At 38.9% G+C, this 72,089-nt stretch overlaps 2 protein-coding genes across 2 annotated transcripts in view; one reads left to right on the top strand and one right to left on the bottom strand.

Moving 5' to 3' along the window:
• Dynlt3 (dynein light chain Tctex-type 3) overlaps window positions 1–5,230 on the top strand; it is a 7,845-nt gene extending 2,615 nt beyond the window's left edge. Inside the window, exons 3-5 of the mRNA XM_057759747.1 lie at window positions 2,393–2,516; window positions 3,099–3,176; window positions 3,484–5,230. Coding sequence (XP_057615730.1) covers window positions 2,393–2,516; window positions 3,099–3,176; window positions 3,484–3,560 — 279 coding nt within the window. The 3' untranslated portion in view covers window positions 3,561–5,230. The remainder of the gene's footprint in view (window positions 1–2,392; window positions 2,517–3,098; window positions 3,177–3,483) is intronic.
• A 22,476-nt stretch (window positions 5,231–27,706) lies between these two features.
• LOC130868159 (cytochrome b-245 heavy chain) lies at window positions 27,707–63,679 on the bottom strand. The gene is made up of 13 exons (XM_057760412.1): window positions 63,555–63,679; window positions 61,561–61,656; window positions 59,908–60,018; window positions 50,735–50,819; window positions 49,092–49,237; window positions 45,404–45,594; window positions 43,557–43,686; window positions 41,103–41,195; window positions 37,329–37,582; window positions 35,723–35,885; window positions 34,217–34,363; window positions 31,385–31,509; window positions 27,707–30,250 (listed from the first exon to the last, which is right to left on the bottom strand). The coding sequence occupies exons 1-13, from the start codon at window positions 63,597–63,599 to the stop codon at window positions 30,124–30,126; spliced, it is 1,713 nt and encodes a 570-aa protein (XP_057616395.1). The 5' UTR covers window positions 63,600–63,679; the 3' UTR covers window positions 27,707–30,123.
• Between the last annotated feature and the right edge of the window lie 8,410 nt (window positions 63,680–72,089).

Here is a 72,089-nt window from a genome sequence, read left to right as displayed (position 1 = left end):
GAGGCCCAGACTGTAATAAGCAAGGTTTAATCAGCATAATACAAACATGTTTGGAACTCATCTCCATCCCCGTTACAGCGAGGTAGAGAGAGGAGTTGTATCTCCTTTGTGGGGGTAAGCTTTTAAAGACATAACTACAAAGAAAATCTTTGAAGCTGCTTTGGCACAGGTACTTTTGCTCCCTCCCATTCTGTTAAGTCAGCTTTCTCCTTGTTCTTAGAGCAAGGCCACTGTTGTTGAGACAGGCCATCTTTATCAGCCTGTACCAGGTGGCTGGCTGGGCTGAGCTAAGAGACCTTGTGCTCGGAATCTCCCTGGTGGGAGAGGGGAAGGCCACTATCTTCCTGGGAAAACATTCTGCTAGGAAATTTCTTCTCGACCCTTTGAGAATAAGGGGTGAGGGTTCCACAAAGCTTGTGTGGATAGAAATATTTTAAATCCAGTTTTTGATTTTTCAAGCCAAAGCTAGAAATGTTAATGCTGAAACAGCAAGATTTGAAATAAGTGTTCGCTCTCTTCAGGGGCGCACATATGTGCAGTCTCTTGTGTTCAATGAGGCCTGTTTGGACTTCTAATGAAAGACACACTGAAACACTGCAAGTCTACAAAAAGTAAAGAAGCTCTTTTTCAGAATCAGTTTTAGCTGGGGATTTCTACTGATTTGAGTGTTATTTAGACTACTGTGAGGCGGGTGAGGCTATCAGCGTAGACTACCCTGGTGGCGAGGTACTTTAAGAGCACTTTAACAGTCCAGAGTCATCGTTAATTCTGCCAAATGCTAGGTAAAAACCCTGAGTTGGCCCACAAGGCTTGCTTCAATTGTGGGTGTGACTCGTGGGGCCTATGACCTAGCAAGCCCTGACGGAGTTCTGTCTGGGCTGAATCACCTCCACCTGGGCATTGTGTGTGTGTGTGCACCACCAGCTCCCCTGGAGGCAGTTCTTGACTTGCCTGCGTGCTCTAAGGGTATCATCTTCTCCAGCACTCAGCTGCTCTAACTCTGGATAAGTAGGATCATCTCAGTGTCTCATAGGGCTAGGCAGTACCAAAAACATCGCTGTATTTTAATAGTTGAAGAATTGTGTATTAGAATATTTGATTATTTAAAATATTCAGACTATGTTTTATATATATATGACTATTTCATTAAAATGCTTTCAATACTCTCACAATGTCAGAGCACAAGGAAGAGCAATTGGAAGGCAGAGGTAGCAATAATCTTATTTTTCGAAGTAAAATGTCAAGAGAGACTCTTTTTGGCTAGTAGACATGAAATAAAAGATGCTGAGTCTTTGGAAGAGCCACTTTAATATATTTTCCTTACCCAAGTTTTGAACCATATGGAAAGACAAAAATGTTCACTTGAAAGAATAAAACCCCACCTTTGCTGTAGATAAAACTAGGTTGATGACTGGATCATGTTTTACTAGCCCCAGCGCTTCTGAACTTGCAATACCGGCTTTGCGAGCACACAAGGGAAAGTTTGAGTCGGCAGGGAGAAATACAGAATAATGTGTCTCTCTGGTCTGGGTGGAGATGGAAGGAGAAATGAAAACCCAAGTCTGAGATGCTTAAATGTGGTATGTCATTTGATAAAGGTTCAGAGCAGACAGATATGGGTCTGGCCTTCCAGCCCTAGACTGCGGTACTAAAGCCATTGCTGTTTTCTGGGTTTTGTTGTTTGTTTGTTTTTGGTGTTTGGGTTTTTTTTTTTTTTTTTTTTTTTTTTTTTTTTTTTTGAGACAGGGTTTGTCTGTGTAACAGCCCTGCCTGTCCTGGAACTCACTCTGTAGACCAGGCTGGTCTTGATCTCACCGTTGCTCTTAATCAGGTGTCAAAAGTGGATGCAAGTAAGCACTGTACGATATTATTTGACTTTCTTTTCCTAGAGTATCTTTATTTACTTTCACTGGCAGGTGTTTTGGTTGTTTTGTAGCTAAGCAATTACATAGCACAAATGAGATTATAATTAATATCCATAGAACTATGTTTTAAATTAGTCCTATCCTTGGTTTTCAGCACATGAACACTAGTTTTAATCCTATGTTTCAAAGCCATGTTTAAACAGTTACTACTATGTTTTCTTAATCCTGAAGTCGTTTTTATCACTTGTTGTTTATGCTCTGTGTTTCCTGTGTTATAAATATTAGAGGGTTTTTTTTATTAGTGTTTCTGCTACCACGGAGGCATTGGCAAATTTATCTTTATATGACCTTTAATACTTCATAGAATGAGATAAGGCCCATGGGAGTGCTTTGAAAACTCTTAACAGCTTGAGGCAGTGCACACCGAACATTTAGTGGATGCATGTTTTCTGCTGTGCCTTGACTTTCTCTTGCAGGATATGTAAATTTGAGTTCATTTGGTTTAATGGAGCTGTCCTCTCTCCTAGTGTATTGATGCAGTCTTGGGAGGCGAGGATTACAATCAGAACAACATCAACCAATGGACTGCAAGCATAGTGGAGCAATCCCTAGCACATTTGGTTAAAATGGGCAAAGCTTATAAGTACATTGGTAAGTGTTGATGTGGGGTCCTTCCTCCCCAGTTGCCATGCCTTTATCCTTCTGGTTTTCTCTGAAGTCGGATCATGGATCCTAACAACAGGCACTGTAGTTGAACACTAGTGTAGGAAGCACTTCTGACTTGTCCCTTTGAATGTAATACATGATGCAGCGTGAAACTGGAGGACTTGCAGTCTAAACCAGTTTAAACTGCCTTCCCTTGGTAGCAGCAGTTCTCTTTGTCCACTGAGACCCTTCAGGGCTGTCGTCCTCTCAGCCTTCCATGCCTCTGTAGAGGCCTGTGAAAATCCACACACCAAGTACAAAGTGAAATTGTCCCCGAATTTCTCTCTGAAATCTGGTAGTGGCGCAGAGTGCAGTTGGATCCAGAAGTTGTCTGCAGTACAGTTGTTGGCAGTTATAGTAATGGTTCAGGAAATGGCCGAGCCTCCTGAAAATAAGTTCATCATGGTTAATTTCAAGAGACTATGTTAACCTACTAGCTGAATTATTTTGTTACTTATTTTTCAGCTTTTAGAGTTCTGATACAAATATTTCCACCTTGATTCTTTCCCCCTTTCACTGTCACTGCAGTGACCTGTGCTGTGGCCCAGAGGAGTGCCTATGGATTTCATACAGCCAGCTCATGCTTTTGGGATACCACATCTGATGGTAAGAGACCATAAATTAATTTGCCCAGAATGAAAGTTCCAGAAAAGTCAGTCTGGACTTATTATGTAGCTCTACTTGAAGTCTGAAAAACACTGTATCAATAGAATTGCTTCGAGTGCGCTCACAAGTAGGGTTTCAAGTCAGTATGAAATGTGAAGATAGAACATATTAGAGGAAATATTACTAAAAGCTATGTGTGGGTGTGTGTTCGTCTGCTGTCTATAAATGTGTGTGTATTAATTACTTAGTGCCTGGTAGTTTTGATGTTTTACTGATGTGTAAATGTCCTCTTCTTCTATGTTTTCAGGAACCTGTACTGTAAGATGGGAGAACCGTACCATGAACTGTATTGTTAATATCTTTGCAATTGCAATTGTCCTGTAACCCAGTAAATATCATGGGTTCAAGCCATTACCTTAAGTTCGTGAGTGTATCCTTTCTAAAAAGAGTAATAATTACCTATTAATGTGCTAGATGACAAGTGTGCAGTATGCTTCAAAGCTATCAACAAAAACCTGAATATTATAAGGAAAAGTCTAATAAGATCTTGGCAGATTATCTCATATTCTATACAGTTTCATTTAAAGACACAAATGTTAGCCAAAAATTAATGCAGAAATATTGACTAACATAAGATTAGGATGTTCTATTTATACAAGCCTTTCACTAGCATCCCGCACTCGCAGAGATGGGATAATCTACTTAGATGCTGACAATATCTTTATACTAGAAAACTTAACAGGGATAAATATGTGAACAAAAATGCTGCAATGCTCAGTGCAGAGAAAATTACATGAATTGGCTAATACCTTTCTTATTTATTTTAATTTCTTCCCTTCATTGGATTATATATAATACTTCATGGAAAGTAATTGTGACACCCCACCACCACCTGTATCTAATGTTATAGTAGCAGCTATGACTAACCTGTTTCATTTTCCTGAGAACCTGGCAAAGCCATCTTTCTAATATCAATTTCTTGCATTTGCATTTGAGGTGGAATTAAATAATCACCAGGTTTCCTGCTTAAGCAAAATTAGTTAAGTATATGATCAACAGTATCTGACTCAGACACCTGCCTTACAATCCACTCATTCCATGAGAAACATTATCTACCGAATGCCTGTTGTGCGTGTTTCTCTGCCAGGCATGGCAACTCTCAACATGGTATTCAAGTGTTAAGTTTCTATTGGTTTCAGTTGGAAAACTGGTATCTCTGAAGAAGGGTTGAAAAAGAAAGGAAAAGTCTCTGGACCTCAATGGAGAACTAGCCAAAAGGAAAGCACTAATTGGTGGCAGAATTATACATAAAATTTTCAAGGGTTGCTTCTGATAAAATAAACACATAAAATATGCAACTCTTACTTAAAAGCCTTATTAGTAGTCTTAGTTATACAAGTCATAAATTTTATCGTTGCATTAGTTATAGCTATGTGTGCATAATTTAAAATACTTATGTGGAGTTAGGATTGAGTGGAGTAGAATATACATTAAAAGTGAACAATCATTAGTAGTGGGTTATCTAATTTCTCAGGGCTTATGAAATATAGATAAATTTATTAAGAAAATCAATGCTAAAACCTAGGGTACACAACTGGCCACCAAATGTCTGCCATTTAATCTTGAAAATGAAATCAATTTTACATGTCACCACTGGCACCCAATCCATGTAAGGATTGGAATCAAGAGTCATTGAATTTTTAGGGTAAAGAAAAGCTTAGTATTAATGGCAACAATATTAAAACAGGATTCTTAGATGAGTACTACACACATGGTTGGCATTTTGCCAAGTAACTGTAATGACAAGAATGCAAAGATAGGGTTTCAAGCAGTGACCTGTGACTTTGGCACCTCAGAAATTCTTTGTCATTGCCTGTATGTTACTTTATGTGCTGGCTCTTGTACCTCTGGAGATTATACTAGTGACCAAACTATCTGTGCAGTTAAGACTGATTTTTGACTATTGTTGTTGAAGCCTCATTTTAAAATAAATCATACCTCGTGAGCTTGCTCTCTGCTGTTTCTAGTTAAAATATAATAAAGACTATCTTACTGTGCTGAACATTTGGCTCTGCTTCATAACTCATTGCCTTTACTTTAATAACTTCCAAGCAGGATAAATGGAGGAGGGAAACAAATGTGGGGTCATAGAAATACATTGCAAAAAGTAAATATATTAATATACACACGGGTCTGAGCAGGAGGATCAACACTATGAGACCAGACTTGGCTACCTAGCAAAACTGCATCTCAAAAATATTGCCACGCAAATCGAGTCTTTACCATTACAATACAACCGTAGCTTCTAGTTCATGCTTTTTATAATTATACATTTTAAAAATTATTTGTAATTTTTAACACAAAGTTTCTCTTTAAAGTTAGTGTAAAACATAGTATAACCATTTTTAATGATTATTCTTAGAAAATAATTTTGTCTTCTTTGTCAAAATGAAAATAAGCTGTTGTGTCTTTAAAAAAGTTAGGGACTTTAAGTAAAATTACGGTATTTGCATGTAATACTCTAGTACCCATGTAATTCAGTTAGTGTAAGCACCAACTGCAATGTTCTGTAAAGCTGTAATTTTGTGTTTGCGAAGTCTTAATTGACTGCCTAAATAATGGCAACATCTCATTAAGGAGCACTTTTCTGTCCTTCTTCTCAAGCTGGGTGTTAATGATGAGTCATTGGGTGGGTTTCTCCGCCTGCATTCATCATTCATTTTATAGTGATCTTAGGGTTGCCCTGTAAAAGTGCTGCTATTATATTCTTGGTTACAGTTATTAAGAAAGGATCAGGAAATATATGACTATTTCGGGAGAAGTGATTAAGTCTCTTTTATAGCACATATCAAAGCAAAGTTTAAGATGAACTGAAATTACTTTCCTCATGTGCTGGAACCTGTCCAAGGTGAAATTGTTTTATGATTCAAAAGGTGGAACTGTGTTTATGGCTAAAAATCCTATGTCCATTGTTAAATTGTTCTGTTAACTTTCTACCTTATATGGTGAATGTTTTAGTTTAGCATAAGAAGTACTGTATTTCATCATGGCATTTTCATAATGGGTGCCACACCTGGTTCTTTTTGGTCTGATACTCCCATTGCCATCCCCCTTTCCCTGTTCCCTTGCTGGTTCCCTTCCTCTTCTGATAGGCCTTCCTCCTTCTTTCATGTTCCATGTATTCTATGCAATACTTTTGAACATTCATCCAATATAAGATGTATTAGCCAGGTGGTGGTGGCACATACCTTTAATCCCAGCACTTGGGAGGCGGAGGCAGGTGGTTCTTTATGAGTGTGAGGTCAGCCTGGTTTACAGAGTAAATTCCAGAGCTACAGCCAAGGTTACACTGAGAAACCCTGTCTCGAAAAACACAAACAAACAAAAAGATGTATTTATTCTTATGAGGCTTTGTGCTCATTTTGGAGTGCATTCTACCGCTGTTCTTGGCCTGCTTTCACGTTTTTAAAAAGGGGGTTACTTATTGATTTATGTACATGGTTGTTTTGTCTACAGACATGTCTGTGCACTTCTTGCATGGTTGGTGGTGCCTGTGGAGGCCCAAAGAGGGGGCCGGATCTCTTGAAACTGGAGTTAGAGACAGTTGAGAGCTACCGCAGATGTGCATGATATCAAACCTTGATCCTCTACAAGAGCAACCAGTGCTCTTAGAGGCGGAGCCGTCTCTCCAGTCCCTGTTCTCACGTTTTCTTTTGAGACAGGCTCTCCTTTTGTAAGCTCTAGTCATCTTTCTTGTTTCTGGGGGCTAATTGCACTTTGTGATGGATTCCAGCGTCCATCTTCAAAGCCAGTAGAGGAGCATCAGATCTCATTTCTGACCTCTGAGGTTTAGGGTTTTTTTTTTCCTTTCTGCCTGATCTTGTCCTACTAAAAATCCTGTGAATCCGTCAGCTACACTCAATAATTTATTCCAACTACAAGATATTTAACCACACCTGCATAGTTCCTTTTACCATAAACAGACCCACAGGGTTTAAATGAAGGATATGAGCATCTTCCAGAAAGTGTTCTCCATTAACACTCTTCTCAGCGCATGATTCCTAGTGCCAGTGGACTCTCAACGTGAGCACCAGGAAATTCCAGACTAGGTAGAACAATGATAACTGGCCTGAACATGCTCTAGTTCATAGGAAGTTGCGCTTCAGCTCCATCATCTGGTACTGTTAAGGCATGAAGGCTCAGGTGTGCGTACTCTCTCAGCCTTAAAAAAAAAAACCACGTAATGATTATGATATGAAAAAAATCTCACTAAATTGTGAATTTAAAAACATTTAAACATTGACTTTTGGCTTAAGCAAGCCAAATAAATAGTGTTCTTCTTACTCCCTATAGTTTCCACTCTCCATCTTCTTCTATTCCTTTTCTCCCCTCTTTTCTTTTCTTTCTGAGACAGGCTCTTGTTATGTGGTCCAGGCCATCCAACCATCCTGCCTCTGACTGTCAAGTGTTGGCATTTCAGGTGTGCTTAATCATGTCCAGACCCCTCCATTAATTGCAAATCACTTAGGAGATGAGAATGATAGATTAATAGAAAATATCATATTTCAGTTCTATTCTAGGACTTTCCGGGGCCAATTGGTCTTTCTCGTGTTAAATTCCAGTATGAAAATCCTCACTCAGATGAAGGTAGGAACATGATGTTTCTGGGAAACCACCTACAAAAAGAAGTTGAGACAAAGCCCCTCCACTCCCAAAGAAGGCAGGCATGAAGGAGTAGAGAAATTCAAGAATGCTACAGAAATTCTGTGCATAGAAAACTACAAGGAAAAAGCACCATAAGTGGGGATTAAGCTGATCCCTTAACACTTGACTGGATTGGCTCAATTTCACAGTTTCTAGTAGCTCTAGGCTTCTACTACCCTCTCCAGCACCATCCTGGGACCTCCAATATTTGTATAATCTGTTCACACATTCTGCCTCTTCTACCAATAGTCAATGAGCAAAGAGCAGGGAGTGAAATTAGCTACAGTGTGGGCTCAGTAACAAGTCAACAGTGGATGCATCTGTCAGAGTTGTCACCATGCTAATAGGGACCAGATATCTAACAGAACTAGTGGCCTATAAATCATTAGTAGGGTTTTTTTCATTAGTAGGTTTTTTTTTCTAGAGGCAGTTTCGTGACATCTGTCATATTTTTGTGCTTCTATCATATGAATAGTTCTTTAGCTCAGCACCACAGAACTAATAGCATGGCTCAGAAAAGGAAAGGGCAAATAAGGTTCTTCTCTTTGATATTATTCCTACAACGAGTTAAAAATAAAAATAAGGCCAGGATTGGTGTTCCACAGAGGACGTTGAAGCGGTAGGACAGCAAGTTTGAGAACTTCCTAGCTACACGATGTGTTGTAAGTCAGTCTGAGCTATATAACAAAGCTTTCCAAAGCAGACAGAAAAAGAAAACCAGAGTGTTCACCAAGAGGAAAAAGGATAAGTTATGGAGAACAAATGGGAAATTCATACTTTTTGCATAAAGCAAATTACCCAAGTTCAAGTAGTTAAACAACTATTAACTTTTAAATGAATTTAAATAGAATTCATGATTATATTTTTATGTAAAACAGTATACTTTAGTGCCATAATAGTCTAACAAATTATGTGACTTCCATCTTGCCTCCTCTTTGTCTTCCACATCTGAATCTACTCCCAGAGAGTAAAAAACTGGTATTTTGCTGTACATGATTCAGGCTACTGGTTTGCATTGATATGAGTAGATGAATATATTATTTTTACAGCTATATGAGATATATAACTGCACATTGCTCTTTTTAAAGTTTGTTAAATGTAAGTCTAAAGAGATGGCTCAGTGATTAAGAGCACTAGCTGCTCTTCCAGAGGACTCTGTTTCAACTCCCAGAACCCACCTGGCAGGCAGCTCACAACTGTATGTAACTCCAGTTCCAGATATCCAGCACCCCCTTCTGGCTTGGATGAATACCAGCACATGCACATTGCACATACACACATGTAGACAAAACACCCACATATATAAAATAAAAACAAGTAAATCTTAAAATAGAATAAGATAAGAAATTTGAAATGTTACATTGGGCAGGGTGGGGGCTCGTTTGGAGGGAGGCCTGAGGACAACTTGTGAAAGTTGGTTATTTTCTTCCACCATGTGGGGTTCCTGAGATCAAACTCGGGTCATTAGGCTTGGCAGCAAGGGTATTTACCTGCTGAGCCATCCCCCCTACCCAAGATTTCCTTTTTATGTCATACTTTACTTATGAATTTTTCCCTGTCAGTGTGTATAGTCTCCTTGTTGATCTTAGCTTATAGTTTATTCACGTTGAACACTTAGGTGGTATCCTATGTTCCACTCTTACAAAATATCTGCCTGCAAAAAACTTGGCCAAACCCCCTGGTTTTCATGTAAAGAGTCTTCTCTAAAAGAAAGATTATTGGATGGTCATAAAGGTGTCTTTTTTACATCGGAACTGTTTTATTTTGTAATTTTAAAACAATAACTTGTTTTGATATTTGAGAAAAAATTTAAGACATAAAAGTAACAAGTTGCCCTTGTGATTTTTTTAAAGATTTCTTTTGATTATTGCTTTAAATTATGTATGTGGATGACCCTGGAACTGGAATTATAGGCAGTTGTGAGCTGCCCAGTGCTGGGAACTTGTGTCCTCTGCAAGAGCAGTACATGCTGTTAACTGCTGAGCCTCTCTTCTGCCCCATTTGATGGTTAAGGGTGTTCTCTGTCACTGCTCTCAGGCCACCATGATGTCAATGAACTACTCTGCTCTGCCACACCCTTTTCACAGTGATGGGCTGAAACTTCGAGAACGATCAACCGAAACCAAACCTCTTCTTATAGTTCTTCACATCAGGTCATTTATCACAATAATAGGAAAAGTAATACAACTTCAACTACATAGCACATATGTGTGCCAGCTCTGGAAGTTATCAATCTCAAATGAAATTCTTTGCAGTTCAAACTAACTCTCCAAAAAGTACAAAAGTCACAAAACTGGGCCTGATTTTGAGTGGAGCATTCTTGGGATATCATATCTGTCCTTCTCTTAATTATATGGTGTGTGTGTGTGTGTGTGTGTGTGTGTGTGTGATCGTGCTTGTCCCAAACCTTGCAACAGCATCACTAAGGAGGCCATAGAATTTCTTTCCTCATTTGTTCATTTGAATAAAGTTTTATGAAACACTTATAAACATGGTGAGCACTGTTTACTGGGATCTGCTTCATGTATGTCCTTACTGTCGCTTCTCTGGTGCCAGTGGTACCTCTTGATGGACATAAGAAGGCCCACATTGCAGCTGTGATTCTACCTGCAATTGCTTGTGTGATGGGGAAATAAGCATTTCACCTTTCTAAGCTGCACTTAATTCACTTCGAAAATGAAGGGGGCAGGTTAGGTCTTTTAAAACTTTAATGTTAAAAACCAAAGAAAAAAATCCAAATACTTAATTCTTCATCTTGGAGGGTTCAGGGAAGAGCCAGAAGTGAGACTTCAGAATTTTCTTCTGTTAAGGCTACTACTTTGGCTGGTGGTTCCTAAATGTATAAGCCACTTATTTAAAAAAAAATAATATTATTCATATTATTTAAAAAATACCCAAGAGAAAGATTGGAGAAGGAAAGGTTTATTTTAGCTGATTGTTTCACTATTTTAGTGCATGGTCCTATGCTCTGTTGATGGGCCTCAGGCAAGACTAGAACATCCTGAGAGCCCAAGTTCAGCAGAGCATTCAATCTCATAGCACTGTGGACAGGAAGCAGAGTACAGGAGAGGGACCAGATGGACTATTCCAAAGAGTGACCACTGTGAACTGATTCCTTCTAAATTTTTCACAGCCTCCACAAACAGTCCCACCAGTAGGGTATACAGTATTCACCACATGAGGGGTTGTGGAGGGCATGCCATAGCCAAACCATAGCACTGGTAGTTTGCAGATCAACTTAAGGGGGGCAACTAATGTGAAAATACCCAGACTCCGTATTGATGTGCTTAAACAGAACTGGACTTTGATCTGACTACTAGCCCTCATCTGACCTACTTCCAGGGAACTGCAACAGAGGCTGCATTCTGATTGCTTCTGTCTGTTACACCTTTGTTTCTTTCCCTTTCCAATATTCTTTCACTTACTTCATAGAGTTGTAAAGGTTCTCTTCTGCTTCTCTCTTGGGAACAGAATCTACTCTTTTGTGTTCTGAGTTTCTCCTTTGCCAGGTTGTCCAGATGTAGACATCTTCCTTGGGAATCCTGAAAATGGTTCATTATATGTGGTAGGTCCTATGCTCTGCCAGTACTCCAGTCACAGCAGAAATTTCTTCCACAAACACTTAGCAGAAGGCTAGGAGAGAAGATTACCCAGACTAAAAGCTGAATTATTATACTCAAGCATACCCTCCATTTAACTGACTCCTTTGATGTTGAGCTTGGACAAGTAAGGAAAAATGGCTAGGGTTCCTTTGGAGATTTTTTATCTCAAGAGTCCCAGGAAGACACACACACACACACACACACACACACACACACACACACACCGCACATGTATGGGTGAAACTTGCTTTGAAATAAAGATTTGCTTACATACACATCGTTTATCTCCTCATGTAGTTTCATACTGCTACCACCAGGGGACAGAAGAGTGCCACTGATTGTGCACTGAAGCATAAACTTGAAATTTAGTCTATGAGATTTAAAATGATGGCTTTCTCTTCTCTGCCCACTTTCCTACAATGGATGTTCATAGATCCTCAGTTTTTCCTATAAAATAGCACTCTGTTGAAGTAGTTAGACTATGTCAAACTCTAAACTCTTGCTGGAGCCCCTTTTCACAGGCCTCAATACATATAGTAAAAGTAACAGCCTGCTTTGGTTTGTCACAGTTCTCTCAGAGAAACAACCAGAATCCTGATGCTTTCCTTAGAAGTCTCTCAGCTGTAATCTTGTTTCAGAGGCCTTTTCCAACACCCTTTCCACAGACCTTCCCTGGTCTCTTTCTACAAGCAACACTTGAATAGGTATTATTGTTCACTGTGTACTAGATACTGTAGCACAAATAATAAAAACCCAGAGACAGATATTGGGGTTCAAGCTGAAGATCAGAAAAGCAAAGCAGTCAGTCTTTAGGGATAATTCAATTACAAACTGACCACAAGTTTAACATTTGCTTTCCAAACGGTGAATGCCTGTCATATGTGACTATTGTTTTCTTGAATCTCTTTACATCTAACATTGACACAGGAGTCCAGTTAGCTGTAACAGAGCCTCTGCCATTTGGCAATTCTTGTAAGGTTGCTGGATATATTAAGGTCGGTTATCTGAAAAGCTTAGGCTCTTCCTCTCTGTTCTTATATGCAATGCTGAAATTGGCTGTTCATTAAATTCCTCTGTCTGGATTGGAATATCTCTGTGATCTGTTTTACTAGGATTTTCTAAGACCTGTATCTTAACACTCAGATTAGCCAACTTTTTTGGTGATAAAACAAAAATAATAATGCTGATAATGTTTACAATTAACGTGACATAAAAACTGTCTAAATTAGTTATCCTCTCATTTAATTGTGCCATTTTCAAACTGTCCAGTATATTATCATACAGAGGTTCAAATCCTGATCTAGGTTATGTTGTGATGATAAACAGCCTTCAGTTATCAGGGGTTCAAAAATAAAAAGCTTTTTTTTTCCTTTTCTTTGTAAGTTGTAAGGGGTCTGTTCTTTCATGGACGTGACTTGCAGGAGGCTCATCTCTACCCAGCTTCTGCACAGCTGGAGTGCTTCCTATTTCCTCCCCAACCAGGATCCACAGTGGCCCTTGACCTGGAAGCAATACACACTGCGCTGTATTTAAAGATAATGCTTTAAGGATTTTGTCAAATTGATTTACTAAATTAGAGGTGTGTTTTCTCATTTAGTTTTCAATCTATTTAACATCGTGACCTAATTTTGCTTTTATATGCCATTACTAAGTAAAATTATAGCTTTAAATTAACAGTATTTCCTAAGGTCAGTTTTGGAGATCAACTCCTAGCCACCTTTCCCCACAAATGCCAGCCTTTCAATTCATTTACATTTAACCTTCATCAGTTTTCTGTGATGCTATAAGGTAAGTTTGTGGGAAAACACACATAATCTTAATATGATCTATGTGTGTGAGAGCAGAAAAGGTGCTTCATATTTCAGTGCTGCAACATCCTGGCCTGGAAAGTAGAGATAACAGCTGCTCTGAAAAATCAATTAGATGAAATATATAAAGTTCTTAGATAATAGTAGTAGCTGGAAAATGGGACTCTAGGTCCATAAGGGCTTCAACAAGTCCCTTATACCCAGGCAATATGCAATGGTCATGAAATATGGCCATAAAATAACTTCGGTTGCTTCAAGTCATTGAGACTTAAAAAATATCCTTATTCTTTGAGAATTTCATATAATGTATTTTGATCATATCCATTCCTCTTCCCCTATACCTCCTATACCTACCCCACTTCCCTATCTACCCAACTTTATCCTTTTTTTTAATCCATCAAGTTTTATTTTTCCTGCCCATAAACACTTCAATACAGGGCCCTCTGCCAGAATGTGGTTAGTTAACTTCCTGTGGCACAAGTAGATCTTAACTACAATAGAAACTGATATCTAGATAGATAGATAGATAGATAGATAGATAGATAGATAGATAGATAGATATTCCATTTTTAAGGGTTAGGACAGGATTCAGAAACTAGGAAAGAGGGCTGAGTCATATATTAGGGTTAAACGGGGTCAGAGAGAACCCTTTACTGACTTCTTATAAAGATTAACTAAGGCTGTACAATTAGGAGTGACAGACCCTGAAGTTAGATGTATACTAATTGAAGCCTTGACTTTTGAAAATGCCAACTTAGAATGTACGACGATCCTTGGGTCTCTAAAGGTTAAATCAGCACCCATAGATGAATGAATCTTGCATATAATGAATGTTGAAACATTTGACTATAGTACTGAAGCTTGGTTAGGGGAAGTGATTTCCAATGGTATGAGGAGACACCAAAATGCCAAATGTTTTAATTGTGGAAGAATAGGACATCTAAGAAAGGACTGTAGACAAGGAATTCCTAGGAATAATGTCTCCTCTAGGAATAGCAAGAATAGGAAGACTCATGCTTCTGATATATGTAAGAGGTGTAGCAAAAGTTGACATTGAACTAATGAATGTAGGTCAATAAAAGACAGACAAGGCAACCCGATACCACCCAGAAACTCCTTGGGGGACCTCTCACAGACCCCAATGTCAAACAAGGCCCAGTCATTTCCAGTTGTTGTGGAGAACATGCCTCACCAGGAAAATTAAACAATCCAGTGCCTACTGTAAAAAACCATACTGTTCTGGATGATGGAATAGACCTGGAGGATGAGTCAAAAACTCCAGGAGGAAATAGGAAACATATATTTTGGCAGACTTCTACAAATGTTCAAAGACCAAAGCTAAGAGTGCATATAAATGACATTGTAATTGAGGGACTACTAGACTCATGTATGGATGTGACTGTCATTACTCCAGAATCTTGGCATCCAGATTGGCCTCTTCAAGAGGCATATATTCAATTCCTAAGAATTGGAACCCTATCTCAAATAAAACAAAGTATGAGGTGGGTTGAATGCACAGAGCCAGAAGGACAGAAAGGAAGTCTAAGACCAAATTTAGCTAATACTGCAGGCAATTTATGGGGCTGTGACCTACTGCAGCAATTGAATATTCAGGTTAACATTCCTGCAGTTCCCAAAACTCATGTTTCTGGGAAGGATATTATAAAATATTATAAACAAAGGTCACCAGCAATTCATAATGTTCAAGAACACAAAGCAACTAGCTTTGTTAGAGGTACTAACAGCCTTTCCTTTAAAATGGTTAACTAAGAAACCCATATGGGTTAAACAATGGCCTTTAATGGAAGACAAACTGTGGGCTTTAGAACAGCTGATACAGGAGCAATTGGATGCTCACCATATTGAAGAATGAACCAGCCCTTAGAATTCTCTTGTATTTGTTGTTAAGAAGAAATCTGGAAAATGGAGAATGGTGACAAATCTAAAGAGCTGTCAAAAAGGTTATCCAAACTATGGGTCCTCTACAGTCTGGAATTCCTCTGTCTTCTCTCTTACCAAAAGGATGGTCTCTTAGTAGTTATTGATTTAAAGGATTGTTTCTTGACTATACCTTTACAAGAAAAGGATCGAGAAAAATTTGCTTTCACAGTGACTACTTATAATAATTCTAAGCCTACTAGGAGATACCAGTGGACCATCCTTCCACAGGAAATGCTCAACAGTCTCACCCTGTGCCAATATTTTGTAAATCAGCCATTGGAAATAACATGCAATCAATTTCCAAAGTCTATAATTTACCATTGCATGGACAACATTTTGTTATCTGACTCAAATGCAGATACTTTCAAAAGAATGTTTGAGGAAGTAAAAAAAGTTTTGCCTAAATGGGGATTATAAATTGCTCCTGAAAAAAATACAAAGAGGAGATTCTGTCAGTTACCTAGGTTACAAAATACGTTTACAGAAAATGAGAACACAAAAGACACAAATTAGGAGAGACCGATTGTGGACTCTTAATGACTTTTAAAGATTGGTAGGAGATATTTCCAGTCTGTGACTGGCTGTTGGGATAACACCTGACCTAATAGGTTATTTAAACAAAACCTTTTTTAAATGGTGACAAAGACTTAAATAGTCCCAGGGAATAACAGCTGAAGCAGAAAAAGAATTGATGGTTCTTAAAGAGAAGTTACAGGAGGCACATGTAGATAGAGTGAATCCAAATCTTAATTGTATTCTAGTCATATGGCCTTCCAGAATTTCCTCTACAGGTATTTTAATGCAGAGATAAGATATTATCTTAGAGTGGATCTTTTTACCACATAAACCAAGTTTAAAAAAAAAGTAGGTTTACGAACTACCCAACCTGCACGGAGATCTGATCTCGGCACCAGGAGAGACAGCAGGGCGGTGAGTTTGTGACCAGTGGCGGCGGAAGCAGCCCTGGACAGGGAACTCTGAAGTTCCTCATCCCCTCCCTATACTCCCCGGGCTCCCTGCAGGGGCTCTACCCCCCCATACTGCCTCTCTCTTCTTGTCCCACCCAGCTTGCATCCAGAACCCTTCTTCCTTCTGTCCCCTTTCCTCTTTGGGCACATAACACCATCCAGCTCAGTCTGTCTGGCGCTGGGGGCAAACCCTCAGGGCAAGTAGGCAGGCGAGACCTCCTTTGTCTCACTGGCCCGCCTGCACCAACCAAGGTAGGCGCTTTGTTTACGAACTACCCAACCTGCACGGAGATCTGATCTCGGCACCAGGAGAGACAGCAGGGCGGTGAGTTTGTGACCAGTGGCGGCGGAAACAGCCCTGGACAGGGAACTCTGAAGTTCCTCATCCCCCTCCCTATACTCCCCGGGCTCCCTGCAGAGGCTCTACCCCCCCATACTGCCTCTCTCTTCTTGTCCCACCCAGCTTGCATCCAGAACCCTTCTTCCTTCTGTCCCCTTTCCTCTTTGGGCACATAACACCATCCAGCTCAGTCTGTCTGGCGCTGGGGGCAAATCCTCAGGGCAAGTAGGCAGGCGAGACCTCCTTTGTCTCACTGGCCCGCCTGCACCAACCAAGGTAGGCGCTTTGTTTACGAACTACCCAACCTGCACGGAGATCTGACCTCGGCACCAGGAGAGACAGCAGGGCGGTGAGTTTGTGACCAGTGGCGGCAGAAGCAGCCCTGGACAGGGAACTCTGAAGTCCCTCATCCCCCTCCCTTTACTCCCCGGGCTCCCTGCAGGGGCTCTACCCCCCCATACTGCCTCTCTCTTCTTGTCCCACCCAGCTTGCATCCAGAACCCTTCTTCCTTCTGTCCCCTTTCCTCTTTGGGCACATAACACCATCCAGCTCAGTCTGTCTGGCGCTGGGGGCAAATCCTCAGGGCAAGTAGGCAGGCGAGACCTCCTTTGTCTCACTGGCCTGCCTGCAACAAGCAAGGAGAGACATCACTATAACACCAGGAGACTAGCACTGCAGAGAGCCATCACTGGGAAGGTACATCAGTAGGCAAGGAGACCTGATCCGGTAAAAGAAGATCCAGAGGGGAGCATTCGGAGAAAGAGATGGGCAGGAGCCAATGCAAGAATTCACCTAACAATCTGAAAAACTATATGAAACCACCAGAACCCAGCGACCTCCCAACAGGTGGACATGAACACCTTAATCATGAAGAAGTAGATAAAATTGACTTTATGAAAGTGATTGACGCCCTTAAACAACATGTAAAAAATGCCCTTATAGAAATGGATGAGAAGTATAACAGAAAGTTTGAAGAATTGAGTAAATCAGTGAATGATACCCTAGGAAACCAAGGAAAAACAATCAAACAGATAATGGAAACAGTGCAAGACTTAAAAACTGAAATGGAGGCAAAGAAGAAAACACAAACAGAAGGTCAGCTGGACAGGGAAAATCTAGGTAAACGAATAGAGACTACAGAAGCAAGCATAACCAACAGAATACAAGAGATAGAAGAAAGAATCTCAGATTCTGAAGATACCATAGAGAAAATAAACACGCTGATCCAAGAAAACAGCAAGGCCAACAAATTCTCATCACAAAACATTCAGGAAATATGGGACACAATAAAAAGACCAAACCTAAGAATAATAGGAATAGAAGAAGGAGAAGAAGCGCAGCTCAACGGTCCAGAAAATATATTTAATAAAATTATAGAAGAAAACTTTCCCAACCTAAAGAAAGATATACCTATGAAGATTCAAGAAGCATACAGAACACCGAATAGGCTGGATCAAAAAAAAACATCCTCTCGCCATATAATAATCAAAACACAAAGCATACAGAATAAAGAAAGAATACTAAGAGCAGCAAAGGAAAAAGGCCAAGTTACTTATAAAGGTAAACCTATCAGACTTACACCTGACTTCTCTATGGAAACCATGAAAGCCAGAAGGTCCTGGATAGATGTACTGCAGAAACTAAGAGACCATGGATGCAAGCCCAGACTACTATACCCAGCCAAGCTTTCGTTCACTATAAATGGAGAAAACAAAATTTTCCAGGATAAAAACAAATTTAAACAATACGTAGCCACAAATCCAGCCTTACAGAAAGTAATAGAAGGAAAATCACTAACCAAGGAGTCCAACAATGACCACAATATCTCAGACAACTAGAGACCCTTCACCAGCGCAACACAAAGAAGGGGAACACACAAAATTTCCAACTTAAAAAATGACCGGAGTTAACAACCACTGGTCATTAATATCACTTAATGTCAATGGACTCAACTCTCCTATAAAAAGGCACAGACTAAGAGATTGGATACGAAAACAGGATCCAACATTCTGCTGTTTACAAGAAACACACCTCAACCACAAAGACAGGCACCTACTCAGAATAAAGGGTTGGGATAAGGCTTATCAAGTAAATGGACCTAAGAAACAAGCAGGGGTGGCCATACTAATTTCTAACAAAGTTGACTTCAAACTTAAATCAATCAGGAGAGATGGAGAGGGACATTTTCTACTCATAACAGGAACAATTCATCAGGATGAAGTCTCAATCCTGAATATCTATGCCCCTAATATAAAAGCACCCACGTACGTAAAAGAAACATTGTTAAAACTCAAGGCAGCCATCAAACCGCACACATTAATAGTAGGAGACTTTAATACTCCTCTCTCACCAATGGACAGGTCAAGTAGACAGAAACCTAACAGAGAAATAAGAGAATTAATGGAGGTAATGAATCAAATGGACTTAACAGACATCTATAGAATATTCCACCCAAATAGGAAAGAATATACCTTCTTCTCTGCAGCTCATGGAACCTTCTCAAAAATCGACCACATACTCGGTAACAAAGCAAACATCCACAGTTACAAAAAAATATTAATAACCACCTGTATCTTATCAGATCACCATGGATTAAAGCTAGAATTCTGCAACAATGCTACCCCCAGAAAGCCTACAAACTCATGGAAACTGAATAGTCAACTACTGAACCATTCCTGGATTAAGGAAGAAATAAAGAAAGAAATTAAACTCTTCCTTGAAGACAATGAAAATAAAGAAACAACATACTCAAACCTATGGGACACTATGAAAGCAGTTCTGAGAGGAAAGTTCATAGCACTAACTGCCCACTTAAAGAAAACAGAGAAAGCACACATTGGAGACTTAACAGCCCACCTGAAAGCTCTAGAAAAAAAAGAAGCAGACTCACCTAGAAGGGGTAGAAGACTGGAAATAATCAAACTGAGGGCTGAAATCAACAAAATAGAGACACAGAAAACAATTGAAAGAATCAATGAATCAAAAAGCTGGTTCCTGGAGAAAATCAACAAGATTGATAAACCCCTATCCAAACTAATCAAACGGCAGAGAGAGAATTTGCAAATTAATAAGATCAGAAATGAAAAGGGAGACATAACCACAGACACAGAGGAAATTCAGAGAATCATTAGATCTTACTACAAAGGCCTGTATGCCACAAAACTGGAAAATGTAAAAGAAATGGACGCTTTTTTAGATAAATACCATTTACCAAAGTTAAACCAGGACCAGGTGAACAACCTAAATAGACCGGTTAGTCGTGAAGAATTAGAAGCTGTTATCAAAAACCTCCCTTCCAAAAAAAGTCCAGGACCAGATGGTTTCAATGCAGAATTCTACCAGAACTTCCAAGAAGACCTAATACCTATTCTCCTTAATGTATTTCACAATATAGAAACAGAAGAGTCATTGCCAAATTCCTTTTATGAAGCTACAGTAACTCTGATACCAAAAAAGTATGTGGAAAAGTCTCTGAATTAATTATACAATGAAAATTAAGACTTCGTCAACTAGTAGATGTAGAACCAGCAGAGATTATAGTTCTTTTTACTACTGATGAGATAAAAAAAAAATACGGAAAACAATGAACCATGGCAAAGAACTTGTGCTAAATTTTTAAGAGAAATTAATAGCAATTATCCCAAAAGTGATGAATTAACCTTATATAGAGAACTACTTGGATTCTTCCCAAAATTGTACATGATGCACCAATAACTGAAGCCTGTACATTTTATACAGATGCATATAAATCAGGAAAGGCAGGTTACAAATCAGAAGAATTAAGTAAGGTGGAACAAAGCCCTTATAATTGTGTCCAAAAGGCAGAATTATATGTGATTCTCATGGTACTAAGGGATTTTAAAAAAAAACTTCTCAATATAGTTACTGATTCACAATATGTAGAAAGAGTTGTCTTGCATATTGAAACTAATAAATTTATACAATATGATACAGAATTGACTTCATTATTCATACAGGTTCAAGATATAATGAGGAATAGGCTTGGACCCATATACATAACACATATCCAATCCGATATGGGTCTGCGAGGTCCTCTAGCACAAGGTAATACAGAAATTGATTGATTATTGATTGGAAGTGTGCTGAAGGCCTCAGAATTTCATATGAAACATCACGTCAATAGCAAAAGTTTAAAGAAAGAGTTTTCTATTACATGGCAACAAGCTATGGAGATTATAAAGAGATGTCCTACTTTCTCTCTTTATAACCAAACACCATTACCAGCAGGGAGTAACCCAAAGGATACTCAGAGGAATGAGATCCAGCAGATGGATGTGTTCCACTTTGCAGAATATGGAAAATTAAAATATGTATACTACACCATTAGCACTTATTCAGGTTTTCATTGGGCAACTGCCTTGAGCTTAGAAAACGCTGATTCAGTAATCATGCATTTATTAGAAGTTATGGCCATCATGGGTATACCTGCACAAATAAAGATAGACAATGGTCCAGAACATGTGTCTAAGAAAATGAAACAGATTTTGCTTATTATAATATAAAGCATATTATAGGTATACCAAACATTCCTACTGGTCAGGTAGTTACAGAAAGATCAAATTGAACTATAAAGGACATGCTAAACAAACAGAAAGGGATAGAAAATACACCCCAGAAATAGATTGCATAATGCTTTATTAACCTTGAATTTTTTAACACTAATGAGAAAGGAACAATGGCAGTGGAGAGACATTGGATAATAGAGAAAACTTCTAAATTAAATCAGCCAGTATAATCTACATGGGAAGTAGGAAAAGACAAGATATCCTGAGTAAATTGGGAGCATGGGGACCTTGGAAAAGGGTTGAAGTGGAGGGGAGAGGCAGGGAAGGGAGCAGAGAAAAATGTAGAACTCAATAAAAATAAATAAATAAATCAGCTGGTATATTTCAAGGATGTGTTGACCTCACAATGCAAACCAGGAGATGTGTTACATTGGGTAAGAGGTTTTGCTCTTGTTTCTACAGGAGAAGAAAAACTATGGATACCATCATAATTAATAAAGATTTGGTTTGAAAAAGAGAAACCTTTTCAGAAAAAAATGATAGCTCATCCAAAGAGGTGACATGATGTGGGAGTCCCCTCTGTGTGTTGCTTGTATTGGTTAATGAATAAAGAACCTGCCTTGACCTGATAGGGCAGAAATTAGGTAGGCGGAGAAGACAACTGAATTTTGGGAGAAAGATAGCAGAGTCAGAGGAATGCATGGAGCTGTCATAGACAGACATGCCAAATCTTTCTCAGTAAGCCACTGCCACGTGGTGATATACAGATTAATAAAAATGGGTTAAATCAAGATGTGAGAGTTAGCCAATAAGAGGCTAGAGATAATGGGCCAAGCAGTGATTTAATTAATACAGTTTCTGTGTGGTTATTTCTGGGCTAAGCTAGCTGGTCAGCCGGGAAGAGCAAGTAGGCTCTATCCCTACAACAATTGGTGCTCCAACATGGTCAACTAACTCCACATAAAATTTGAAAGGGCTTTAAAAGAAATTACAAACAAAAAAATTTATATGGAGAGTTTAACAGATTTTTGCTGTTTGCTGGAGGCATGTCACAGCTCCTTTAGGAGAGATTTTCCTGACTCAGCAGCTGCAACATAAAGTGTCATTTTTAAAATGCCAGTTTTCTGGGCTATGCTGCTAGTGCAACCTCTGTCTGTTACTGGAGAGAGAACATTTGGATGGGGTTTGTGAGTAAAGTGCTACTACAGCTTGCTTGATGGAAACATGGATTCGCTGTGTGCCCAGAAGTGGGGCAATGTATGTGTCTCAGAGGCACAAGCAGCTTACAGGCACAAGCGACTCAGAGGCAAAAGCGGCTCTGCCATGCTGAACTGTGTAGAGCGCCAAGCAGGCCTACCATATTTATCATAGTAAGAGCACAGCTTAAGATTTAGACTGGGCAGGCAAACAGGTGGTACCATATTACCCCTACTAATGGCACAACTTAAGTTTTTAAGAAGTGCTTAACATTTTAAGAAGTGCTCCTCGATAGTAAAAAAATTACAAATTCACAAGAGGACAGATTCAGACATAAAAGAACTCTAAATGGGTCACAGTGTTGGATAAATGTACATAGACTTGGGAGAGAGAAGAAAAAGAGTATAGAAAGTCATAAAATAAAGTTAATGCTTTAAAAAAGGTAGTCTTTAGCCGGGCGGTGGTGGCACACGCCTTTAATCCCAGCAATCGGGAGGCAGAGGCAGGCGGATCTCTGTGAGTTCGAGACCAGCCTGGTCTACAAGAGCTAGTTCCAGGACAGGCTCCAAAGCCACAGAGAAACCCTGTCTCGAAAAACCAAAAAAAAAAAAAAGGTAGTCTTTAAAGAGACAGAGTACAGATAGTCAGAGATTAAAAAGAGTAAAGAAAAATAAACCATGGTAAAGATGGAAAATTCACAGAGAGTCTGGATTATGTATATTATTGTGTTTCTTTAAATTTTTGACTGTAAAGGAGCTAAGTGCAGAGAGATATTTCACTGTATGGGCTGCTAAGCTAAACCAGAATGTATATTATAAAGGTATCTTGATTTCAAAATTTGAGTCTAAGGATGTGATGCTTTGGAAAAGAGGTTCTTCTTTTGTTTCCACAAAAGATGAGAACCAATGGAATACTTCCAGACTAATATGGTATGATAGACCATGCCCCCTGAAAGGTCACCATGAACACCCTCAAAAAAGTGCTTTACCCAACTGATCACTGAGATGAACCTAGCACACAGGATATACCATGAAAGATGTGATTAACAATGCCCCCAAACAGCAGGAAGCAATATGGATAAAACTACTCCCATATTCCCAAATATTATTTATAATTATTTGTTTACATTTAAAGGGGAATATGCTGTAAAGATTTGCATTTGTATGGATCTTGTTTTATTGATACAAATTTAAGGTCAATTTTGTTATATGTATATTTCTGCTCTTGATTAAAATATTGTGATTGTGTAGTTCATTTAAAAATGTATAATTAAGAAATATAGGTTAATAGATAATCATCTGTAGTAGTCAAGATTGTAGTCATGTTAGGTTTTCTAGATGTATAGAAATATATTTCAGTTAGTTAGCTATTCTTCAAATCTTTCAGAGACCTTCAAAATATGGCATTTAAATATTTTAAAAATTTAGGACTTTTCATGACAATGAGACACATCTGCTTCTGGCAGCACCAATTACTTTGAGAGGAAGATGGGCATTGAAGAGACTCCTTAGCCATTTGGGCAAGAAACTGCTCTTACCTGAATTGCTAAACTGGACATGCAGTACCTGCAAAAAAAAATGACTACTAAACTTGACTAAAGGTGAGATGATCCTTCAGGGTTCCTGCTTCATAAAAGACTCTGCAAGACATTCTGCAGGATACAGAAGAAAGTGACTGAACTTTGAAATCTTCTGCTTCATGAAAAATTCTGCTGTATACTATGGGCCTGAAGGCCAAAGATGGATGCCCCAATGTACAAAAAAACTTTGGGTGACTGTCCAGGCAGCAAGATGTCTCTGTCAATTCTAGAGTTTGGGAGTTGCTTACAATGTACTTCCTGTTTACTTAGGTAATATTATATCCTTCTGGAGGCTTTGATGGAGTTAAAGAATAGATAGATAGCTATAGTTATAGTTTTCCTTAGTTATGATAAAAGTAAATAAAAATATTGTAACTGTCATTCTTGCTTGATACCTGTTCTATGTAATTTTACTATGTTAAAGTTAAAACCTTCCTTTTATTTAAACAGAAAGGGGGAAGTGATGTGGGAGTCCCCTCTGTGTGTTGCTTGTATTGGTTAATGAATAAAGAAACTGCCTTGGCCTGATAGGGGTAGAATTTAGGTAGGCAGAGAAGACAAAACTGAATTCTGGGAGGAAGAAAGCAGAGTCAGAGAGATACCATGGAGCTGCCAGAGACAGACATGCTGAATCCTTCCCAGTAAGCAACTACCACGTGAGGATATACAGATTAATAAAAATGGGTTAAATCAAGATGTGAGAGTTAGGCAATAAGAGGCTAGATATAATGGTCCAATCAGTAATTTAGTTAATACAGTTTCTGTGTCGTTATTTTGGGGCTAATCTAGCTGGGTGGCCGGAAAGAACAAGTGAGACCTCTTCCTACAACAGTGACAACCATACAGGTGGTAAGAAAACCTCATAAGGGATATATACATACATACATACATACATATATATATATCACTTTTATTTTATGTGTATGTTTGTTTTGCCTACATGGGTGTCTATGTACCACATGCATGTCTGGTGCCTTCAAAGGCTAGAGGAAGGCGATATCCCAGAACTAAAGTTACAGACAGTTGTGAGCTACCATGTGGGTGCTGGGAATCAAACCCAGGTTCTATGTAACAGCAGTCAGTTCTCTTAACCACTGAGCCATTTTTTCAGCCCCCCACATGTATCACTTTAAAATATATTTTACAATTTATGTGTATGCATGTGCCTACATGAAGTTATGTGCACCACTGACTTCCCAACTTTTCAGAGGTCAGAGGGCATCGGACTGTGAGCTATCTTATATTGTGCTGAGAACTGAAGCCATGTCCTCTGATAGAGCAATAAGCATCTTATAACTGAACTATCTCTTCAGCCCCTGTGTGTACCATTTTTCTCCCTTAACTTTTGCCAATACCCCACCTCCTCTATTATGCTTTCAGTTATATAGTGTCACCATTAATAACTTTGTATTTCATTTTATTTATGGTTAGGTCTTCTGTGATTTGCCTACTAATTGTAAATTTAGAAAATCAACATTTACATTCTTATGACTTTTCTCACTTTGAGCTGAGTTGTATGTTTTAGTCATTATAGATCTAAAGATCCAATGTACTAAATGCACTACTTTAAGGAATACTTCTTCTATTGATGGAAAGGTATAGATCTACAGAGCCAATGTATTCAATATACTATTTAAAGGGAATATTTCTATTACAAAGTTACATTGCAGACAGATGATGTGAATATAGAGAGAAATGTATATGTGGGGATAAATTGTAATTAATCTAAGCATTATTCACCTCTTTAAGAGCCAGTAAAGCGATCTATTTATATTCCACTTTTCTCTCTAATTAATGATGATACCATCTGTTTCACTTTTCTTTTTACCCCCATCTCCTAGCCTTTGATATATCATAGCCTTAAGTAGAAAGTGGAGGTATTTTTAATGCATCTCATATGTTCCAAATAGTAAAGTTTGTTGATTATTTTTATAAAGAGAAAACATACTTAATTTCTAAAAGGCTTTAAAGCTGACTTCCTTTGTAATTTGCTTATGGTCAAGCTTGCTGTTGCCTTTGATCTCAGAAAATTCCCAGATGCTCAGCAGAATGGAGCACCTAGTAATGAATATGTCAGGTAGTTGACAACACAGATGTCTGAGTGTGATGTTTTGGCCATAACTGATGCCGATCTTGCCACTGAAACACAGGAGGATCAGCTAGCTCTGCTGACCTTTACACACCAGGTATGGATTAATTTCTATGTCAATAGAGTACCATGGTGGTTTTCAACCAATAGATACACAATTCACAGTGAAAGATGTTCAGATAATATTTTTCCTTATAAATCTACACAAGCACACGCTAAAATTTGGTCTACAGTCTTTAGAAAATATGGATGATTTATTCTTGTATCTTGGCTTGTACGCATCTGACTCTGAGGAGTAATGTTTAGATGTTTTTTTGCTAGCAATTATATTGTTACTCAAGTGGGAATTGTGTAACTGAAAGGGGGAAGTGATGCTTAGCAATCAAGTGATCTAACAGAATGGAAAAAGCCTGTAGATTATTAAATCTAATGTGATTGTAGGATTTGTGAAGATGTTTTGAACTTGATTTTTTCATATAAATAAGGTTTGTGCAATCTTCTCTGAAGGACAAAGTTTCAGAATATAATGTTTGGGGCATTTCCCCAAAATTAGACAAGCACAGCTATTAGTTCTCAGGGTAAAATCCCCAAAATTAGCTCCCAGTGGTTTCTTCTCATACATTGCTATTCCTAATACTTCCCTTTAGCCACAAAACAGTTACTTTGGGGTTGAGTTCTTTGTTGTACAATTTAAAATATTATGTTTTCTTAGTTATTAATCTATTTTCAATATTCTAAGATGGACTATTGGTTGATCATTTTTCCACATTTTAGAAATTACCAGTGGTCAGATTGCCCAGTTACTGCCAGAAATTTTTTTTGTTCTGCAGAACAGCACTTAAAGTTGAGAAATCACGTCATTTTTTTAATTTCACTTCTCCCTCATGAAAACTTATTACATGTGCATGCATGTGCACAAGCACACACACACACCCTTTAAACAATGAATGGCTATTTTATGAAAGACATAAAAATATATAAAAAGTAAATTTAAATTGAGTCACTAAAGCTTTCTTTTTTCTTTGTAAAGTTAAAACAGGGTCTGGATATACAGGCCAAACTGGCTTTGAATTTCTAATTCTGACTCAGCCTCCTGAGTGCTCGAATTACATGTGTGCATCAGAACACCTGGATCTTCACTTCTTTTTTAAAATATATTTTTACATATTTTAAATAAAATTACATCACCTATATGCCCCCTTTCTTCCCTCCAGCATCCTATTTTATTTTAATTTAAAAGTGAAAATCAACATGGATCCAATTTTTTTCATTGACATACCAAGATACTGGTCTTTACTGCCGCCATGATCCAGCCATTCTCAGTGCATATTTTGGTTCCACGAACCTTGTTTAATATGCTAGTGGACATATACTCTATTGCTAGAAAATGTGAATTTATCACTGATATACATATCCATTAATTGTAGGACCCTTGTTTATCAATTATCTTTCCTGGATAGTTTTCTTATCAACAAGATTAAGATTAACGTCTACATTGTGACGTTGCTGAGGGAGTACCTGAGGTATGCAAAAAATGTTTGGTATAGTAGTAGCTCAATAAATGCTTGCTATTTCTATTATTACCATTTGCCTTGGGTGGTTTTTTTTTATCCATGATAACATCAGAAAACATGCATTCACAGCTCCATGCATTACCTAGACAGTGATAGCTGTAACTGATGAACTCCTTAGAATAACTCTCTTGCAAAAAGACAGGATGTCTGCTAGCCAGATTCACCCTTGAGTTCAATAACACAGACACAAGGAAAGCATACTGATTTCAACATCTAAGCAAGCTTTAATAGCTGTTTCTAAAAGTTATTCCCAGATCATCTTCTCCCCCAAACTATTCATATACAATGGCTGCAAGTATTCAAATTTCATAAACACAATATTGCAAAAGCAAGAAAAACTAAGAAAAGCATATATAGCCTTATTTTCTCATTTGATACTTGTTACTAAATACAAATCTCAATATCTGTTACTAAATTCCAAGAAATAAATGCTGAAAGAGCTATGCTGGTAGCTGGGAGCTGGGGGCTTGGGAGGAAAAAAGAAGGAAGTTCTCAAACAAGAAGCACATTGCACTCATTTTCCATCTCATAACCAGAATAACACAGGGTGGATCTCTATTTTGGGAACTCTGTTTGTGTCTTTAGAAAACTGGAGAGACATTCTTGGAGTAACAAACAGAGAGACATTATTTAATAGCACTTGGATACATATGTTCAAATTCCATGTAACTGGTGTCTCCCTCTAGCTCAAACTTCGCTACAAATAATTAAAACTAATTAAAACAGTATCTTACTCATGTTAATTATACAAAGAGAATATATGTTCAATGATTGAACTAATGTCTAGGGTACAACATGAAGGGGATGAACCTTTCTAAAGGAGGAACATTTATTGTGGTGCCATGTGCACATCTAGGAAGGTCTTATTTGCCGAATCCAACCTTCAGTGTTCTAAGGATATTAGCAGAACACAGGCAGAAAAGTAATATAAGGGACATCAGAGCTCTCACTTCATCTAGTCCCTTCAAAATGCCAGCATAACATCAAAATTTGGACCAGAATTGAAAAGATTCAACACTGTATGAAGTCAAAACAAGATGACTCTGAATGCCTCTTTCAATTACATGCAATATATACACCACAGAAATGGAGGATGAAACATGACCACTGTGAGACCCCCTTCCCCCTGCCTCTTCCTTTTGAGTGTACTTTTTTTCTCTTCTGTTGTTTCCACACTTCCTCTTCTTTGCACTAAGACCTCTGCCCTTTCCTCTGCACTTTATTCCTCATTGCCAAAGCTGTATAGCTATAAATATTGCTATCCTTGGTGGTCGGGCAATCATAACTATTTTTAAAGATTTAGACTCTGTTTTATGCTTCTGACTACCCATCAAATATTGGGTGTGATTTCACTATTTGAGGATTACAGTTTCTATGATTTATATTTCAGGAAGATGGTGACGCTGGTAATAGTGGTGATGAAAATAGTGTAGTAAAAACAACTTATTATATACACACATGAGATTTATTTGTGTAGGCATTAAATCAAAAAGAATAAATGGATTCTAAGCAGGATACGTATTATCAGATACACATTTGCTAGAATTCAGTTCAAATTTCACAAGGGTTAGCTAGAACAGACCATTTCTGGCAATAAACAGATGTGTTTTTCTTTCAGTCTTATGGACTAGGACTAGAAGTGTTAGCCAGCAGCATCATAGGAGTTTAGGTCTCTGACTTCAACCCCCCTGCCTCCAGATAACAGCAGGGTAAATACACTAGACCAGGCTATCCCACTGGTTCATATTCTGCTTTCTACCCCCAGGGGAATCAGAATCCTCTGATCTGTAAAAGTAACAGAAGGATAATTTTGTCTCTGATCTTAAGTTAATTCCCCTCTGACATTGTGTAGTTCTAAATGTTTCCATTCGTTTGTTCTCTCACTCATTCATTCAATAAACTGACCTTGAACCCCACTCTGCCAAGCACCTTGCTAAATGTAGACTGCTACCTTAACTCCAGCCAGTCTAATGTTCCTTTGTAGGAATAATCTCTGACACAGTTAAGCTGTTGTGCTGGTAAACTGGAAAGCACTTCCATGTCAATACTGTCACTAGAAAGTATTAAGTCACTGCCAGCATCATTATTTCTTCCATAAAAAGCACTCTCCTTTTGCATGATGCTAACTAATGTTAAAGATGAAACAAAAAAATGAGGATTGATAAACTACTCTTTGTAGTACTCTCTTGTAGGAGAGGGCAGAAAAATTGATTCCTGAGACAACCTGGTATTAAATACGAAAAGATTACCACATATGGAGTCAAGTGGCATAGATTGGGTTTCAGCTTCTGAATGTGAAGGAAGGTGCTGAATTATTTGAGTTTCTACTGTTTATCCAAAAATGGGTTCCAGACAATTCTTGCCTAACCCTCTTCAGGCATGGCAGAGGGAAATGTGACATAAAGCAGCATAATAATGTTTGTAAAAGTGCTGTGAAAGCCATGAAGCTCCATGCAAATGTGACCTAGCAAGCAATCTTTGCAATTCTTATAAGGGGGTGGCTATGTCATCATCGTTTCCTTTCCTCCTCCTTTCTTCAGAGGATGTGGCTCATCTAGTCAACCAGCAATATTGGGGCATTTTGCAGCATACACTTATTTCTTCGTGAAAGAGCCGAGTTAGAAGTTTTCCTTGTTGAAAATGAAATGCACTCCACGAGGGCCGGACTCGGAGTTGGAGATGCTTTGTTTGTTGAGGGTTTTAGCCAAGGCTTCAGGACCACAGAGGAAAACTCCTATTCTGGTGCTTTTGAGAAAGAAAAGAAAGTTTCAGGCTTTGGCATGAGTTGAACAACAAAGTATGCAGGTAAATTTTCCACGAAGTACAGCCCCTTCTAGTCCTATGTTTTCCACAAATGAGAAAAAATGTTCACATTGATCACAAGAAGGAGGCTTAATTCTGATTATAGGGTCAGCTGGAAAACTCAAAAGTGGTTGATACCCCCAGAAAATGAAATCCAAATAGAGACTTTGGAAATTTCTACCACAAGAATATCAGGGCTAATATGTGAAGCAACAATGTACTTTTCTATAGGACTCTAGTCCCCCACCCAAATCTTTCTAGTATACTAAAATCAGTAACAAACCCTCATTGGGTACCCAAACTCTGACAGCAGCTTCATCCCTTTAAGTTTTATAGTTGAAATCCCTGCTTTTCAAAATGTGCCCCCTCGCCATTTTTTTTTTAAAAAAGCACCTAATAAATCAGAGCCTTATGTAAAAACATAGCAAGGTATATATGTGCCATTCAAAGAGCGGAAAGCATGGTCCAAATAAAGCAGGTATACCAAACCTGGGGCTGATGGGCCACATGTGTATCAAAATAGCTGTGCATGCAGCACAGCACATTTGTAGATCATGTTGCAATGGCAACTCAAAGTGTTTTCCACATCTATTCAAAAAGATATATTTATGGCAAGCTCATGAGTTTTTCACGTGTTCTAGGAGACAAGGGAATTTCCTCAAGGTTTCATGAAGGATAAAACTGTAGTGACACCAGAAAGAAATTTGTGTCATCTGTCAACTTATGATTTGATTCAGACACTTGAACTGAAAGTGAAGGTATAATATTCTTAATAATAAGCATGACCAGTTCTCACTACTTAAACATATACACTAGGTAAATCTGGGCAACTAAACTAGAGAAATTCTATGGTGCAGCTTGGATTAGGACGTTGAGAGGATTACTCTCCACATAATTTTGCTATGATTTAAAGATTGTTTCTTAAAGTCGGAGATATCAGACATCTGTTGGAGAAGAACTCAACCCCATTACAGTATTATGGAAATGTTAATGCTAACTTTTAGACTATAAAGGACAGTCTGTGCTCAGAGCTGCTGCTTTCTGGCAGACCACAAGTTTCAAGACCACACTGCTTACTTAGGGTGTTGACTTGCAATTGTCTTGAATTCATTATCCCAGTTGGGTCGTCCATACTGAGTCTTTTGTTTTAGGCCTGTGATTACATCTTTCTCCTCATCGTGGTGTACAGCAAAGTGATTGGCCTGTTACAAAGGACATACATTCAGAAAAAAAAAACAGAAAAATATGGTATAACACATATTTTACAAAACAAGCTCTTACCACTCATCACATACACGCACACATGCCCACATACACATGCACACACACACATGCACACACACACATGCACACACACACATACAAACAGGTTATGATGATATCTATTCCTATCTATTCCTGAAGAAAGAGAATGAAAGGGTCCTCTATACCCATCTGCAATCCAGATTCAATGCTAGACTTATGGATATCAATAAGTCAGTGCTTTATGAGACAATGGTATAATCAATGGTTAGTAACTCCTTTTACAGAAGGTGCCTTTGTAAAAAGCTTTGTAAGTTCAGGTGTAAAAGAGACAACATTTGAAGCAAAACACCCCCTGCATTAACGTAAAAATCCTCTTTTGCAATCCAAATAAGTCCAACCTAAACTCGAAGATAAACGAGAAAGGAAAGAGAATATAAAGATGATATAACATAATGAGAAGAATAACTGTGCCCCGGATGAAATGTGGTCTTTATGCATTACAAAAGCCCCAGGTGCCTACAGACCTTCACTGCTGGTCCAGTTAGTGTAGGCGGGGAATAGAAAAGTTGAAAGGAGATGAATTTCAAATGCTATGACAGGAAATCTCCCAGCTGCTTGTAATTCATTTTCAAGTGCTGATCTCCCGTTGGGTCAAAGAGAAATCAGCCCCAGCCTTTCAGTAAGTGATCTAGAGCCGCAGCTGCTTGTGAGTCCTGGCAGGGCTCAAGATGAACCAAGGGCCGGGACTCTGAACGGCTATGGAGCCAAAGGGACACTGATGATAGGAGCACAGTGAACTTTTCTGTCCTGGTCCTAAGCTAACAAAGCTAAGGGGTAAACTGATGACAGTAAATACAGCTAGTTATTATTCCTTCCTGTCTTAGACACACCCTGACCTCAAAGTCACATAGAGCAAGTTTTAGCTGGTTGCAAGGCTAAACCAAATAATACTAAAGTTATCTATTTCCTCCTTGATTGACTCCAAAGTTCTGTCTTTGCCTTCAAGGACTGTATTGCCTTCTAAGAAAAGCAAACTGTATACTCCAGGGAACCTGACCTAGTTTCCTTTCATGTTGACGTCATAAAGTTTGATAAAATCTACTTAGGAGAGAAAGGGTTTATTTGGTTCACAATTCCAGATTACAGTTCACCATTGTGGAGAAGGCAAGGTGGAAGGAACTGGAAACAGCTAGTCATTTTACAGTCAAGAGCAGAAAGAAATACACACACGCATGCTGCTTGCTTTCTGCTTCTATGCAGTTTTCTCCTGTCCTGTATAGTTCAGGACTTCCTGCCAAAGGAATGGTGCCACTGGCAATGGGCCGCATCTTTCCACATCAATTAGCAACTAAGGCAATCCCCCACAGATATGCTCCTAGGCCAATTTGATCTAAATATTTACTCAATCAATTGAGATTCTCTTCCCAGGTTGACATTTAAAACTAACCATTATAAGCCCTAATGAGGCTTCATACAGAATTTCTTAACATTGTCAGTTATACGATGTTTATATTGCTAAGTGTTCTGTGAGGGAGGATGTATTGCATTCAGTTGAAGACAACTAACTTATTTTATTCTAGTAGTCTCCAAGTATTTTTCATCACACATTCATATACATATATAATATATATCCAAATTGTTCTCCATTATATAGGTAGTTTTATGTATTATTAATAACCACAAATTGCTGAGAATTGCTGACTGCAGGTTCTGGAGCAGTCAGGCGGCCATTTACTTGTTGGATGCCTTTAAGCAAATAACCTACTCAGTTCTAGGCTTTTGACTCTAATGAGACAATAAATTTGACAAATAATATTAGACAATCCACACAAGCACTAAAAACAATGCCTGGGGACTGGACGGTGGGGGCACACACCCTTAGTCCTAGCATTCTGGAGACAGAGGCAAGCAGATCTCTGTGAGTTTGAGGCCAGTTTGGTCTACAAACTGAGTTCCAGGACAGCAAGGACTGTTAGGCAGAAAAAAAAACCCTGTCTCAAAAAAACAAAACAAACAAAACAACAACAACAACAAATGCCTGGAACAGAATTCAGACTCTGCAAAGGATTAGTTGTATGACCCGAAATTCATAAATGTTCAAGTCTCTTACATACTTTAAATCATATCTAGATACTCATGACACTTGAGACAACGTAAATCCTATGTAACTAGTTCTTATACTGTACTTGAGAGTAATTACAAGAAAAAAGACAGTATATGTTCAGTATGATTACTTTTCTCCCAAATATTTTGATTAGGTTAATGAAATATACAGAGCAGAACCTCAGGTAGATGGAGAGCTGACTGCATATAAATTTATTGAATATATCATAAAACATGCATAACATAAATTAATGTACAAGACAGGGATAGACTTTTCTTCTCATTTTCATTTTGTGAGTTCTGTCCATCTGTTTTGAGATTCCTGCTCCTTGGTGGGAACAGTGTTCTAATTTCAGCACAGGCCTCTTAGTTTTCAATCAAGTCTCAATGGTTTAAATATTGTGACGGCGCTACTGAGTGAGTGTGAGCAAGCTGGGTCACTTGAATCCATTAGCTGTCCCTGGGAAAAAATGCCATGCACAGAATATACCAATAGGTAAAAGGAAGCCAGCAAGCTCTGGGCATGCTAAAAAAGCCTGAGAGCTATCTCTTTGTCCTCACCTGAGCATCATCCCAGCCAGTAAGGTAGATGTTGTAGCTGAGGAAATCGGCGTTGTTCCTTTCCTGCATTTGGGTCTCCAGCAGCTGCAGCAGGTCTGCAAACCACTCAAAGGCATGTGTGTCCCTGCACAGCCAGTAAAAGTAGATCTGGAGAAGGAGGGGACACAGATCGGATTATATAAGGGGTAGTCTTTATCACCTTCAAAGAATAAGTTTCTAATGCTCTCAAACTTTTCATGATGCCCAAAAGGCCTAGAAACAGGGTTTCAGAAATCCGATGGTAATTGTTTCAAGACAGGCTCTATAATATAGAGCCTACGCTGGTTCCAAACTTGGCATCCTCCTGTTTCTGCCTCTCAAGTGCTGGGATTGCAGATGTGTATTACCACACTGTGGACTCATTACACAAACCTTCTTTGTCTTTCAAGCACAAAGATCAGTAAGTAGCATTTGGAAGCTACTGGAGAGTTGGTTCAGTGGGTAAGAGTGCTTTCTGTTCTTCCAGGGGATGAAATTCTGTTGCCAGCACCCATGTCAAGTGTCTCACAACTGCCTGGCACTGTTTCTCAAGGGAACCTGCACTCTTCTAGCCTCTAGCAGCACCTCTATATATCTGGCACACACACGCATAAGTGTGTGTGTGTGCACGCGTGTACACACACAGATGAGCACCACACACACATAAAATAAATATTTAAAGGTAAATCAATAAATAGATGGTTTAGTTAATACATAGCTAATCCCCATCTTGTGGTTCTCTAGCTTCCCTGTGTCAGATGCTACTTCTCTCCCAGAGTTCCTGGCTTCCTACATATCTGCTCTGAAAATGACCAAAGAAATCAACATAGTGGCTACTATAGGACTTCCCTGCCTGGGACTGCCAACCCCTCACCAAGTTCCTAGGGGAAAAAATTAGTTTTACTCATACCTTCGTCACATAGAAAAAAAGTAAGATAGAAAAATGAAATATGAAGCTAGCCTCAATGTCCCTACTAGAACCAATCTTAACAGTTACTGGAATAATCTGAGATTTACCAAGGCGTCTTTCATCAAGTAATTGACATGAAACAATCCCCTAGGAATTTATCCCCAAGAGACATTCACAGGCAAGTAAAAAGTTCCATGTCTCCCACCTTATTCTGCTAAACAGCAGTATTGAAAAGCTGAAAATAGAGTCAGTATCATTATGTAATCTAATATCATTATATAAGGTAGGATGGGGCTAGAGAGATGGCTCAGTCATTAAAAAATAGAAAAAATTAAAAACAGAAAAAATGTTTTCTCAAATTTGTTGAATTTATAATACTGGTAAACAAATACAGCATGTTACTTTTGTTAACTGGTCTGTTTATATGCAAGCACATGAATTTATCTGACAATCGTCTGAGGAGAAGTCTGCCTCTCTGCAATCACTCAAACCTTTCCCCCACTTGCCCTGATCTCTGAAAGCCTTGCTTTTCAGCATGGAATCTAATCTAGGCCCTCCAGAGAATAAGAGGAACTTACCTTTTTGAGCCTCAGATTTGTGGCATTATTGCAATATTTGTACCAGACAGACTTGAGAATGGAGGCAAAAGGCGTGACTCCGATCCCCGCTCCCACTAGCATCACCACTTCATAGCTGAACACATCTTCACTGGCTGTGCCAAAAGGCCCATCAACTGCTATCCTGAACAGAAAGGGAAAGGGATAGTTGTAGGTGTTCCTTAATCTGCACAGGAAGTAGAATACATGCTGTTGTTGGACATGTGTGTCAGGCTGAACCTGCTGAGACAGTGTATGTATTGGGAGTCTGTATAAAATGGCTTTCCTGTAAGTCATTTAATGCCACCACTGGGGCTGAAGGTAAGACTAGAAATGATTATCTAACTGAAAACGTTTACTAGCTTACCATGAGCTTTTTCCATTTTTTCTCCTTTCCCTCTCCACACAACACACACACACACACACACACACACACCTTTAGATTTCTTTTCATTGTGTATGGATGTTTGCCTGCATGTATGTCTGTGAACTAGGTGTATACCTGGTACTCATAGAGGCTAGAAAAAGGATAGTGATAGTGAGTCCCCTGTAACTGGAGGTAAATAGTTGTGAGTGCTTAGAATCAAATCCAGGTTTTCTGGAAGCACAGCCAGTACTCTTAATGGCTGAGCCATCTCTCCAGCTCACATTTGTCTCTTGTTATGGAGAAGTATATCTGATTTTTGCTATTATTATGATGATGATGATGATGATTATGATGACGGTGTGTGTGTGTGTGTGTGTGCACATTTGCCAAAGTGCACATGAGGTCAGAGGACAACTTTCAGGAGTTTCTCTTCTTCAACCATTGTAATCTAGGAGGACAGGGAATGGACATCTGGTCTGCACAGCAAGCTCTATTACTCATCAAGCCATATGGGAAGTCCCTTGGATTTTTTGCTTGTTCATTTGTTTGTTTTGTTTTGTTTTTTAAAACCAATCTCAAGCAGCGCTGGCCTCAAAAGTTTCTGTGTTATCAGGGAGGACCTTGAACTCCTGATCCCCCTGCTTCCACTTCCCAAGTTATGGAATTATAGGCATGGGCCCCATGCCTGGCAGGGCAATCTAAATTTGAAATTCCTAATTGCATTACACATTAAGGTAAGAATGTTTTACATAATAACATAGTGTTGAGTTGATAGGATCACTTTCCATTTGTTTATTCACGAAATAACTTGAAAAGCCTTTCTTTAGTGTCTACTGTGTTCCTAGTACTGTGTGAGACAAGTGGAGAGAAGACAAAACAAATAATACTTTCAAACAGATGACATCATTTAAAATTTAAGAGTATCTCTGATATGATTTTTGTTTGTCAGAAAAAGTTAACATAACTTGGCCTTGACCCTTACATATTTAAAGAAAGTTGAGGTTATTACTAATACTTGATATCAATGCTTTCTGGTTTACCTAAGATGTCTAAACATACACATAAACATACCACATGCAATGGTAAACAGACATACACTATATTCTTTGAACCAATGTGCTTTGTCACTCAGAAGATCAGGTGGTGAGATGGAGAATCACAACCATTTAGCACCATTTCTCCTAAACTCATGCACATTTTCCATATGTGTTCTGTACTCACTTAGGTAGTTTCCAGGCATCTTGGAACTCTTGCTTATCACAGCCACAAGCATTGAACAGCCCTTCTGTCCAGTCTCCCACAATACGAATATGAATGCTAAAAAAGTCTTCTTCAGGCGCAGAGGTCAGGGTGAATGGGTGCCATTCCAGCTTGGACACCTTAGGACACTTGACAAAAATGTACTGTCCCACCTCCATCTTGAATCCTTTCTTCTTCATCTGAAGCTCAATGGTTTTGAAAGGGTGAGTGACCACCTATGGAATAAAATATGACCACGAAAATTACATGTCACCAAAACATTTGCATTTTTAGGATTCACATGGATAAAATAATTAAGATGCCCTACCTGTGCTTCTTTTTAAAAGACCAACACAGAAGAAGATATATCTGTCATTTGGGATTTGTCCTCAATTATAGTCATTCGCTAAACATGGACTGAAGGATGGGCACAAAGTCCTAGTTTTCTCTCTTCAGTCTGAGACAGCTCCAGCTCTCCCTTGTAGGATCAGCTGACATTGCAGCTGTAACCACAGTGGGCACCAGTTCAACTCCTCTCTCTTCCTCATTTTACCTTTCTTAATATTTTAACTGTTTTTCTCATGTTTGTTTTGAGATATGGTTTCTGTATGCAGCCCAGGGTAGCTTGTAACTCGTGATGTAGCCCAAACTAGCCTTGAGTTCAGGCTTTCTTCTTCAACTTCCTGATTACTGGGATCATGTGAACGTGCTACCACATCTGGTTTAACTTTCGTTATGAATATAGTCCCTGAGAACACACTCCTAATAAGTCTTTTACATACATTTCTGTTTCACAGTCTCTAACAGGAAATGAAAACTATCCATCTGTTGTGATTTTTCTCTCTCTCAGATGCTAAAAAAGGCACAAAAAATAGAAAGAAAAGTTTCTAGTTCATTCTTTCTGTCTTCCCTGGTCATGAAAGAGGGCGTTGGCAGATAGACAGAACATAGAGATTTCACTAACTAGATATATTACAACAGCTCCCAAATGAAGTTAACTGTCTGTTCTTGTACTGAATTACACCTTAACGTGCCCTGCTTCTGCACTTCTCCTCCCAGAGAGAACGCCATCCATCTCTCCCCAAGACAGGCACTATATTTATTCTCCATATACACAACAGTCCATTTAAGGTCTATCTGAATTATCCAAATCTAGTAAATAGATAGCTAACTCTAAAACAGAACAGAATAAGGGAAACAGAAAGTAGATTCTCTTTCTTGTCGAAAGGATATCGTCACTTCCAGGTCTATTTCAGCACTACAGCTATGCTCTGGAATCAACCTAACTGTGCCAACAATGACTGGATAAAGAAAATGTGCTGCATTTTCACAGTAGATGGCTATTAAAAGCTTTAAAAGGGAAGGGTGGCATCTGGCCATGTGCAACATGAACCTGAATGACGTAAGTGAAATAACCCAGACACGAATGCAGCATAACCTCACTCATTCGATGAATACGAGAGAGTTCAGCGCATAGAAATTGAGTGTAAGAGGGTGGGCAGCAAAGGATAAGGGAAGCAGGGCGGCAGGAGGCATGGGAGTTCATAGGTACTGACTTGCAGTCAGGTAGAATGACTAGGTTGTGGTGTTCTGGTGCTGAATGATAGGTTGCATATGTCAAGACTTCTGGGAGACTGGGCATTTTTATAACAGTGAAATCATGTATGTTTGATTTGAAAGCTGTGCTACTGCTTTACTTGGTTACACAGGTATAGCACAGGGGAACACTACATTGTAGCCTATAAAGATATACAATTATGAGCTAACTGAAAATGAAGTCAAACTTAAAACCAAATGGAAAGGTAATGTACTGCTCGAAGACACCTACCATACCTAGAAGAATTTCAGAGGTACAAGTACAGACAACCCAAAGGACATCAAAGGAGGGAAAGTTCTAGAGAACGGAAACAGTTTTTACGAGCTCACTGATATTGCTGGGCTTTTCTGTCCATGAGAAACTTCAGAAATGTGGGGACTGCTACTAATAAAAGTTACTATTTTATTTATTTATTTTTTTTATTGAAAAAAAATTTTTCTGCTTCCTCCCCGCCTCACATTTCCCTCCCCCTCCTCCTGCCCCTCTCCCCCTCCCCCCACCTCTCTTCTCCTCCCTCTCCAGTCCCAAGAGCAGTCAGGGTTCCCTGCCCTGTGGAAAGTCCAAGGTCCTCCCCCCTCCATCCAGATCTAGGAAGTTGAACATCCAAACTGTCTAGGCTCCCACAAAGCCAGAACCTGAAGTAGGATCAAAACCCCGTGCCATTGTCCTTGGCCTCTCGTCAGCTCTCATTGTCCGCCATGTTCAGAGAGTCCGGTTTTATCCCATGCTTTTTCAGTCACAGTCCAGCTGGCCTTGGTGGGCTCAGCCGTTAAAGGCTAGGCTCACAACCAAAAATATAAAAGTTACTATTAAGGCTGCAGCCAAATGCCAAAGTACATGCTTAGTATATGTGATGCCTGAATTTAACCTGTAGAACCACCAAAACATTATAAAACATTTTCAAAACTTGGGATTTAAGTGTATCTCATATGACAAGGCTGCAAACAACTTCCTCTGCTCTGAAATACAGAATTGGAAAGCATCATTTTGAATAGAGAAAATTATGTTAAAAATTGTTTACCATGTTGTAATTTTGTGTAGTAAAAACAGTTCTTTCATGTTGCAATTTTATTACTATACACACAAGGAGACTTTATCAAAAGACATTTTGATAAAAGCACTCTTACTGGAGTATTTTTAGATAATCCCTGTTTCTTGTATTTCATGAGAAGAAAGTTAATGTTTATTTTCTTCACAAGATAACAAATTTACCCTAGAAAATAAGGAGAAATATTTGTCTGGTTTTGTCATGCCTTATTTATGAATGGAAAAAAATTGTGGCAGGCTTCTTTGTCAGTTGCTAGACTTTTAAAAATAATACAATATACATAACATAAAAGGAGAGCAGTTGCATGTTCCTACATTGCAAAACTCTCAATGCCAGCAGGACTAGCTCTACTATGACTCTCCATAGGTATCAACTGAAACAAGTTACAAGGAAGACAGAAGAAATTTTTGTGTCTTTCAAAACATAACCTATAATAGGCTTTTTGTAAATCCTTTTTGAAGTGAATTGATCAGAATTAAATTTTATTTGACAAAACAATCTTGTTGGGTGTTTACTATAACAAGGAACTTTTCTATCTATCTATCTATCTATCTATCTATCTATCTATCTATCTATCTATCATCTATCTATCTTTCATCCATCTATCTATCTGATAGAGTCTATCTAATTGTATATCTCTTTATTTCATAAGAAAAACAAAACATAGGAAAACAGAGAAAAAGCATTCCAGACTTGGAGCCTGGAGACCAAATGCAAGGTAAAAATTATGTCTTAATCCACTTGATATATTGAACACTGCAGCATTAATACACTGTGATTACTTATAAAGAATAGAAAAAGGAACTAGAAATGTCTTTCAACCTCCTTTATATGCTTCTTGCTGTTTTTAGTACCTGAAAGTTTTTGCCTCACTAATACATGTGTGTGTGGAGGCAGGTATCATAAAAAGTGATATGTTTTAGTGTCCCCACTTAAAGGACAATTCATTTCATCATTAAGTTAAATTCATTCAAATAAACTGTAGGCTTTCTGTTTTCAGTTTAATAAAAATAACATGGCAAAGAGATCTTTTTGAACATCAATGTAGAGAATGTGAGGAGACTTGCCCATGCGATACTTAGCTACTAAGAATTCCATCATGAGTGAATACCTTGGTGATGACCACCTTCTGTTGTGATCGCCAAAACCGGACCAGCCTCTCACAGAGATACAGGAACATGGGACCCACTATCCATTTCCAAGTCTGTAATTGCATCAAATACAAACATGAGATGTGTTAAGGGAGTGATGACAGCTAGTTAAATATTAAGAAGAAGGAATCATTTTACAAGCCAGGCTAACCTCTGTAAGCTTATTTAAGTATTTAGTACTGATGAGCAGTTTTTTTTAAATAAAATATAATATATTAAACTATCAAAAGTTAAGATAAAGTGTAAAGTCAGTAAAACAGATGTTGGGGTTATATGTTGTATGATCTGTAGCTGTGGTGTGAGGCTTTCCAAAGAAGAATTTCCTACAAGAATGAGATTTCCTCTCAGTGTTACAACCAAAGTTGGACTAGCCTACAACAGAGGACAGATGGTACCAGAGTGAACCTGACTCTTTTCAGCAACACGAGATTTTTTAATGCAACGTTGCAATTGTTTTCTCCCAGCCATTGAGTCTCCAATTAATCTTTTGCAAGATGACAAACTCTAGGAGCTATGCTTTTGCTGAAGGAACACACATGAAGGTTCTAAAGCTTCTATCCAAGTCTCTGATTAGAATATGGAAATTGCTTCATAGATTTTTAGGCTCCATATAAACATTTAGGCCCAACAGTTCTACCAGTTGGATTCCTAATCTAGTATTTGAAGTATCAAAAAATTAGAAATATCTAAAATTTAATTTTCTAGAATGGAATCTGAAGTAGAAAATAAGAGCCATGTTCCTCATGTATTTTGGTTGGTTTTGTTATTCTTTTTCTTGTCAACTTGACACAGGCTAGAGTTATCTTGGGAGAGGAATCTCAACTGAGAAAATGTTTTCATCCAGATTTCTAAGTCTTGATTGCTGATTGATGAGAGAAGGGCCCAGCTCACTGTGGGCAGCGTAACACTTGGGCTGGTGGTCCTGGTTTCTGTAAGAAAGCAGACTGAGCAAGCCAGGAGAAGCAAGACAGTAAAAGCAAGCCAGTAAGCAGTACCCTTCCATGGCCTCTGCATTAGTTCCTGCCTTGCGTTCTTGCTTTCACTTCCTTCAGTGATGGAGTGTGACCTGAGATTTATAAGCTGAAATAAACTATATTTTTGACATTATATTGTTGGAAAAATTGAAAGTACTCAGATTCTTCACACCACTATTCAAAACTGAAGAATATCTGTAACAGAGGTACAGAGTATTCTTTTGGTCTACCTCATCTTTATAAGATGGATATTTAAAAGTCTCCCATCTATTTCCTGATTGATACCATAGAGTGACATTGAACGGCATTATACTTGGACATTTCCTTTGATAGCCTCATAAACCTAGAAGTAATTTTGTGACTGTTGCCTGCAAAGATAGTAGAACTCACTCTAGCTGTCATCAAAGAACTGTGCCTTCCGTAGCCCATAAAATAACTGAAAATAAGGTTTGTTTTTTACCCTTTCTATTAATGGCTGAATATAGTAGGGGCAAGTCACTGCTGAGTCAGCTTGATTTCATTTATAAACAAGGATACTCAAAAACATTAAGCTGCTGTAGAGTGATGGGCATAGTAAAAGAATATTCCCATGCCAATAGGAGAAAATGGGATAGACTTGTCTTTATGTTATACAATGCAGGAGAGTTATAATACTAGTTATACAAAAGAGTTAGATCACTAGTCAGAAGCCCCAGACAAATGTTGGCTTTTGTTTCATTTTACAACAGTGGCTAGCACAGCAATCAACAAATTATAATGTCTACCAATGGAAAGAAAGATAACATGAAGATTATAAAGCTTGCTTTATGGGGCATAGATATCAAAGACCACCCAGAGTGGAGTTCAGAAGAACTCTCTATGGGAGAAAGCAAGAATTTCACCTTGTTTCCCCCTTTGCCCTTGCCTTGCCCCTCCTCTCTCACAAGGTGTTTGTATGTTTGGTGTTTGTATGATTTTGGCTGTGCAACCTTTGTCATCCTGGTAGATAGGATCCTCTGATGAATAAAGGCGTCTAATGTGCTACTTCATCTGTTTTCTTAACAGTTCTGAAGCCATATAGAATGCCATATAGACTTCCCGGTAACCAAAGAGATCCACAGCTCCTTATAGGTGGATCATTTGAGCCATACAACTCATATCAGGATAGAATCCCTAAGTGCACCTCAGAAAATCATTAACTGATATTATTGTGACCTTCATAGCCAGAAGACGAGGAGGAGATGGTGGTGGTGGTAATGGTAGCTCTTAACCCCAAAGAGCAATTTAAAAGCATTGCTTTCCAACTTCATTCTAGGACATTGACAACAGATCAATGTAAAGTTTGTTTTTCAAGAAAAAGTTCTAGCCAATTCACATAGTAAGGTATCTATAACAATATTTGTACCTGTTTCTTAAACCTACCAGTAATAGCACTTTAAAAGAAATAATAAAAATACATACCATAGGAGGGTTTCCAGAGAACTTGGGTACTGGGCACTGCTTTATTTTTCCCCATTCTGAGATTTTGTCTTCACAGAATTTTATATCATGCTCATTCAAACTATCTGTAGTCTGTCCACGTACAATTCGTCTGATGAATTAAAAAAAAAGTAAGTCTACATCACTTACTAACGAGACAGTAAGCTGTTTGAGTGTTTTAGACTCTTGAAATCCAGGGCCTCATATATGCTAGGCAAGCACTCTAACAATGAGCTGTATACCCTTACATTTCCTCCTTAAAGATTGAATTTAGTGACCAATGGACATGACATGTGAAAAGCAGGAGTCTGAGGAATAGTAATTACAAAAGAACTTTATTCCCTAGTTCCCATGGGGAATAAATAATAGAAAAATATGATTTTTCTCCTTGTGCTCTAAATAATAGGAGCAAGAGTCTGCAAATCATAATTTCAAATCCAGTTCAGTGGTTACCTAGACATGAGACCCTGGGCAACCACTTAATCAGTGTAAATAGCAACTGTGGCTTAGATAGAGACTAAAGCAAATGCATCTCTGTCTAATCCAAAGGAAGACAGCTCTCTGTGCCCCTCTCCAAACAGGAAGTGGTGGAATTGGTAAAGGAGGGAGAGGAAGTAATGCCTCACTTTTGTAGGATTCTCTGAGATAGCTGGATTGTGAGCAAGTTCCACCTTAAGACACTGTTACTTTAGGGGACTCAGGAGATTGTTCATCCCACAGATTTCTCAGTGCTTAGAAAGAGTTTATGAGGGTTTCAAATCGGGAAGTAGGATAAGAATGCACACAGAAGGTGGCCACAGTTGCTTCTTCTCATCCTTCCTCTTTTCATTCTCAAGACTTGCTCACCCCTAGCTGACTTGGCTTGAGTTTTGCATATTTACTTTCCCCCACCCTTATGTTCCTGGAACTCTATACCCATCATGGAACTTCCCTGGGCTTGGCTTTTTTGTGAAGGTGGTATAAAAGAGTAGAAAAATGAAACCTGATATTAAAGCAGATTTTCCCAAGCATACAGCCTAGCACTGTGTATCTTTATGGGAGTGCTCACCACAGCCCACTCCAGAACACCTGTTCTCTAGGCTACACACCAGTTGGGAGTGGTTCGGCACATGTATTTTACCATTTTTACTTTGGGGTTCCACATCTATACAATAGAGGAATTAAAAGAAACATCGAATGTCAAGTTCTTAGCACTTGACATAGAGTTTGGTAGAAGTTATTACTTTTATCATATTCAAAAGTTGAAAAGCAATGCCCATGTGTTTTTCTAGCGGGCATTCCTCCACAGTTCTGGTGATAGATCTTCATACTCAGAAGGCAACCAGTAATGATTGTTTGCTTAAATCAAAACCAGTTGGACAACAGAAACCCTCTTCAACTGATTAATCACTAACTCTTTTACTTTGGGATTTTGCTTAACCTACTTGTGATTTACCCATAGGAAACACTGTGGTGGACAGTCAAGAACCTACCAATGCTTTCAATAACGTATGGCCAGCAGAGTGCAGACTACCTTGCTTCTCTTTAGGTGGGAATTTGTAGTGTGTACACAATCATACACAGTAGCCTTGAAACTAAACATAGACAGTTTATTTTATATACTAGGTATATGTTTCAAGCTTATTTTAAGTAGCTGCAGTGTAAACTAGATGGGTACAACAAGAAAGCAAAGATATTGTTGTTTCTTTTGACTGACCTCTGCTGTCTTATTGTATCCCTTCAGCAGAAAGGATGACCATACAAAAGCAAGGAAGTCACTGTGCCTGTCACTGGGCAATACATCTAGACAGTGAACCCAAAGCCTTTGGCAATGGAGTTAGAAAACTCACTCAGCTCCATGGATGGCAAGGCCGATGAAGAAGATCACAAAGAGATGGTGTGTATACCAGAATACTTCAAAGTAAGATCTCCGGATGGTTTTCGTAGAGGATGTGATAATTAATATGAGACACAGTGTGATGACAACTCCGGTGATGCCAGCCAACCGAGTCACGGCCACGTAGAGGCCTCCTTCAGGGTTCTAGAAAATAGAAACATGCAGGCTCATAACTGCAGGAGGGTCACTATTAAAGCTGTTGTATAATTTATTTCCTGTCCCTTTGGCTATCCTCATCCTAGCGCTCAGAGAGATACGGTGTTGAGGCTTCCAAATTTAAACTGCTCACATTGTTGAGGTGTCACAGATAAGTAAGAACTATTACAATTACATTCCATGATTCTAACGGAGTTCAACTATAAAGAACTGGCCTAGTAAAAGTTGTCCTCAAAGTGCCTTATGTTCTCTATCTCATTGATTTGAAAAGGTCACAGTGCTTAATTGGCTAATGAATTTAGAATAGCTGCCATCTGAGGCTGGGTTTCACCATGCTGGATCCTGAGATGACAGTTCATGGGCAAGTGACTTAGAAACAAGGTGTTCCAAGAGAAGCTTCTCAGCAAAGGCACAGCTCAGAGAAAAGGAGAAAGCCAGGCAAGGGGGAACTCATGGACAACATCTCACAGGGCTAGCTTTAACTTGATTTTAGAGATGTTCTCTCATTATGTCTATTTCAGGAAACTGAAAATAAATTGGTAAAATGGTCAGATCTCTTAGCAGTTGGCAAAGGTAGGCCGTGATACACAGAGATACACAGGGTCAGGCTGAGGCTATCCCTTGTGAGACTGACCCTATTTTGTTTGTTTGCTTTGTTGTTGTTTTTGTCTCCCATCTCAGAGAATTCTATTTAATAAGGCTGAGAGAATGTCGTACCCTCAGGCATGCACAAACCACTCTGAGAGTAAACTATACCTCAGAGTTTGGACGGACTAAAGGGGAAGAAGCTATACATCAAGGCCTGCATTCATCAGTTATTTGCCAAAGGCATCTCAGGGAGAAGTAACTAAGCAGATCCTTTCAGAGCTCATCCTTGGGCAGAGACACGGGCGGGGTGGGGGTGGGGGTGGGGGCTCAAGGCAGTCCTTAGAAGAGAAGACAGGCGAAAGAATTGAGAAGGCAAATACTGTGGGGGAAGTTCAGACCCAATAAAAGTGACCCAAGGAAACTGGAACAGAGTATGACAATGTCAGTTCAACTAATATGGTCAAATTGTCATCCCTTAAGCAGATTACAATCCACAGTTCCAGAGAAGCTAGGTAACAAGGAGAACCCTAAGAGGGACACATGGATCACGCTGGGAAGGGGAAATAGATAAGATCTCCTGGGTAAACTGGTGGGGGGCAGTAGAGGGAAGAGGATGGGGGAACATGTGGGAACAGGATGGTAGAGTTGGGGGAGGGTTGGAGTGGGAGAGCAATGAAAGAGAGATCTTGATAGAGGGAACTTCTATGGGGTTAGGGAGAAACCAGGCGCTAGGGAAATTCCCAGGAATCCACAAGGATGACCCCAGCTAAGACTCCTAGCAATAGTGGAGAGTGTGTCTGAAGTGACCTTTTTCTGCAATCAGATTGGCGAATACTCTGTCATCCCAGAGCCTTCATCCAGTAATTAATGGAAGCAGATGCAGAGATCCACAGCCAAGTACCAGGCTGATCTTGGGGAGTTCAATCAAAGAGAGGGAGGAGTATTATATGGGCAAGGGTGGGAGGCAGTCAAGATTATGATGGGGAAATCTATAGAGATAGCTTTACCCGAACTAGTGGGAGTTCATGGACTCTAGACTCTCAGCTGGGGACCTGCATGGGACCTGAACTAAGTCCTCTGCATGTGAGTGACAGTTGTGTAGCTTTGTCTGTTTGAGGGGTACCTGGCAGTGGGACTAGGATCTATCCCTGGTACATGGGTTGACTTTTTGGAGCCCATTCCCTATGATGGGTTGCCTTGCTCAGTCTTGATGCAGGGGGGGGGGAGGAGCTTGGTCTTGCATCAACTTGACATGCCAGGCTTTGTTGACTCCCCATAGGAGGCCTTAATCCTTTCTGAGGAGTAGATGGGGGTGGGTTCAGTGGGGGAGAGGGAGTGGGAAGAAGGGCGGGGGAGGGGGACTGTGGCTGTGGTTGGTATGTAAAATGAATAAAAATTTTAAAAAATCGTCATCCTTATACATCACAATGCACAATGGAAAGAAAAATTACCCACGGTATCACATAAAAAGCAGTTATGAATCATTCCAGTTTTTCTTATGTCAGTTTGAATGTAAACATTTTGGAAAAATTAAAGTATTTTTTTGTCTTGTAGATGTTTGTCTAACCTCAGAAAATGTGTTCAAAATTTAGTGGGGAACTTAACTATCTTCCTAAGCCACATGGTTCATAAAAATGGCCAGAGCTCCTTTCTAAGTGGAAGAAGCATCAGAAACTCATGGGATGAGAACCCATAGATACCATGGGGGTTCACAGGTGCCCACAAAAACAAAAGTAATTAAATAAATCTTAAAAAACAAGACCTTTCTGAAATCATGCTTGAGTTTAGACAAAATGTGGGTTCTTTACTTATTTCAGATAGCCCTGTTCTTTTCTTTCTGCCTCCCAGAAAAATAAGTTAGACAGTAAGTAGTTCCAGAGCTACCCCCAATTTTGGATCATATATGATTCATACAAATACTGACTTTCTTTTTATTTTATTTTATTTTTATTTTCTAAAAAGGAAACAAACTATCTTTTCTTCATTAGACATATCAATCCAAATTCCCACTCTCTCCCCTCCTCCCATTCTCTCCACTTACCCCCCACCTCCATCCACTCCTTGGAGAGGGTAAGACACATCGCTTTAGGGAAGGTCCAAAGCCCTCCCTACTATATCTAGGTTGAGCAAGGTATTCATTCAAAAATAATAGGCACCCAAAAAGCCAGTACATGCAGTGGGGATAAATGCTGGTGCCACTGCCAGTGGCCCCTCAGTCTTCCCCAGCCATGCAACTATAAAGCACATTCAGAGGAACTAGTTTCATCCTATGCTTGTTTCTTCCCAGTCTAGCTAGAGTTCGTGAGCTCCTATTAGCTCAGGTAAACTGTTTCAGTGGGTGAATCCATCATGGTCTTGACCTCTTTGCTCATATTCTCACTCCTCCCACTCTCTAACTGGACTTTAGGAGCTCAGTTCAGTGCTCCGATGCAGGTCTCTGCCTCTGTTTCTATCAAATACTGGTTTTCTTAAACCTTCCCTCAAATCATCTAATATAAGCCTAAGTGGCCTAGTAAGTCCCTTATAACATCCTCTGCAGGTATACACTTGGACATCTTTAAGGCATGAAATCTCTTTCATTGTGGCAAATAATAAAGCCAATTTTGATCACACATGAATCTCTTCTTTATTTTATTGTGTGCACAGTCATGGGTGAGTGTGAGTTCCTACAGGATCTGCATACAAAATTTCTCCAGGAGAGTCCAGGGATCCAGGAAATACCTGAGTAGTCTGTGCACATGTCACCAAGAGGGCTTACATTCTAAGCCATTGGCAAGCTTTCATTGTTGACTTTAAGGGACAAATTATAGCTTTTCATTGTTCCAGTTTGAATAGCCCAGAAAACATTTGAATCAAAAAAAAAAAAAAGAAAGAAAGAAAGAAAAGGGGAGGCTTACCTTGATTTTTTCTCTAGCAAAATTGAGATACTCTTCATTGTCCTTGTCACCAATTTGAGAGAGTGCTACTGAATATGGGTCAGAACTGTTGACTCTGGCATTCACACACCACTCCACATTGAACAGATGTGCAATGGTGTGGATCGCTGAAGAGGGCAGAGAAGAGAAACAAAGGAAAGGAGAGGTATGCAAACATTATTGGAGTCAAGGCTTCTGGCCGCAGCCTCTGACACCCAAGTGAAACAGGGATGTGGTCCAGGATGCTGTAAACAAAAACTGGGTTCCAATAACCACTGAAGCAAGACAGTTCTAATAGTCCAGCTCCTTTTCACCTGTGTGACTGTGAGAAAATCGTGCAGCCTCTCTGGTATTACTTCCCTCATTTGTAAAATGAAAGTGTTGAACTAACAGTTCTGAAGATTCAACCAATTTCTAGGATAGACATTTGATATAGTCACATCTTCTCTTTTCCCCTATTGTATCTGTGCTCAAGTGAGAAAAGAAATCATGTGATGTCTGATAAATCACTTCCAGAGAACAGTGACAAACATAATTGAATTAATACGAACTGATGATCAACAGCATCAATGTCTTAAAATAAGTTACAAAGAAAACTGCATTCATTATCTCGTTATCACTTGCCTAGAACTTCCTAGGGGCCTGCTACTGTTATAAGTGCTTTACAATTACTCGATCCTTATATGCCAATGAGCTAAGTACATTTAATATCAGGTCACCTAAAAGATGAGGGAAATGGGGCATATATTGCTTTAAAACCTTGCTCAAGGTCACCTAGCCAAAAAGCAGCTGAATTACGGATCAAATCCAAGCTGTGTGGCACCCGTGTCTGCATTTTTACTGGTATAGCACACTGTTTTCTAACAGAATATTACCATTAATTTCTTTTGAAGCATTTCATTTAGCACAACTCAACGTCCTGCACAATCTTATAGAAGAGAAACCCAGTTGAACACCTTTAATGTAAGCTCATTTTCATCAGGTAAGAGAGAGTCCTCACAGGCAGACTAAAGCCTTTTTTGTTTATTACTATTTGTGTCTATTTTCTGGCATATAAAATATTTAAGTGAATTAATGGAGACTATATTAACAGTTCTAGGCACATCCCCTACCACAACAGTGATAATATAATATATTACATATAAAAATATATTATATGCATACATACATGCGATAATAGTAATAATCACTAAGGTATGTAGGTGATAAGGGGTTCCTTAAGGTATTTTCAATTTATAGCTCATATTTCTGTAGATTTACTGCAAAACTCCACAAACTCTACATTTGTAGCAATGTAATTTGGTAGAATTAATAAAAATTTTTGTGTGTCCACTAACAAACATTTTTCATACTAAGATCATAGAAAATGGTGAGAACAGGAGGGCAAACTTTATGGCATATTGTTATTTTATTTATATAAGAAGATCGTATGGTTTTCAAAAAATCCACCATAAATGTAAATCCTAACATCAGAAAATAGAGTTTGAATGCATTTGAACTGAACTCATCTGACCACCATATAATGGACATAATGGACTTGTAGAGTTGGATACACGTGTGTATCCAAGAATAGAGGGCTCCTCTGTTACAATTGGTTTGCAATTCAAACATCTTTTCAATCTTACCAGTGTGAAGTGCTATCATCCATGCCACCATTTTATGGAAAGTGAGGTTCCGATCCAGTTGTCTTCGAATTCTTGTTGAGCAACACTTTGGGTGAAGAGAAAAAAGAATGGTGGAAATTGTTCATGTCAAAGCCTTCTATGTCCCAGGCACTTTACATGCATCATTGCATGTAATTCTCATAACTGCTCTACGAGGACATATTTACATCCACTTGGTTGATGAGAAAACTGATGGAGGTAGTAAGTCATCTCTCCCCATTCAAACAGCAGGCTTAAGTAATAGAGTTCCTGTTCTCATAGTGACATGAAGCCCTCTCTGAAATACCTTTCTCATTGTATAAAGTTTTGAATTTTGACACAATATATTCCTAGTTATGAGGAATTTATTTAAAGGGGGCCTACGATTTCATAAAGAGTTGACTTATTGTTTGTTTCCTAGGAGCCCAGTGGGGACAAAAATGAGTGAACAGTTCTAGAAAAGTGAGTAGGTCTTTAACCCAATTGCTCATATACACTATAGAAGGAGGTCATCTAGGTCACAGACATTACAAGGAAGATGACTGTCACATAATAATAATAAAAATAATGATGATGATGTTGATGGTGACAACAATAACTAGCAGTTACTGAGAGCTTGTGGAAGAACTCTTCAAGCCTTTTACATGTATTGGCTTACTTAATTCTTACTCTATGTCAGTTTTATTAAGGAGAGACCATTACCTAACAGCTGAGGAAACAAAGGTGATTATCCTGCCTTATGTGATATAGTCCATAATGGACAGAGATGAGATTAAATCCAGATCATCTGAGAAATTTTTGTATCAATATTGTAGTAATTTATATCATCCCTTGACACTCAAATTAGAAAGTTGTCCAGTGCATTTGACCCATATCCATATGTTAGAGTGCATGAGTTTGAATCTGGAGTCAAGTCAGTGCTCAAAGCAGAGAAAGCAAAACCTTGTTGGTGGTTGAAACAGATGCTTATCCTCACAAAATCTGGCTATTGGCTTGTTCTAGCTGCTTTGCACCACAGTTTAAATGTACTGTTGTAAAAAGTTAAAGTTCTTTAAAGAGGACAGTGACCTTCTAAACCAATCTTAGGTATTGTCAATATATGGATCTAAATTTTGTATATAATTTAAATAAGGAGGTTACTTATTTTTAATAAAATATTCCGACTTTGTAGAAAGATATGATTGGTGGACAATTGTACCTGCTATACTGTTTCTCAGTTCATCACACCTAAAAGGAAGGAAGGTTACATAAAAGGTGACTCTTTGAATCACAAAAATACTAGTAAGGAAGACGATAAGGCTTCCAAATAAAGAAGAAAAGCTTTATCAAGTATCTTGTGGGACCCAGGTAATTTACTTATTTACTAATCACTTGATGCAATAATGCAAGTATTCTCGTCTCCATTATAGACAAAAAAATTAAAATTTCACTTTGGCCTTCTAAAGTTCACATCCCTTTCCATCAAATCAGATGCAAGGACACCACCATTATTATTCTAAGTGCCTCAAAAATATGACTTAAATTTAAGTTTTGGGATCCTTAGTGGAAAGTGGTCAAAGAAAGTGAGGGTAGGAGAACAAAGACTAGAATGGAAAGAAATCCATAAAGGGCATATTAAAGGGCTACCACTGTGCTTTAACAGTGGGGTCATTCAGACCAGGCAACTCCTTTATAGTTTTAAGAAAACAGCCTCCTGCTTCTTAACTGCCACAGTCCTTCAGTTTTTAAGAGTCCTTCTGATAGGCATAATTCTGGAAGACTTGTAATGACCTTGTGCAATCTTCTCCCTTGACTTTGGATGAGACCTGTGACTAGGGTGTGTGATTTTGTTAGACGATAATGATAAAATGGATTCTGCAGATGTAAAGTCCAAAACTGTCTTAAAGAGAGAGATTTTCCCCCCCAGGTATCCAACACCATCACATAAACTCTTGAAATCTAGGTCTAGACGTTCCAAGTGGAGGAAGCCAGAGATTTAAAATACAAGAAGGATTTAAGATACTGTTGCTGAAGTGGCGGAGCATGTAGGCTCCAAAAGTGACCACGGGATGACTACTAGCAAGGAGACAGGGATCTGAAACTATAATGAATAGAATTTTGCTAAGAAGGAGTTTGGAAAGGGGTTTTTGGTTTGTTGTTTTTCTATTTTGTTTTACAGAGCTGAGGCGGAACCCAAGGCTCTGTACATGCTAGAAATATACTCTATCTCTAAGATAGAGTTTCAGAAGAATATTTTTTTTATTGAAAAAAAATTTTCCCGCTTCCTCCCCGCCTCCCATTTCCCTCCCCCTCCTCCCGCCCCTCTCCCCCTCCCCCCCACTCCTCTTCTCCTCCCTCTCCAGTCCCAAGAGCAGTCAGGGTTTCCTGCCCTGTGGAAAGTCCAAAGTCCTCCCCCTTCCATCCAGGTCTAGGAAGGTGAATATCCAAACTGTCTAGGCTCCCACAAAGCCAGAACATGAAGTAGGATCAAAACCCCGTGCCATTCTCCTTGGCCTCTCGTCAGCTCTCATTGTCCGCTATGTTTAGAGAGTCCAGTTTTATCCCATGCTTTTTCAGTCACAGTCCAGCTGGCCTTGGTGAGCTCCCAATAGATCGGCCCCACTGTCTCAGTGGGTGGGTGCACCCCTCGTGGTCCTGACTTCCTTGTTCATGTTCTCCCTCCTTCTGCTCCTCATTAGGACCTTGGGAGCTCAGTCCGGTGCTCCAGTGTGGGTCTCTGTCTCTATCTCCATCCATCGCTAGATGAAGGTTCTTCAGAAGAATATTTTAAGCCAGTTTCTAGGTACACTCATTTGCTCTCAGCCCAGCAAACATGTTTTTAATCTTTCTTTCACAGAATGCTGAGTAGAGAAGTCAAACAGGGTGCTGAACGTCTGCTTTACACAACTTCCAGCTTGTAATTGGGGGTTATTCAAAACGACTGCATTTGGGACAATCTGTTGCACAGGAGTAGATAATAATCCTTCCTGGAGTGGCAAACTGGATTGGACTCTTAAGAATCACAGGATGGTCTGGGTGGTGATGCACCATTAATCTCAGCACTCAAGAAGCAGAGACAAGTGGATCTCTGTGAGTTTGAGACCAGCCTGTTCAACAGAGCGAGTTCCAGGACAGGCTCCAAAACTACAGAGAAACTCTGTCTCTACAAACCAAAACCAGATAAAGAATCACATGATGAGAATTAATATAGTTGAGAGCAGCCATAAATTATTTTTGAAAGGAAATTTTGTCTTCATATGTATCTATTGTGAGTCACAGACCTACCACTTAGCTGTAAATTAATTTTCTCCCCTGTATGATAGATAATTGATGATAATTGAAGTTCTTCCCTAGGAGACATGTAGTCATTGAGAGATGTTTCATTAGAATCTGATGTTATTTTGCGTCATTGTGTAACTAACTTCACATCTAATGTACCCTGAGTCTCCAGCTAGAGGGAAAGCATCCTGTACAGAGATCAACATGCTATGTACTTGCAAAATTGTTCGTTAATCATTGTTTGGTCATGCCTTGAAAATAAGATCATTAAACCTATCAACATTTGTTACAGCTTCTTTTCCAGTTTCTTGAAGGAGGGATTGAGGGAAAAATTACTAACTTCTGAATTATAACAAATTTGAAGAGAAATAGTATGGCTTTATTGGGCCCCCTATATCATCTGCATAATCCCATCTTTATCGCTATCATTAGCAGTGATAAAATTTGTGAAATAATAGATGTTGATGCCCTTGCTAACTTTGACACGAAGACGTAGAAAAACTAAATGCAGTATCATAACAATGGAGAGATAGGATTAGGTAATACAGAGTCCATTCAGATATAACCATTTTATCTTAACATGCATTAATGCAAAGAACATTTGATTCAAAGAAAAAACTAATGAGTCAATGGAACAGGTCCCACCAAGACAGCAGGCCTTCATTTTTCCTAACCACTGTCTTCAGTGTAGTCAGCAATGGTAAACAACCCTAAAGAGAAGCCACAAGTCATGCTGATGCTGAACTTTCAAGAAAATTATCTCCTCACCACTTCCTGAAAATGAGGCAGGATGATCAGTTTGTAAAGTTTGAAAGACAGGCTTTATCTTTGATTGCTTGGGTCCTTTCTGTTCCTCCTTACTATGAAAGATACCATTTCTGTGCTTCGGCTCACCTCTAAATTATCACCAGCCATCTCCCAAATAGCCAAGCTGTCATCATGCCTTACAGCTTCCTCATGGAACTACCTCTTTGCCTTTGTCCACTAACTTCTAAAAGGAAGTTTCTCTGTTACTGTCACAAAGAGCCTTGGCCAATTTCAACAAACTATCATTATAGTGCAAGGGCAATTGTTGGGACATCCTGGCAATTTGCTATGCTCTATTGAAACTGAATTTCAAAATAATGAAAAGTGGAACTAAAATGAAGTACTCATTTGATAGGGTATATTTTAAGCTTTTTAGCTCTATTTTATGTATACTTGGTCTGGTTGTATTTGTATTACATATTTATGAACATTTTAGGTAAAATGTCAAGAGCTATCCTTACATCTCCTGACAGAACTCAGGTAAAGACTCTGACAGTAATGTCCACACATGGTGGCAGTAAAACTATGTGGAAAAATATGAAGGATAACACTTTTTTATGGAACTCTTTATAATTTTGAAATCCCATGTTAATTCTAAATCTCTTCCATAGGACTCTAACCTCCTAAAGCTTGAGGCTTTCTGCCTTTAATCACTTTGTATCTCCAGTTATTAATATATAGAAAGCCCTCTACTAGGGTGACAACTTAATAATCGACAAACTTAAATAATCAGTATATTTTTACTAAAAGTATATTTGTTCATTTTTCTTCTTTTTTTCAACACTGGAAATGGAAATTAGAGCCTTTTATACTTGGTGTGTTCTTTACCACTAAGCTACAGTCCTTCCTAGAAAGGCATATTTATGTTTAAATTTGTATTATTTGACCTGCTTCCCTGCTAAAATCATTCCTGAGACGAAAAGCACAAAGGGGCTCCCTCTAGGAGGACACATGATTTGAGGCAGAGCCATGATGAGGCCTTCTGATTCTGAGACTATATAAGGCAAATGGCCTTACCTTTTAACCTTCCTGTTCTAGTCTGACCTGAAGATTAGGATGGGCACAAGTTAGAAATTTGTTTCTACACATGGAAGTTCATCAAAGACTTCTGTATGCTTAGGCCTATCCTTTTTCCATCTCTCTCAACAAAGCTAGCTGAGAGCCTTTACCTCTGTCCTTTTGGGAGGGGCCTAAGGATACACAGCAACCAGAAGAATTCAAAACCAAAGTCTGAATGATTCAGACCTCTAAGACCTCTAAAACTAAACAGAAATTCTGTGTCTGTTTAGTTAGTATGGTGTTAATGGAACAAGTTTTTGAAATTATTATATCCTTATCATTTCTAGAGTAGGTCATTTAGCAGACTCAAATACTCATATTAAACAGAGCCACAGGGAGAGTTCAAGATGTTTAGTTGACACATACAAAAGCGAACAGGTTCTGGGAGCACAATTTCCTGGCTTTGATTCCTCCCACCTCACTCCCTCGACATGAGTTCTACAGAGCTTCAGTAAGCTGTGGCCGCTCCCACTTCCAACATCAGCCACAGCATACTCGTGCATTTAAACCATGAGCAGAAATCAGCTGCAGTATTCAAAGTTCACTCCAGCTTGCCAAGCCCGAATGAAGGGCATGCCATACCTGTCAGAGACCATTGCTTTTGAGGGACGGGAAGTAGGCATGGATAACAGAATAGACGGTATGAAAGCACGAAGAACAATTCTAGGGGAGGAAGCGTAGAAATGGAGATGAATAGCAGAGAGATGGGAAAAGGAAGTAGTGGAGCAGCTGATCAACAATATTCAAGTATATATGAAAATATCAGAAGGAGAACCTTTACTTTGTCTGTTAATTTAAATAAATACATAAATAAGTGAGGGAAATTGTTCTTTTGTGTGAAGATCTATTTGGTTATAGAATTGGGCTTTTCTACAATTTAATCACTGCTATTAAGGGTTCTCATGAGGGTCTTCAACTGTTGTCCACAAGTTGCCCCTAAGATGACATTTTATATGTGCTTCTCATGGGGCATGGGCCCTCAAGGCAATGCAATTTCGGGTTGTGAGGTAATCAAGATTTCTTAACTGACCACCTTGGTGAAAACACTGCCTGTTTCTCAGGCTTTACTTCCTCTAAATAGAAAGTATTCAAATGGGGTCAGGGGGAATTTCTTTTAAAGGCAACCAAATCATGTCTCCATAAAAACAAAACAAGTTAATGTGCAATGGTTTCATCTAGCAAGGCTTCATGTGGTTCCTATACAAGATAGGTGGGTAGCTTCGCTATCCGTCTTTCAATGCAGTGAGATTGCATCTCTGTGGAGTCTTGGGAGATTATTTGGAAAGCCTCATGGTTGATGTCTAACACCAGGTGCTCTTGTTTGGTTTTGCCCTGGTTTTGCTCAGTCTGCAAGATCAAATTGTGACACATTGAAATAATGACTTAGATAAAGGAGCATTGTCACAGAATTTTCCAGATGAAGGACCTGACCCTTTTCAGAGAACCTCAAATGATTTGTCAACATTCTTCTTTTATTTCTGCCTGTCCAATTTGTTGTTTTGCTGCTGAGTAAAAATGAGTCTAATATTTTGCTCAACTACATATGGCTTTGTAGTACTGGAGGCGTGACTTCGGTCCCGCGTGCTAGGTTAATTCTGTACTACCGAGTTACCCCCCTTCCTGACTCTTCGTGTAAAACTAGAGCCATGAGGGTGGAGTTTAGGGAGTATGTTTAAGATGAAATGGTATTTTGTAAAGAGGTGGGTAGTATCAAAGTTTAATGAGCATAAGTCTGCTCATGCCATTTTAGCAAATTGAGGGCTATATGTTTCTAGATAGAAACTCTTCTTTAGACTAATAGGAATGTTGTATGACTAAGAAAAGGGAGGCAAAGTGAAACACAAATTGTACCTGTAACTCACCATCTAGTTCATATATTCAGTAATTGTTGGATCAAGCATTAATTCTTTAGCTATACATTTAAGTTTCTAGTTTTGCAGTAAAATCTCTGCTTTCTTTCCCAGTCTCATCTTAGAGCAGTGGTTCTAAACCTGTGGGGGATCAAACAACTCTCTTTCACAAGGGGCTGAAAAATTTGGATGTTTACATTGTGATTGACAGCAGTAGCAAAATTACAGCTCTGAAATAGCAAAAAAAAAAATAATAATTTTATGTTCTCCACAACATGAGGAACTGTAGTAAAGGGTTGCAGCATCAGGAAGACTGAGAACCATTGGTAACTGCTCTAGACAGTTACCCATCACAATTACTGTACTCCCAGAAGCAGAGTTTGCTTGCCATTGTCATTCAAAATTGATTTTAACTTAAATATTTTAAGATTTTAGGAGAGATATGGGGGAGAGGTAGACATTTGTGTGGTAATCAGAGGTCGATGTCAAGTGTCTCCCTCTACTTTCCATCTTAGTTTTGAGGCAAAATCTCTCACTGAATCTGGAGTGCACTAATTCTGCAAGGCTAGCTGGTCATCAAAACTCTGGGTCCCAGGAGGGCACTAACACCTAAAACTTCTCAGGAATTTTTTACAGTGTGGCCAGGAATAGCAATGTCTTGCTGATAATTAGATTTTAAAGGCAGTTACATGAAATTATACCCAAATCAAATCAAGCTCAGGATGCTGCCTGTCCTTGACTTGACATGTTCAACCTGCCCAATTCTGTGCACTGTTCTATATTTCTTCCTATGGGAAGAATACACTACCTCTCTTTCTTCCAAGCCGGATAGAACCTGACTGTATTCATCTTCATTCTCCAAGTACACGAATGTTCATAGAAGGAAAACAATCTAGCTATCAACTCATACATTGGGTAAATATTATCCTTTGTGTTTCTTTTGGTACTGATGATTGTTGCCATAGCCTCATGCATGGTTGGCAATCACTGTACCAGTGAGCTGCACCATCTGCCCAACAAGCCACATTTAAATAGAACACAATAAAGGGTGATACAGAAAGTATTATAGTACTTCTCATTTTTTGATAATAAGATGTCTCACCATGTTCTGTGCTTTTGCCCATGCTATCTCTTGCCCACACAGAACACTTTTCTGTTTCATCAACAAATTCTAAATGTTGATTTATCCTCACTACTCAGGCTACTTTTTCTCTGCAACCTTCCTGGCATTCCCTGCCCCATCTAATGTCATTTCTGTCTTATTTGATCTGTCATATCTGATCCTCTATGGCTCTTTATTTTAATGTTTTATATGGGATCTACCATATTTTGTTCTGTACAATGTTATTTGAACATGTATTAAACTTAAAAATATTAATGATTTAATTTTTATCTTCATATAATGTTACATATATATATAATCTTATAGGTTAAAAATACTCTTTCTATATCAAGGTGCTCATTGAAACATTAATGTAAAGGCAAAGGGGGCTCTGGGCATGTAGAAAGCCCTGAAACTTCCAATCCCATGGGACTATAAGTGTTTACTTTGCCTTTCTTTATTTCTGTTTTTTTTTTTTAATTTCACTATGTAGCTGAGGCTGGCCTAGAGCTCCCTATGTAGCCTGGAATAGGCTCAAACTTAAGAAATGTCTGTCTCAGGCTCCTCATTGCTGGGATTATAGACATGTGGCACCCTAGGAATCAACTATTTCTCCTCCTATTTTCATATAGTGGGTTTTTCTGTGCATTGATTTAATTTGTTTGAGATGTTACACAGAAAATGTGTTTTCTATGATAAAATTTTTAAAATATTCTTGAACAGTTAGTTCCTAAATATCACATGTCTGACTCATATACTCTTAACACGTGTATGTTTACTTCAGTACTGTTGTTGATGTATAGTTTGTTTAGCTGCTTCTTAAATTTTTCAAATTAAATGACTCTTCCAGGGATATACATACATACATACATACATACATACATACATACATACATACATACATATGTGTGTGTGTGTGTGTAGATATATGATGTATATTACAGCATAGGACATGGTGCAGCTCATGAATATTCTACACAAGAGAAGCTTCACAAAGCATTACTTTGTTCTGCCTTAGAAAGAGCATTTGCCATGATGGATTGAGAATTTGAGGCACTCAGTAGAAAGCTTGCTCTTACCGCGCTGGAACCCCTGAGGAAGGAGAGCAGATTTCGACACACTGGTAACAGGATCAGCATGCAGTTGAAATTCAGGCAGGCTGCAGGTGCCCTGGCCAGAGCCAGTGCTGACTAGAAGAGAGAGGATTGCGAGCATAGAGACTTTGGTGAGCAGAATACCCATTCTCCTCTTCCCTGGGGTCCCATCATGGAACCCCAAAAAGCTCCCTTAAGACATCTGGAATGGAATTTCCTTCACAGCGGAGGAGTTTTCTTAGGGTCCACTGATATGCTTTACTTTAACCTAAAGCTGCCTGTTGACTCCAACTGAACATTTTAAAGTTTCAAACCTGAAGAGAAGTGGAAAGAAATTTACTCTGAGTTCTTTTTATCCACCTGCCGGACTAAACTTTTTAAATTTTCGCGTGTGTGCTTTATCATCTACCTAGCTTTACACCCCTTCGTCCATCAGAGGAGAGTATCAGGTGTCCTCCTGTATTTCTATGGTGCTCTGCTTTATTCCCTTGAGACAAGGTCTCAGCTTGAACCAGCATCTCACTGTCTTTTGTCTAGTCTGGTGTTCAGCAAGCTCTACTACTCCCTTGCCCTTCCAGTAGGTGGCGTTATAGGTGCCTGTGGCCACACTTGACTTTTTACATGGGAACTGAGGAACTGAACTCTTGGCCTCATGCTTGTGCAGCAGGAACTCCTACCCTTTGACACCCCTCCCATATAGTTGATACATTTTAAAGTAAGTTGCATGCATCAGTTTACTTCCTCCTAAATCTTTGAGCATGTATACCATTAACAAGAGGTCAGTATCAAAACTAGATCTTTGATTTTAAACAAAGTCCCCTTAGCATTTAGACCTTAACAGTAACTTAAGCTGGTATGGTGTAATACTTGGGCGAAACTGGTTTAGCAATGTCTAAAGAAGTTGCCTATGATCCAAGAACAGATCAGCATGAATACAGTAGAGACAATTTTAATAATGTGAAATGATTGTTTGGCAATACTTACACATATGATTATAACATATTATTGATGTAAGTAATATTTTCAGCATTATATAACAAATGATGTGCTCTGGGAGTGGCTGTAGTTCTAATTATTTTCATTTGTGATGAAGAGACCTGACAGTTCAAGGAAACAGATTGCTTAGGGACTCGAGGAAATTCAAGGACCTCTGCTCGGCTGGCCTACTGAAGTGATGTAGTACACAAACAAGTTCCTGCAAGTCTCCAGATAATAGCTTGAAGTTGATTTTTTCAAGATCATTTCACATGTCATTAGGAGGAGGACTTCTCCATGCCAAAAATGTGATATAAACCATTTAACTTAGAAAAAATATAGAAAATTTCAATTGTTAAACCAGTGTCAAACCTGTATGAGTGGCTCCCAGTAAGCTTTCCATTCTAAAGATTCCTATGTTCAGCTTGGCACATATTGGTAGAGAGGGATGCAGGTAGGACCCTCTACCACACTTCAGTTTGTCACACTGTCAGGCTTTAAGTGATTCTTGCCAAAGAATTTGTAACTGGGGAGTGAAGCTGGTGATGTTGTCTTGGTTGGTCAGAATAGTCATTCTAAATCTTAAAAGGAATAAATAAATACGAGCACATCTGCCTAGAAGTGTGAGCTGGCTGATATTGCATGAGGTGGAAGTTCACTTACCCCGAGGAGTTTTCGAGTATAAAAGTACTTGGGTCCATCATCATAAACCTTGTAGTAGTTGACAAAGAGGAAGACATTCAACCCCAACCACACCAGCTGCACAAACAGAAAAAAAGTCAGATGAGGTTTATAAACCTAAATAAGTAGATTCCCTATGATAGTGGAGTCAAATGAAGGACAGGACTTCCCCCACATTCAGACTTCGACAAAGGGGGTCATAAAGCTGGGCACAATCAGCTTCGAGGCAGCTCTTTCCTATCCCCGCGCCGCCCAACTCTTCAGTCACTGGCTTGATCTGCCCTTGTTGTTTTGCATGATTGCTTCACTACTTGGTCAGCATGCGAAGTTAGTATCAGCCTGCCTTGTCTCTTTTCATCTTAAGATCAGAGAGGTAACAATGGTTGATAAGTATAGTGAGAACACATGGAACACGTATTGTTGCTGACCCTTGCTCGACCTGTAGGAAATTGAACTCTCCTCTCCCAGATGCCCATCACCTACTTGCAGCACCTACAGCTTACCATTCTATTTGGTAAGTTTTCCTTCATTTTTAAAGGAGGGCATATTGAACATGGGCAAAGGAGTCAAGGTCATGGAATTTAAACAGTAAACTTTTTAGATTTTAAGTTGGCATTTGATGCTAGCAACAACCTTATCAAGGGCTGATACTACCCAGTCTTCTACCTTCAGCTCCAAAGTGATTTTCTTTCAATATGAAATTACTAGCTATTATTAATACTAGCCATTAAATACCCATAAATGTTTCATAACAGTCTCTCTTTACAAAGAAGGCGCTACAGAAACTTCCTCTCTTGCCCTGTCACTCTCCCAACTCTAAATTTCTAAACCATGTCTTTATTTTCAAATATATGCATACACAACTTAAAAGATTACTTCCTGGGGAAACTGTAATTAGAACGAAAATTCTATTTCAACTTGTTTCTTAAGTGAATAATCTGCTCTTAAAATAGCAGTAAGGACTCAGGACTCCAGTTTCAAATCCCGATGTTTCTATGTTGAATTGGAATATTGGTTTAGCATGAACTAACTTTCAATCAAATATTTGTTGTTTTCATTTTATTCATGCTACTTATTTATTAACATCTCTAGAACTCAAACACTCCATGCATTACATGGTGAATTTTTACAAAACTTCCATTCATAAGTCTTTTTGATATCATGCTTCATTAGCTATTTGGCAAGAATAGATACCACATTTCTTCCAACTCAGTTCATCCATAATTGCTTTGCTGAGAACACTAACTTAAAAGTATAAACCAGAAATCAATGTGTAATTGAAAATTAGCCACAGCCTTATTTCCAAAATTGTTTCTCAAGATAAGATTAATAGTTTATATATAATTCAATATTATATACATACTTTATATGCACATAAATACATATAATATACATACCACATATATATGAGTCTAAATAATTTATTTCAATTCTTTCATCTCGACTTGTTGCAAAATTCACAAGTGATACAGTTCAGACCTCTTAAGGAAAAATGTGCTTATTTTAAAAAGAAATTTGAGAACTTTGGTTGTTTTGGTTCTATTACTGAAGTAAAGGTCCCTTTCCCATTCATGAAATCTTTAAGAATAAATATTATTCAGAAAACAGTAAGGTTTTAATTGAGCATTTTAAGTAGGTAACATAAAAAGTGGACAAATTTACCTCCGAGTAACTAAGAAAAAATATCTCAGAGATCTTCAGTATGATCTTCTATTCTCTCTGTTAAATGCTGGCTAATTTCACAGTCTTAGTAACTCAGAATCAAACCGGGAGAAATGAGAGCTGTTGGTGCATAGTTTTAATTAAGAAGTTTGGAATGGGAGAATTAACTCAATCTACTTACAAATTGATGCTTGTTCACAGTGTAAGTAAATTTCTTAAGCAAACAACAGTAAGAAAACCCATTGCTCTATGTTAGCTCCCAAGAGAACCCCAACATATTAAAGAATTATAATTTATCTCTTGTTGGTACTTACAATGACAAAGATGGAGAGTCCCTCATTCACGGCCCAGTTCCCCATGGCAGCAAAGGGTGAATGTGCTGGGTCTGCCTTTCTTCTCTACTGTGCTTCTTCTTTGCATGAGGAAATGAAAACAGCATTGGGGCAATATGTTTCCTTTGCTATTATCAGAAATTAGCTAATCATTGGTCAACTGAAAGTCTGTTTCCATAACAAATTTAAATCTTTAAACCGCATAAAAACTACAGAAAGAAAAATAGATCTTGTGATTCAATCACAAGTAAATACATTGGAAAATGAAACCAATTGCTACAACTGAGAGACTATTTGTCAAGTTTTAAAATTTGCTTTATCATTTATCAGATTTTTGTGCAGTTTAAGAATATATTATATGTGACCTATGGTTGTTTTTAACTAACTAGTTTTCTACTTGTAATTTTCAAGGTATCCGCCTAACCATGGATAAAACGTGTGGGTGCTGGGTAAAACATACTGAACACATGTGACATCTTCTGACAAACTCTTTTTTTATTATTTTGAGAAGAGTAGTTTTATTTTAGGGGAATAAAAATTTCAGTATTTTCCAGTTTAAATAATAAACTGAACAGAAATAAGATTGTACAAAAATGGATTATACAACATTACAATTCTCCAGTTGATTTGCAAAAGATATAATTATTGGAACTAGAATATTTTCCATGTAAATGAAAAAGATATATAAATTTAAAAATGACTTTCTTCAAGCATTATTTTTTTCTTTTTTTTATTTATTAAAAATTTCTACCTCCTCCCCTCCTCCCATTTCCCTCCCACTCCCCCCTCCCTCACCCCCTCCCTCTCCAGTCCTAAGAGCAGTCAGGGTTTCCTGCCCTATGGGAAGTCCAAGGTCCTCCCCCCTCCATCCAGGTCTAGGAAGGTGAGCATCCAAACAGATTAGTCTCCCACAAGGCCAGTCCATGCAGTAGAATCAAAACTCAGTGCCATTGTCTGACAAACTCTTATAGCAGTATTTATCCTCACTGGGTAAAGTAAAAAGAGTGATGGATGATGCTTATAGAGTGCTAACCATGTTTCAGTTTTCTATCATAAAGTAGATATAGGCCTATATTATGTACAAATATTTGTGAATTGAAACATACATATTAATACATATATATGCATACACAGAAAAATACTTGTGCCCACATATACATCAATTCAGTTGATTCTCACAGCTCAATCCCTATAAAGTAGGTTCTAATTTACGATTACATTTACAGATGAGAAAACCAAGACCAAGAGCAGTGAACTGATTTAAACCCAGTTACAGTGCCAAGGAATAATGCAGGTGGTCGTTTGAAGTCCATACAACTGGCATTACCTGTAAAGTAAGGTACCAGAAAAAAAAAGTTTAAATTTGTCAGCGCCACCTTAAATCACTCCACATAGGACTACAGGAAAGGAAACTGTAGTAAAAGTACCAAAATATTTAGGTGGCAAACATGTTTCCAGGCAGACATTCTCTATGCTAAGTTGGTAGACATAGATAAAACGTGTGTCAGTGTATGGTAGATGCTAAAGCTAGGTGTAGCACAACTACATCTGGCCACTCTTCTGCCTTCCAGACATGAAACAGATTAGGATGGTAATAGAGAAGTTCAAGAAACAAACTGAAGCACTGGAAGACGACTAAAGAGCACAAGAACCGAGGTACAAACTCTCTCAGTTGCTGTTTACAAAACACACAACCTCTGGGATTGTGGCAATTAGCAAAACAGCATGTTTTCCCCACTGCACGATATTTAAAGAAAGGTATTGTGACATTCTCCATGGTAATCAGAACATGTATATCACACATAAAGGCAAAATGACCTCCTGGGTTCATTCCCAAAATAGATAAATTCAAAGACTGGTTAGGAAATCAGAACATTTGTGGGAGCCTAGGCAGTTTGGACGCTCACCTTACTAGACCTGGATGGAGGTGGGTGGTCCTTGGACTTCCCACAGGGCAGGGAACCTGGATTACTCTTAGGGATGATGAGGGAGGGGGACTTGATAGGGGAGGGGGAGGGAAATGGGAGGTGGTGGCGGGGAGAAGGCAGAAATCTTTAATAAATAAATAAACAATAAAAAAAATAAAAACATTGAAAGTACACTAGGAAAAAAAATAAATAAAATTAGCATCAAATAAAAAAAAAAGAAATCAGAACATTGACAAGCTATATGCTTTGCTGGTTGCTGATCTGTTTGCCTACCCTCTCCAAGAACTGCTGGATTTCACAGAGAACTACATTTGTCAGCCTTAGACTGATGGTTTCCGGTTGGTTTAGCTAAACTGGAGTAGAGGAGAAGCCACAATGGTTCTCACCGCAGAATTTTGCTTCAAGAGACATTCACCAGGTTGGTGAATTGTTACTGGGCCTCCAGCTTCCCCTAGTCTGCCCTCCCTTCAATGTCATGAACACCTGCTGGTCAGTAGTATTGTAGGGCTCCATGTTGCCAGATGGCCCCAGCTGCTGTGCGGGGGGTGGGAGATTAGACAACCTCCTCCCAGTTCCTCTAACTGAGAGGTAACCACTTCCTGTAGTTGTTCTTTTTTATGTTGCCCCTTGTCCCTTTTGGGATTCTACACTTTTCCATCACCCATGCAACACTTTCCTGGTGTGAAAGTCCCTCTGTTGAAATATTGTGGTTTCTGTTTTTTAATTGGATTTTGAAGCAAAGTAATTTAGTTTGAGTACTTATTCATGTAACTAAAGAAGTTAATCTTATATGCCTAAAGAACAATAAAACACCATAAACATGAATTCTCTTTCTCTTCTTCGCTCTCAGATTCCTTCATAAGGATGACTCCCAGTCCTTCAAGCTATTAAAAATTCGACAAGGTCTCCTCTTCTGTTACGTTCCTCTCTTTTCTCTTTCCCTGCCTAATGGTTCATCTTTCCTATTCTAAATTTTTACATTTATCCCACTGTTTTTCATGTGCTTTCTGATGCCTGTGCTCTACTGCAGAAAAAGTGAGCGTGCCGTGAACATTCACATGCTAAGGAACAATATTTTCTATTTCTTATAAACATGCTGCTTGGCTATTTCCCCCTCCTTTTCCTTCCCCCTAAAAGTTCAGAAGAAGATTCAAAGAAGGAAGCATTTTTGCCACAGATAAGCAACCCTTCCCTTCTGTTGATTTTTCTCGCTCATGAAAGTAATCATGACAGTCTGTAGCATCTTCATGAGTCTTAAGGACCTCAGTCAGTTTCACAGCTGGCGAAGATCACATGCAATGAAAAGTAAAATCTTTCTTCCATGGAAACGAATGTCCCTTTTGAGAAGACTTAAAGAAAACTGCAGTGTGCACTGCCCTTGGAAACACAGGTGGAAAGGGTGATAAAAGAGCAACGGGATTAGCTGTGTAGTACTGATTACACACAGAGGGAAAACACTCAGACCTCTGTATTAGCTAATGGGTACTAGCTAAGGGCTCATCTTGTCGCAGTCCCTTCAGCTGTCACTGTCTCTTGACCTGTTGACATTCAGTGAGACTGTGGAAAACTTAAGCATGAACTCACAAGCCCTTGAGACAGAGGAGAGAGGCAACCCCAAGTTTCAGAATATTCCCCGATTTCACTTCTTGAATGTGATTCTGTTTTCTGCCTTGACAGCTCAATCTGCAAATTATATTTTCCCCAAATTCAAGAAGAAAAATTGCTATAGAAAGGGAAATATGTACCTACATCAAATGTCCTGACGAATTTTGTTCTTAGTCCTGATCAAAGTGTGCTTCCCTTCTTTTGTAGCTAGCTTGGGTTTGCTAGGCTTTCCAGAATAGTCATGCTTAACTAAATCTGAAAGTATGGGTGATGTGGTCCCATATTCTTTGCCTAAGGTTTACTACCAAGAAGTCCCCTTGGACACAGTGATTGTTCTAGGTGTGGGCTCTTGATATAAACAAGACCAACCATTGTTTTTGCATCCTCTAGAGGAACAAAATTAAAACGTTTTTCTCTTCCTGTTTATCAGTGATGTATGCCTTGCGTGACCACAGTCTGTCTCTACTATCATGTGCTCACAAGACTGGATAAGAATTCTACCCAGACATGGAGGAATAGAGTTAGAAGTGACCGGGAAGCCTCCTCCCTGAGGACCAGCTCTCACAGATCAGAAGGTACTGTGAAGCTATCCAGGGAGAAAAGCAGTCACGAGTCCTACCCAGACGTAAAACCTACAAACCACAACAATGACTGGCCAGGCAATTGTGGCACTTTAATCTTTGGGGTAGCCAATAGCTGTCTAAATGGACTAAAGGCACGCTCACTAGGAGGGAATTCATGCCTGGCACAACGAACCTAGGCAACTGCTAGTGACTGGGGCAGTCACAGACCTTAGAGGAGAACCTAATACTGCCATTTTCCTGACCCAGTACAATTTATAACTGTATTCGAATCATTTACCCTTATACCCACACCAAAGAAGTTTATCTCTTCCCTCACCAAAGAAACTTCTTTTTGCAGCAATGGCTACTGTGAAAATCCACAACTGGTCAAAGTTTAGAGAATAAGGGACTGTGGGACACTGTTCTGTTTGCTTTCTGTTCCCGTGATAAACACTAGGACCAAAAGCAACATAGCTTTATTGTATCTTACAACTCCCAGGCCCCATGCCATCATTGAAAAAGTCAGCACCAGAACTTAAAGAACCTGGAGGCAGGAACTGAAATAGAGACCATGAAGGAATGCTGCTTACTGGCTTGCTCCTCATTGCTTACTAAACCTGCTTTCTTATACAACCACCAGGACCACCTACCCAGGGGTGTCACCACTCAGAGTGGTCTGAGCCCTCGTTCATCAGCCATTAGTCAAGAAAATGTCTCAGAGACAAGTCACAGGCCAATCTGATGGAAGCAATCCCTCAATTGAGGTTCCCTCTACCCAGATGACTCCAGTTTCTATTGAGTTGACAAAACCTCACTGTTAAAGGTGAGTCCCAATGATTATATCTACCATGCAACCTCTACACTTCAAACTCAGGAAACATAGAGGAAGAAGGGGCACAAAGATTGCAAGAGACAAGTCTGGGATGCCTGCTGCTGCTAGATAGTGCCTTGACAAGGATGTTGTACCCATAAAATCTCAACAATATGGTTGCCAAAATAAGATTTTCATAAGGATAGTACCAATCGGTGTACCATTGTTAATGAGGGAAATCTCACAAGGCCCTGCCCCAAGATGAAGAGCTGTAAACAATCGGTGGCTGCAGAGGGAGGGGAAAATCACTTTTTTTCAGGGGTTAAGCACCTTGATAGATTATCCAATCTCAAGTTGTCAACCTCAAACACACATTCATTAAAGCAACTCTAAATGAACTCAGCAGGTTTTCTATAATACATGCATATATGTAACAATAACAATTATAGAATGAGAGGTCCATGTATCTGAGAAGGAGTGGGCATAGGGGTTGAGGAAAGAGGTAGAAATGATGCAAATACAGTACTTGTGTGAAATTCTCAAAAGAATTTAAATTTTTTAAACTTAAAAACCTAGAAGGCATATACAGAAAATTATATCAACAAAAATAAAATCTGACTTAGTAACAAAGAAGGGATGAGGAGATTTGAAAAGAGATATGCTGACAATGTTTGAATTCTTGGATCTTTTCTGCCTAGACATTTAGGTATCCCAGGTATTCTTAGAGAGTAGAGTTCCTAGGAAGCAGTCGCTAGAGATTAGTATGTAACATTATTAGGGAGATTTCTAGCAGGTAAATGTATAAAGAAGGAAAGAAAAGATGAGAAAATATGAGTGTGCCACACAAGAAAATGAATTATCATGCAGCAACACTCAGCAATCCTGCAGGGAGATCTGAAACTGCAGTGACTCCCAGTAACCTTGGGGAAGATGACTCCGGATTTTAGTTGTTTGGTTTGGTTTGAGGCCAAGTCTTGTAACTATAGCCAAGCAAGGCTGAAACTCACAGTGCTTCTTTTGTTTCAGCCTTCGGAGTACTGAGATTCCCAACATGGGATACCATACCTGGAAAAGATGGTTTTTATCTGAGACAGTCTCTGTAGGTGTTTATAGTGTGATAGAAATAATAATCACTCTGCACATTTACAGCGGAAGGAAAAGCTATTTCCTGAAGCTAATTTTCAAATAACAGTCAACCTTGAATAGATGTCCCTAGCTTATAAACTCCTTGGGCTTATGAATTTAACACACACACACACACACACACACACACACACTGTCTTCCTTAAATCTCTTTCGGGTCCCAGCTACACTTGTAACAATTTAAATAGAGACAGGGGACTGGAAATCTGAGTGCTTGGGCAGACGGGAGATTTACACAGCAAAGATATTGTTAGAACTGTTTTTTAAGTACACCAGTGTTGTTCTTCCTGAATAGTTGTTGCTCAGTCATTTGGACCACCCGGCAGAATTATGCTTCTTGATAAGCTTTTTAGTGTTTAGTTTTGAAGCACTAGAAAGGTTGTACGGTGTAGAATCCTAGTTCAACCTCTGGTTCCCTGATACACAGAGGAAGAGACACTGAGAAAAGTCTCCACTTGCATTCCAAAAGCTTAAGTGAGTACACAGCATCTGGCAGTGTAGTTATCCCTAACCAAGAAGAAAGAAACCAATGGTGAGAGTCCTTTGATTTAGAACTTATAGAACTCATCACTGTGAGTTCTAAACTTTAGGTTTTGAAGTCATCCAATCTATGTAACTTTACTAAGACAGCCAAAGCTAACAGCTAGGTGGAGGAGAAACATCTAGAAAGCCCCACATAAGTCTGGGACTGGATGCATGTCCAGGAAATACCATAGATCACAACAGCTCACCTCAGACTGATTTCTAGGCCCAGATCAAGCAGAAAAATGAAGGTGTTAGGTAGGAGGCAAGCTCTGGAAAGGATCAGTCAAAGGACCCCCTAAAACAGGACATACAGAACAATATGTCATGGTGGTAAATCCAGATGGGCCAGATCAGGGCTCCAGGAACAGGATATAAAAACAATAATAGGTGGTGTTGGGCCATTCTTTGCTAAGTGAACCACTCACACTAGCTTCAGCAACTTCCATAACAGAAAAACATAAAAGAATGTTGCTAACCTTTTCCCGAGTGGTTTTGTATTTTACTTAAATGCTTATGCACATTATTGAATCTTATATATCTACTTAGATTGAATTTTTGGTAAAAAAAAATTTCTTCTGAGAAATGTATGCCATTTTTCTGGAAGTAGTCACCCTGTAGGAGGGCAAAAAGGAGGGAATAACACAAGAAAAGAAATATAAGCCCAATGTCTGTTAGGGTCAAGGCTTTTCTGCTGGGTTCAGCCTATTACTTTCATATATATGTATGTATGCATACACACACACACACATATATTCTTGCTTCTTTACTTATTCTAACTAACACTTTACTGCTTCCTCTACCACCATATCTCATCTGAAGCAGAAGAACCAAGACTGCATCTAGGTCAGGAACAGAAGAAACTGAAGCTATCGCCCTAACCATAACAAAGGTAGCATCAAATTGGGAATCGCCTAGCTGAGGGTTGAAGGAGTGCCCTGCCTGGATCCAGAGCCAATCTTCAAGGACCTAGAAAATGTTTTCCTTTCTTTTCCTTTCCCTTCACTTTCCTTCCCATCCCATCCTTCCCTTTCTGTCCTGTCCTGTCTCTTATTTATTTTTTCTCTTTTACATTCATTTAAAAAAAAAATGACACCAGGCATTTAAGAATATGTCTGTCAAATGACCAAATAACTTCTCAGCTATATGAAAATAGAGCACACACAGCATCAATGGACAAGGCCTATTGCTCATACTTGGTCACCTTGCCCAGCCGTAATACAAGGAGGTGTGTGGGGGGAACTTAGTCCTATTTCAACTTGGTATGCCACGCTTTGTTGACACCTATGGGAGGCCTGCCCCTTTCTGAACAGAAACAGAGGAGTGGACTGGGGGAAGAGGGACAGTGGAGGGATTGGGAGGAGAAGAGGGAGGGGAATCTTTGGTCAAGATGAAAAATAAATGAATAAATTTAATAATAAAAAGGAATATGGCTTTTACAAAATAGCTTTGTAAGTTAGTAAAAATATTATTGACAGTAAGTAGGAAAACACAATTTTTTGCAGAGGGGAGAGAAACTGAGTAACTGCATGACAATATTAAAAATATCTAGTTTTGGATGGAGGGTGGAGGACCTTGGACTGCCCACAGGGCAGGGAACCCTGACTGCTCTTCGGACTGGAGAGGGACTGGGAGGGGAGTGGGGGAAAGGGGAGGGTAAAGGAAGGCGGGGAGGAGGCGGAAATTTTTAATAAAAAAATAAAATAAAATAATTAAAAAAATATCTAGTTTAATATAGACAATTACAAAACATAAAAGATAAAATAAACTATTGCCCATTCACAGGAAAAAAAAAACCAAATTAACAAAAAAGTCCCCAAGAAATCACAGATATTTGACTTAATTAACAGTATTGAAACATTCTCATAGAATTAAAGGAAAGCATAAACCAAAAATTAAAGGAAAATATAACAATCATAAAACTGATGTTTCAACAAATATAGAG

Source organism: Chionomys nivalis, chromosome X, assembly GCF_950005125.1.
Source record: "Chionomys nivalis chromosome X, mChiNiv1.1, whole genome shotgun sequence".
NCBI classification, from domain to species: domain Eukaryota; kingdom Metazoa; phylum Chordata; class Mammalia; order Rodentia; family Cricetidae; genus Chionomys; species Chionomys nivalis.
The sequence above is the reverse complement of the archived record's forward strand: the minus strand, read 5'-3'. Positions and strand labels throughout refer to the sequence as shown.

Bases quoted from the DNA above. Each gene is read 5' to 3' on its own strand.
- LOC130868159 (XM_057760412.1), bottom strand. From the start codon at position 63,599: ATGGGGAACTGGGCCGTGAATGAGGGACTCTCCATCTTTGTCATT. The intron at 60,019-61,560 runs GTAAGTGAACTT...TCTCTCTTCTAG, and splicing joins ATACTCGAAAACTCCTCGGG to TCAGCACTGGCTCTGGCCAG. The intron at 34,364-35,722 runs GTAAGTTCCTCT...CTCCTTCTCCAG, and splicing joins CAAATCTGAGGCTCAAAAAG to ATCTACTTTTACTGGCTGTG.